Raw genomic sequence first — 72,089 nt, forward strand, 5'->3', positions numbered from 1 at the left:
GAGAACAAACGTATAATTACAGCGCGACCTCTGAAAATACGCTGTTATTCTCGCAATAAAAGGAATATGACCAAGGAATGGAACAAAAAGACGAGAAGCGTAGCGCATTCCTGTTTCCATTCTAATTTATAGACTCGAAGTCAGTTATTGGAATATTAGGGGCCTCGTTGGGCAGCCACTATCCCATCCGCCAGCTCGTTACCGCCCTTTATACGCCTGCTCTTTCTTTAACGCTCTTTGGCTGATGATTAGGCTCCTGTTGACGCCGATCCCTTGTTCCCGGAGTCTTACCTGTATTGTTCCTCGATCCGGACCCCAGCTGCCCGACTACATTTGAAGCCTTTCCTATGTTGTTCCTGGACAGGCGGGACACCAGCCTATGAACAGTTTCTGTACTTTTTGGTCCCAGTCTATGTATTCTTTCCCATCATACCACCTCGGAGGCACCGAATATGACAGGCTTGGGGGATGGGAGAGAGATAAAGGGACTTAAAGTACAGGGGACATTTATTTCAAAGGAGGAGAAATGTAACAATAAGAGAACAGAATTTCAAACTAGAGGGTCAGAGGCTGGGATGGAATCAAAGGGGGTTTTACTTTACTGAGAGGGTGGTAGATAACTGGAACAGTCTCCCAGCAGAGGTGGTAGAGGGTAATACAGTGAGGGTATTACACATGCATGGGATAGACACACGGCTCCTGAATCTAACACGAGATCAAGGACTGATTAACCCCTTAAATCCCCTATAGACGTACCAGGACGTCCAAAAAACGCCCACCAAGAAACCCCTATGGACGTACCGGTACGTCTAGCCCTTCGTGCAACTACTCAGGAGTGCAGGGTATCCCCTGCAGGGTCTGTCTAGACCCTGCTGGGCTACCCGATAGCTCCGATGAGGGAGCTGTAACAGTTACCTTCACGAATGCCGGTAAACTGTTACAGATCTATGCCCGTGTGATCGGGCATTCCCTCCGGTATATTATTAGCCCTGGGGGACTGCCCCACACCCAGGGCAGTCCCCCAGGGCCACACGATCGTGTGACCGTTACTGCAGATGCTCTGCCTCTCTCCTCCATCTGAGAGACAGACCATCGTGCAGAGCTGCAGAAAAAAAAAAAAAAAAATCAGTACATAACCCTAACCCTAAATTAACCCTTTACTCCCCACGATCTTAAAAAAAAAAAACGTAAAAAAAAAAAAAACAATTAAAAAAATTTGGGTTTAGTTGGTGGGTGCCCTGTAATGTCCAGAAAATCACAAAAAACTAGGCATGTGGGGTATTTCCGTAATCAGGAGAGGCGGCTGTACACTTTAGGATAGATTTCTCTGCCGTAACATATACCCTGTACAAAAAATCCTAAGAATACTACAAAATACTAAGACGCGTTGGTGAAAAAAGTGCAGGAACTCATTTCTGTGGCCACCTTTGACAGTTATTGGTGGCCAAATACCCCTGATAGGATAGCCTGGATTGTCTGCTTTACAGAAATATATACCTTTGTGGGTGTTTTTGTTTTATTTGTTTAAAATTAGAGTTGCAGTCCCATCATACCTAATGTAAACATTTAACAGCTTTGTATAAAGTAATGTACACCTTATAGTATGTTGGCTTTATGTGCTGGGAAAATATGGAAAATCTATATAAATTAGATATTTCTGAAATCAGGACACCTGAATTGATAAATCTGGATGGAATTTTCTGTCTCTTTACCTCATTTTGTGAGGATTCAGAGGGAAAATGTAAAAAAAAACGGGTTTTTTTCAAATTTTTGCTAGTTTTTACTAAATTTCTCATTCTACATTTTCAGCTAATCATCCAGCTATGATATCAAACGAAAGCTCTATCTCTCCTTCAAAAAACAATATATAGTTTATATGGGTGCACTAATCACAGGAGAATAATCGCTAAACCGACATACCCCAAAAACGGCAAAATTGCTCCGGGCTTTGAGGTACCAAAAACCCCTGGGATTGAAGGGGTTAAGGTTTGAGTCGTTACAGCAGGAGAAACGGGCGACTAGACGGGGGGCCGGATGGGGCCGCGGTCGTTTGCATTCTACGTCGTGTCGGTTGCAGCCGCGATGTTTCAGAATTCTCCGCGCTGACACGGAAACAAAACCTTATTTTTCTCCCGGCTTTATTACCCGTCCTTTCTGGACACAAATGTAACGAGACGCCGTTTTACAATCACCGGTAATAAACCCGTCTGACGCTTTCCGTAACAGTTCAGTGAAGCGCGCTTTAAATAACGTCATTTAATGCCCTTTAAGGTGCAGTTTTATCACAGAATTAACGGTGTGAAATAAATATTATCTCACAGGAGATTAACATGAAATAAAATCATCACGCTACATACAATAAGCACGGTACTTGTGACGAAACATTAATCGCGCTCTCTAGCACGTGAAGCAAACACAACCTTATAAGAAGCTTGTATATTTTCTACGGCAACAACCAATCAGAGCTCGGTTTTCGCATCACATGACAATTAAGTGATTCCCATAAAAAAATAAAATAAAGAGCAAACATTTTACATGAATAAAGGCTGGGAAGGGTTTGGGGAATTCCGCGGGATTGAGAACGGTGCTTCTGATGCCGCGTTTTGTTACAAAAGTGTCGAAGTAGTAGGTAGAACGCCCCCCCCCCCAAAAAAAAGCTGGTTCGGGAATAAATTCACCGTCAGCAAAGGCCTTCAGCACCCGGCAGACACATGACAATCTACACATCAACACAAAATACACGAGACAGCTGTCACATATAGCACAGATACAGTAACATATAACACTAGTGTATTCACAAAGACACGCACGTTGCTCCATAATTACACTAAAAATAGCAAACATGCGCAGATACAGGGCAGGATAGGGACGCTCCGGCCGTCATATTCACTTTAATGCATATGGTGACTGAGTGGCCCCTTTAGATTGTTGGGGTGTCCCCCCCATTATGTATTTACCCACCCCCCATTAATATATAACCCCCGAAGAACCAAGGGGCATTAATTAGTAAGTAATGGCAGCACCTGGAGAGTGGAAGAAACGGACGGCCCGAGCCTTCGTTACAATGAATTCCAAACCTATTGGGACATTTTTGAGGATTAAAAACCACTTATTTTTAAAATCCTACACGGGGGGGGAGGGGGCTCCTAGATTATGATAATCGTTTCGGTTTTGTAGATTACATCAGGTTACGCAATACAAATAAAAAACACCAAGGTTCCATAAAACCGGTTTGAAAAGCGATGTTATCACCATAGCAACCCAAATGAATGTTTCTGCTGACTGCTCCTTCCCACACTGGTTGCTATGGCGATAGTACCGCTTTCAAAATTCTGCACCAAAATCGAATATTGTTCATAAACCCCCCAAAAAAACATTTCTGAAAATACGCTAAACCTGCACAGGCAACGCACACTAAGTATTCAATTTCAAAAGACCCCCCACCTCCCGTTAGTATGTAGTTGTACATACATGTAGAGTGCACACAATAAGAAAAATATTATATATATATATATATCTCGCTACACACTATGTCAACACATGTAACGACAACACAACCACAAAACATACTTCAAGGGGTCACACACATGTACATCCGCTAATGTCGTGTCACGCAGGATGAATAATGACGACTGCACCCGCTTGGCCCCCATATCACCCAGAGGGGCCGCGCCATCGAGGACCTCCGGATAAAAGTACGGAAGGGAAACTTCAAAAACATTCAAAATAAAGACCATTAACCATTTCAACACCGAGGACGCCGGAATAAACACGGAAACATGAAACATTACCGGAGCTTCGTATGTCGTTTCCGTGATTTTATTCTGATCGGTGCGTTTATTCTCCGCTCGTTGTATATTTTTCTAAAGATATATGTATGATTTTTTTATTTTTTTTTTAAACAATCAATCAACTAATTTACGGCCACCTCAGACGGCTGTGACCTGCAGCTCGTCACTCGCTATCCATCTCATTAACCCCTGCACTGCTGCCCATGTCTCCCGTAGACGTTCTGTGGTTAGTATCGCTCTTGACTTGATAAAGGGAGGTTGATGATCTCGAAAGTTCGTCCCTAAGGGATCTGCCCCACCTCGTAAAAAATCCCCAGATACGTCCTGCGACATTCTGTTTTTGGGAGCGCCCTTTGAACTGGAAGTCAGAGATGTGCAACGGCGATCCCGAGATACATATTTATATTAATATATATATATATATTAATAACATTAATAATATGTGGATGATCATAATGGGACGCTTGATTAACCTTCTTTTTGTTTTGTTTTTCCTGATATCCTATTTTGAGTATTTTACTTATTTTATATATATATATATATATTTATTTCACTTTTGTTACTCTTTTTATATGTGCTTTTTTGATGTAAGGGATTTTGGGGTTTAGCTTAGATGTAGCGCAATTCAATTAAATAGCGCTAAAATAGTTTATATATATATATACTATAGTATATATGTAGTATAAGAACATATATAGTATATATATATACATGTAGTATAGGAATACTCCTCAGACTCATTGTGACCGAGTAGCCCAGGCATTTGACTTCATGCCCAGGCGCCCGAGCTCTGTGTCACTTTAATTGCCTCCGAAGGCACCGCACTCTGCCGTATCCAGGAAGTCCCGCCCCCTTTCGGTGTTTTTTAGGGCAGATGTGGGTGGGCGGGGCCAAAGGGAGGGTACCCAACCACACAATGAAAAGGCTAGCTGAATTAGACAGGAAAGGGTATGCAAAGTGGGTGGAGCCAGGGCTGGTGGCGGGTCACAGCTGAACCCCACTCCAACTGGAAATCAAACGCTCACCCACCATTGGCTTGGTAACTGGACAAACCCACATAGCGTCCCGGGAATGCCCACCTGCCCCATGGATCGCTGGGGGTGCACCTCCAATAATGTTTTGATTTCTAGGGGGGCCAACCACACCGCACACCCCTTGACCCTCGAGATTTGGACAGGGCATCATGGACATGCCCAATGGCCTTCTACCGGTCCCAGGACGGTCAAGACGCTCACGCGGTAACAATGGCTTAATGCTAGGCCGACCTCCATTTTACTGGGGACACTGGGCCCTAAACAGACCCTCCCCAGGAAAAACAATAAGGGGGGAATAATAACAAAGTGATAACACCCCTGGTTTTGGACCCCTACTGTCCTTCCATGCATTTCCTCCGTCGCCCCCATAGGGTGAATACGAACGCTGGATGTTCATTGACTACGAATATTTTCCATGTTGAACATCAATGGTTTCAAGGCCAAGCGTTCCTGAAGGAGCTATTATATCCATACGATTATTCATTTGACAAAAACACCTTGCATTCCACCTACACAGCGCACAAAACACCAAAACAAAAGACTTCCATTGTTCTGCTGACAGCCGATGACGTATTCAAATACTTCAAGAAAGTTCCGCAGCGCTGCGGGAGAACTTGTCACCAAAAACTTTTCACGAATCAACGAAATATTTAAAAAAATATATAAAATATTCTTTTCTTTAACAGAAGATACTTTTAGCGATAGCCCCTTTGTAGTTATTTTTGTGATAGATGAAATCCTAGCACTATGTTGGCCACAAAACATTTGACATCATTAAATTCACATTAAACGTACCTATCGCTGATGCTTTTTTCCCTCCCAATAATCGTATAGTTACAGCATCATCTAGTTCTCCCCCTTCTTCTCCCCCTTTCCTTGCAAAGGCTGCCTGAACCAATCAGCAACAGCAAGCAACTTTATGCGAGGAGGAGAGATAACAATGGGGAGGAATAATGAGTCAGATCCTGAGAACATAAGATGTTCCCATGATATTAAACTAGGTTCTCTTCGCTCTTCACTTCCACCACCCCACGAGGTCAGGAACTGAAACCAGGGTGGCCGGGAGGGTCTACCCGTGGCTCAGCTAGGGGTCCTAACTGCCCTGGAACCGATCCTCCCTCTTACTGGTTACTGGATTACTAGAATAATGTTGCCATGTAAATGTATGGAATGACGCACCGGCCTGGCATCACCCGCCTACAGATCCCACCTGTTATGGAAGGAGGAGAAACTCACCGACAGAACGAAATCGATCTCGTTAAACCCGTACTATCATAAAAAGGCTTTTCTCACCGCTGACTACAAGGCTCTGCACTAAGTGAATCTACCCCTAAAAGTTTGTTATGTTGTGTTAGCTTAGTACTACTTAACAGAGACAGTTCACAGGTTGGTGGTGGTGGGGGGGGTAGAACATTTGGATTCTAGGTAGTATCCCCTTACAAATCATTCCCAAGCCTCCATTGTTTTCAAGCTCTCTCTCTGCTTTGCATTCTGCTTGGACGTAGAGCGCACCAAAAAGGAACAATAACGGGACACGGAGCGCACGTCAGGAACCCGCCAAAGGGCTGTCGGGGCTCTGTGATTTCAGTCCTGAAGAAGTGGCATTCGGGAGATGATGAACCGGTCTACGCTCTGGGGATGGAGGACAGATAACCATGCGCGAGGCTTTATTCTCAGTCCGTTTGTCTTCGGAAGGTTGCCCCGTCGGTCAGTAGACACACAGGTCTGGGAACTTCATCTCGTATACCGGTATCGAGTGATTTGGGGTCTGGCCGTACGCGGCGGTGATTGTACCGGATGGACTTGGAGGCGGCCTGCAACAGGGCAGAGACAGATGTTAATGGAACCGGAAGAAGGTCATTCTGTTAGTTGAGAAACGTTGGCAAAGGCAATCATTGGGTTATTTCATCCCCGGTATCTCCAGAGAATCCGTGCACGCCGGGGTCTGTGATATCACAGCAGGTATCCACTTTCCGATCAAAAATTATATTTTATTAATTATAGTATTATATTATATTGTGAATTATATTTTTTTCTATCTTGGGTTTTATAGAATAGGAATTATTCTTCCCAAAAGTCAGTTTTGATGGAATGAAGCACGTCAACCACAATCAGTAACTGCATAACTTAACGGGGAGGAACAATCACACACATCCTGGTCACAGGAAGATAAGATGGCTGCTCCCATACACATAAAGTTCTAAAGTACTGTATTTTCTTGATTATAAGACCATTTTGGCGCTGTATACAGTAATATAACCCGCCAGCGCTGTATACAGTAATATAACCCCCCAGCACTGTATACAGTAATATAACCCCCCAGCGCTGTATACAGTAATATAACCCCCCAGCGCTGTATACAGTAATATAACCCCCAGCGCTGTATACAGTAATATAACCCCCCAGCACTGTATACAGTAATATAACCCCCCAGCGCTGTATACAGTAATATAACCCCCCAGCGCTGTATACAGTAATATAACCCCCCAGCACTGTATACAGTAATAACCCCCAGCGCTGTATACAGTAATATAACCCGCCAGCGCTGTATACAGTAATATAACCCGCCAGCGCTGTATACAGTAATATAACCCCCCAGCGCTGTATACAGTAATATAACCCCCAGCGCTGTATACAGTAATATAACCCCCCAGCGCTGTATACAGTAATATAACCCCCCAGCGCTGTATACAGTAATAACCCCCAGCGCTGTATACAGTAATATCCCCCAGCGCTGTATACAGTAATATAACCCCCCCAGCGCTGTATACAGTAATATAACCCCCAGCGCTGTATACAGTAATATAACCCCCCAGCACTGTATACAGTAATATAACCCCCCAGCGCTGTATACAGAAATATAGCCCCCCAGCGCTGTATACAGTAATATAACCCCCAGCGCTGTATACAGTAATATAACCCCAGCGCTGTATACAGTAATATAACCCCCAGCGCTGTATACAGAAATATAGCCCCCCAGTGCTGTATATGAAGCGCAGCAATGAAGGTCAGTATTGACAAAAACCTGGTATTATTCCAATAAACTCCCTTTATCTGCAGACCTGGAGGCCACCATTGTCATTGGTCATGTGATATTTTGGGCACTGGCGTAACTACCCCTGTGACCCCTTGTTCGTGTCTCCTCTTACCGATTTAAATAATTTAGAAACCGCCCTCCTGACCTGGACCGCACCGCTCCTGGTCAGAAAGGGCCCTTCCTAAACTATTTTGAACCGGCACAGGGAGACAGAAGTGTATGAAACCACTGGGGAAAGCGAATCTGCCCGCACAGAGAGAAAGCTGCAGGAGCGCTTAGAGGTAAGCAGGGGCAAGTATGTATGTATGTATGTATGTATGTATGTATGTATAATTGTTAGTATGGATGTCTAATTATGTGTGTGTGTTAGCATGGATGTCTAGTTGGGTGTCTGAGCATGAATGTCTAATTGTGTGTGTGTGTGTGTGAGCATGGAGGTGTAACAGTGTTTGTGTGTGAGCATAAATGTGTGTGTGTGTGTGTGAAACAGAGCATGGATGTCTAATTGTGTGTGAATGTATGTGTGTGTGTAATTTGTGTACGCATGTCTGCATATATGTGCCAGAGTGTATGTTGGAATGGGGGCAAAAAAAAAAAGCACAGACAAGTTGTTTAGGGGCCTGTGGTTTCTAGTTATGCCCCTGAGAGTCAGAGTGTCCAGATGGGTAATTAAGACGGAGCCATTCTATTGTTTTACCACAGGCAGTATGATAGGGAGTTTGGGGTCTTTGTCTAGTAGATCGGGGCTCAGATAACAGAGCGAGAAATCATACAAATGGCTGAACTACAACTGGGGCCAGAACAGGATCAATGCGTCGTGTGAAATGTCAATAACATGAAGAGCAGACTGCTGTGACGTACGGCAGAGACTACACATTTCACCAACGCCATCGACCGGTCGTAACGTTCACTTACCGAATGGTCAGCTCAAAAATCTGATTGAGTTTACTTTGTAACAATGTTGCCTTAATAAAAAAACAGAAAAGAAATATATTACACAGGAGCATTCATGGCGGTCGATGTAAAAAGGATACAGCCGGCATACGCAGGATTTGGGGGAACATAACTTTCTTTTTACTGGGGAAGATAATATTTTTCTGATGCTTACATATTCAACTAATGTATTTTAAACCTGAATAAACCTTAACAGACCCCTCATTGTATCCTTCCCTCTGAAGGTTTAATGACATAAAATCACAGACACTTTTAAGATTTTAGTGTCTATGGCAACAACCTATCAGTGACTAGTTTTGTGTCACATGAAAAAAATAAATGTTCCCGGTAAAAAAAAACAAAAAAAACCTTTTTATTAAGGAATTCCTTCTGGGAGTCCTGGAATTATGTTTCTACTGCTGTATTTAGTTATAAAAGTGTTAAATTCAGCAAAGTAGGTTGGATAGGGGACATTAAGAACCCCAAAAAATGATAATAGGCTGTCTCTGCCCCAATAGGCCCCAATTAGATTAATTAAAATGTAGTTTTTTTTAAAAAAATAATTTTACCCTGGCTCCACAATGTGCTGCAATTTCTTCAAAAGGAGCCTTCTGGAATTTTTCCACCACCTGGCGCCTTCTTTCCCTTTCTTGTTCTTCTACGGCAACGCTGTCTGCCGAATCACAAAAATACCGTTATCTCCAGGAGACGGAGCCCAAGAAGAAGAAAAGTGAATTTCTAATTCTCCAATTTGGCATTTGTTTTATATTTTTATTTTAATGCTTTATATATATTATATTAATTTTATCATATACCATTTATATAGTGGTTTTTTTGTTTACAATTTAAACAAATTTTTATTACATTTTTTTAAAATATATATTTTTAGAATACATTTTTTTTTTTTTTTTTAAATACTTCCTGATCTATTTTTTATTTCCCGATTAAATTTAGGTTGTAGCCTACCTATGGCCATCTTCAAAGTCTCAAATGTGATTTCCTCTGCCGGAGCTCTCTAATAAGGAAAAAAAAAAGCAGATATTTAGATAATTAATATAATTATACTAAAAAAAACAAATTAATTCAAAAAATTAAAACTCATAAAATACATAAGATGAAAAATTTGTGTACAGTCATTAGATGTGATGTAAGGAAGGATGACTTTACTGAGAGGGTGGTGGATAAGTGGGATGAGACCGACGACTGATTAAGGTTTGAGTCCTTACAGCAGGAGAAACGGGCGGCTAGACGGGGGCCGGATAGGGCCGACCTGCTTGCAAATTATAGGTTTCACCCAACAAGCATTTCCCATACCTCCTCTTTCTCGGGGCTGTTTCTGGAGTCGACTTCGACCTGCAGCGATATGGTCTCTCCAATGCTTTTCCTCTTGGACAACCTGTCCTCATCTTTGAAACAGAAAGATATTCCGTGACTTAATGCTTGGAAGCCTCTGAAAAAAGAGCCGTTTATACAAAGTTGTCGATAGTTTACGCAGACTGACTGGTCGAATGGAAAGGCTTTGTTTAATTGCAAACCTTGGACTCACAACGGTACCCCATATGCAAGGAGGATTGCAATACATTTTAGAGGACCAACGTTGGCAGAGTAAGATAAGCTGTGGTCCCTTCATAGAGATGAATCAGATAAGCTTTGAGGACCTCAGGAGGTCCCTTCATAATGAAAAATCAGGTAAGCGTGGAAGACCTCAGAGGTCCCTTCATAATGCACAGTGAGGACGGTGAGATGCTCCAATAACCTGCGGCATAGTGAATAAACCAGAAAGACATATATATCCGTCTCCCTCGACCCCACCTCTGTAGGAGGTGAGACCCTGGCAGCCGGCGGTGCCGTGTAAGGCTTACCTGTTAGTTGAGGGACGTACGGGGTGCTCAGTCGGTCTGAGTTGTATCCGCTGCCACCCAGGACCTCACTCACTTTACTCTGCAGGAAGAGCAGGTCGCTTTGAGTGTGCTCCACGCTCTTCGACCACCTGGATGAGAATTCAGATAGCAGATGATGGCTTTACCTCCTTCAAGTTCTTACTTTGACAAGAAATTTAAGTGGGCAGTGCGGTGTCCTACGCAGCCAACAAAGGGCTTTATTCACTAAAAGGAGAGTTTGCAGGAGAGCTGTGGTTTTAACTTTCTCACGCCATTCATTATGAAGGTCCAACACTGGCAGGTTGAGCTGGTCATGTATAATGTATAATTAAATGGGTAAGAAGACTTGTTTAATTAACTATACATTATATAGGGCCAGCCAAGTTATTTCTACAGCAGAAGCTCATTGAGGTAATTTGTAAGTTGAAGTTCAAGGAGCTGAAACACCAAACCCCAAAGAACGCATATTAAAATACATTGTAAGTACTGTAATATTCATTTATTAAACCTACAAACATCAAAGCACTTTAGGAGAAGCTGCAGCTCCCAAGCATTAAAGTGCATTTGATGGACAAGGTGTCCATTTAAAATGACATTTTATCGATTTTGGGCGACTAGGTTTTGGGTTTACTGTTACATCATGAAATTATATTCTGTCCTGGCACAGAACACCGGAACCTTATTAACACCCGGGTCTTACTGGCCCTAAAACCGCACCGTATTTATCCACGGAAAGAAAACTCAATGTAATCCTGTAGACTGTAAGTTTGTATCGGTGTATCCGTCCATTTGAGTTTTATCGTACCCTTTGAATGTATGGACTGGAAAATAAGCTGCGGAAAGTGTTGGTGCCACATAAATAAAACAATAATAATAATAATGGTAATAATAATATTATCATAAATAATAAATATTGCTCGAGGACAATGTGCTACCCCTGGTGGTCAGCGCAGGGATTGCAGGAGGTCTTACCGAGGCTTCTCCGAGAACACATCTTCTGGAAGCAAATAAGGAGCGTCCTTCTTCCTCATCTCTATAACCTGTCAGGGTAAATAGAGAAAGAAATCTCTGTCCTGATCCGGAATGAGATGCTATGACTACACGCAGAGCCACGTTTCTGTGATAAAAGGGCATTTCATGAATGTTCTGCGTTACTGGAGTATTCAGAATACAGACAAAGCTTTCTGCCCCCCTTTCTATCACCCAACTCATTCCACAAGCGCTCCTGAATACGACTACGGACTACGGCCAACGCAATTCACAGCTCCGGCTCTCAAAATGATCCCATATCCCACAAATCAACTCTCTTTCATCTGTTATGATGTCCATCCTCATCCTTAATCAGTCTTTGGTATGGACTAAGATACAGGAGCCACGCGTGTTTAAATTCCCTTAACCTCTACCACTTCTGCTGTGAGGCTGTTCCACTTATCTACCACCCTCTCAGTGGCTCAGACAGTTTTGGGGGGGGAGGCCTGAAGGTTGCTAGTCCCACAACAATGGTGTAGAGGATAATAACATTCTGACCCCAGAACCCATAGAACGAACAGAATTCGGATTTCTGACCTCGTGTATGTGTTGGCAAAACGCTGGCACTGTGGTGAGCTGGCTGATCAAGTTGAGATACGCGGCACAGAGCGCATGCATGGCGCAGCGGCTATACGCGGGTAGGTTGTCTTCGTTATTTATAGCCATATCCTGGAAACAAATTATTCATCCATAAAGATAATGCGTTATCATCTACAACAGGGTGACTTCCCCGGCGCAAACACCACAGCGAGCTGATGCTCTATGGCAAAAATAGCGGGAGACCCCCTCGAATTTTTAATGACGATCTATACAATCCTAGTGCAACAGTATAATATCTTAATATTTAAAGTATCGCCTACATAAATAATAATAATACCGGTAATATATTATTATGATTATTAATATGATTGATGATAAATATTAATGCATTATTATGACTAATAATTAAATTATAATGATTAATAATAATCTGAACAATATCTGCACAGGTACATATCCACACAACTAGTAGCTCCCCCCGTTTATTTTAGTAGGTCCCCTATATTAAAGGCACACATTTACCTGGATGGCCAAAACCAGCCGGATGAGGTCCACCACGACTTCTTCATTGGCCAACTCAATACTTATCATAACCAGAAGCCCGTAGACAGCCTCGTAGTGCACCTGGGTGTTGCTGGGGTCGTTGCAGCTCAGGTAGATGTGCCGATACAGATGTTGGGAATGCTGGAGACGAGACACAGGAGATGGTCTTAGAACCCTCACCCTAGGGTCCTCAGATCACTGAGCCGCGATTGTCGAGAGTCGTGGCGTACGAGCCAGCGCCAGCTCACACTCGATGGACTTTGATCCTCGTGAGCGTCCAGATGGAAGCTCGCGAGGACATTCTGGGTTCTAAAATCGCTTGGGTCGGATCGTCAAGCGTTGAGGGGTATAAGAAACAGCCAGCTTATATTCTGCCTAATACTTAGTATTTTGGTCCTCCCCACGGTCCACATGGAAGCTTTTGAGGACGTCGTGGGCTGAGTCAGCTCAATGAGGCGACCCTGGAGCCCGGCTTCACCGGCTGGCTCGCCTCTCTTTTAAGTTTAGAACGCTATCGGAATCTGGTTATAAATAACTTCTGGTTCTTTTTATAAGATGTTCTTAGAACTTCAAGCAGGTGAAGGTGAGGTTCTCAAGCCATCGGCTCTCCGCGCCGGCCTAGCCAATTCCCGCTGCACGTTCTCACCGGAGAAAAACATCCAAATGCAAGTGGAAAATTAACTTGACCAAGACCAGAAAATTCCCCCCAAAAAAACAAATCGTACAAAAAGTTTAGTGTTCGTTTCCGAAGTCCAAGTGATTGACGTACGAAATCCCCAGAAGATGAGGACCTACAGCTCAGAGAGCCGCTCGCATCTTGACTACAACTCAAGAGTTCTCAACTTCTATGGCGGTCAAAATAATTGTGGAATTTGCCCAAAAGTTGGGCCTTGGTATGGTTCAAAATGCAAAGGTCTCATGCGAAAAAAACCCCATACCCCCAAACGGCCCAGGACGCTTACCTTCTTCATAAAGAGAGTGTCCTGTCTGGAACATTTATCGACTTTGAGCTTCAGAACGGCGATATCTGGCACAGTGCTGCAATATGAACGAAGCAAGGCAGACGTAAAACAGAAGAAAGGAAGCCAGACGAGCCCAACACCCATCAGAGAGATATGTGGCACAATGTGGCACGGCTAGCATTATCCAATTCTTTTCCCGTCCCTCTCCTATCTTTATAAGGGGGGCCGCAGACATATTATAAAGAGTCTCCTACCTGATCGTTGAAAATTTGCGTCTGTTTCCGTGGCGATCAATGAGGCAGACGAGGGTCTCCAGGACCAGGAGACGGATTTCAGTGTCTTCCATCAACACGGCGGACAGTAAGGGGTCGAGGAAAGAGTTGGGCAGGGCAGTTAGCATGTTACTGCACTGGAAGCCCATGGAGACCTGGGGAGAGAATAACATAATGAAGCAGGTGGGGGGGGGCTGGCACATTTTATCTAAAAAAAAAAAAAATTTTATAAAGAATTTTTTTTCAATTTTACAAATATTTTTTAAATTTAGATTAAAAATCTTTTTTTAATTAGCAAATACAACCAAAGCGTAAGGGAAGAGGGATTATCAAGTGTGGGCTATCGGTCTATAAGAATACTCGTATCTTTGCAGGGTGGGCCACCTGGAGCTCACCCTCTCCTGGGGAAGTGGATTCATGAGGGACAGGAGGTGGGGATAGCCATGCATTGGGCAGGGCTAGCTGCAGATGTGGGTGGGGCTAGCCTTAAGTAGGCTGAGTGTGGGCGTGGCCAAACACTGTCGCACTTCCCAGAGAACGAGGAAAGTGACCCCGGGAATCAGCACTTCGCCCGGAGCCTCCCAATCATACCCGGTATGACTAAAAGACACCATAAAATATTATCAGCCGCTCAGTGGGGGCGGGGCAACGTACCCTATTTTGTCGTGTTTTGTAAAATTAAAAAATAATGTTTAAAAAAATCCAAGATAATGATAAAATATACCTGAAGAAGAGACTTCAGCAGCATGATCTGGATCAGACGATTCCTGTTTTCCCTGCGGTTAAAAAGAGAAGTCAGTAAATTCAACCAGGAATCATCACAAAGTAAATAAAAAAATCTTTGAAATAGAAAGATTTATAAACACCTTATAGATATGTTATTAAATTCAGAGACTCTTATTTAACTTTACACTGTTGGCCCCTGACACAGCTGCTGGTGAGCCATTCCCTGGATCCACCACTGCTCCCTCATCTACCCTCAGTATCACAATAAATAACATACCCAAGGAAATGGTTGGATAACGATGGTGAGTATTTAAAAACTTTACCAAAAGGCAGTGAAATGAATTAGAAAATATAAAAGATGGACTTACAGAAGACGGCTCAGATCTGCGGCAGAACTAGCATTAAATAATCAATATCCTGGCCTTAAACTCTCCTCCCTCGCCAGTAAAAAGGCTGCCCGAGCCCATCAGAAGCAATCCGCAACTTAACAATAGGGGAGAGATAACTAAATGGGGAGGAATAATCATAACATGATCAGGGGCACTCACATTGGCACAACCAGACAGAGAGACTAAGGCACCGACACTAACACAACTAAGCAACATCACTAACAGACATGCACACTAAACATATCCAGACACACAGACACTTAAAACACACACACTCACACAGAAACTCATACTAAAACACTCATCCAGAGACTCACACAACCAGGCACTCAACCAGTGTTCCCTCTAAGCTGTGCGCTTGTGCGCGCGCACATAGCTTTGAGAGGGAGCGCTAGAGGTGCAGGCTCGGTTAGAGGGAGATCAAGGATCTCGTCTTAAAAAAAATCAAGGGAGCGGGAGGTCTGTTAATACAGACCTCTGATCCTGCTCCCCTGCGATGCGCGCGGCAACTGATGCTGTGCGTCGGGATTTGATGTCATATCCCGGCGCACAGCACTGAAGCCGCGCCCCCACCGCCCCCACCGCAATGGAAAGAGAGGACACAGAAGAGGAAGAACGAAGAGGAGGAAAAGTGACAGTGACAGAGAAAAGGTAGGAAAACATTCTGTGAGAGTGAATTAGTAAGTGTGTGAGAGTGATGGGTGTTATGCTGTAGTTTAAACTGAATGTTTGTGAATGAGTTTGTGTGTGTGATAGCATGGATGTGTAAGTGTGTGTGGGGGATAGCATGGCATAGGGAGGCTGTAATCATATTCTTATCATGCTCAGGTTCCAGCATGTACTGGCTGCCTGAGCATGATAGGAGTGAGATTGCTGTTAGCAACTATATTTTTTTGTTCAATTTTGGTGTTAACCACACCTTTATTAAAAGTAAGTAACACACCAAAATTGGACAGAAAAATTAGATAACAATATTAATATATATATATGATTGCTAACAGCAATCCCACTCCTATCATGCCCAAGCAACCAGTACCTGCTAGAACCTGGACATGATAGGAGTGTGATTGCTGTTTATTATATATATATATATATATATATATATATATATATATATTTGTTGATTTTTTTGTCTAATTTTGGTGTGTTACTTTTAATAAAAGTGTTTTTTTTTTGTGTGTCAAGTGAATGCTAAATTTTCAGGTCCAGAATTTTCATTTCGGTGCATATATATATATATATAGAGAGATACTAGGGCAGACACTAAAGTGGTAGGCCTACACCACATCAATGTTTGGCTTAGTATATAGTGATAGCAGTTATGCTGTACCACTGTCAATGTTTGCCACACTATATAATGTTAGCAGTTATGCTGCACCACCGTCAATGTTTGCCTTAGTATATAATGATAGCAGTTATGCTGTACCACCGTCAATGTTTGCCTCAGTATTTAATGATAGCAGTTATGCTGTAACACGGTGAATGTCTGCTTCAGTATATAGTGATAGGTGTTATGTTGTACCACCGTCAATGTCTGCCATAGTAAATATTGATAACAGTTATGCTGTACCCCTGTCAATGTTTGCCTAACGATAGAAGCTATGCAGTTTTAAAGGGTGTGGGGGGGTCCCACGTACAGGATCCGCCCCAGGTGCCAAATACTCTAGGTACGCACAGGGCCGGCCTTAGGGGTGTGCTACCTGTGCGACCGCATAGGCGCCCTATGCGGTCGCACAGGTAGCACACCCCTAAGGCCGGCCCTGTGCGTACCTAGAGTATTTGGCACCTGGGGCGGATCCTGTACGTGGGACCCCCCCCACACCCTTTATAGCACCCTGGTAGCAAGGGCGCCTGCCGGGGACTTAACTTAAAACATCGGTTTTTTTTAACTTTATTTAACATCATTCATGTTAAATAAATTTAAAAAAAAACAAAAAAAAAACCCGATGCTTTAATCTAAGTCCCGGGCAGGGCCGCCGAGTGGTTGCTCGTGAAGTTCTCAGCAACCGCTAGGCACCCCTTACTCTCCGTGACTCCGTCGTGGTGCCGGCATCTCATGTTGAGCGCCGGACTATTCCGGCGCTCAACATGAAATGCCGGCACCGCGGCAGAGCGAGAAGACGGATGCCTCCCGCTCTCACCGCAGGACTCCGGCAACAAGGTAAGTGGGGGGGGGTGTAGTTTGAAGGGGCAGAGGGGGGGGTGTAGTTTGAAGGGGCAGAGGGGGGTGTAGTTTGAAGGGGCAGAGGGGGGGGTAGTTTGAAGGGGCGGGGGGGTAGTGAGGGGGGGCACCAGAGTAGTAGTCCGCACAGGGCACCACAACGCCTAAGGCCGGCTCTGGGTACGCCCCTGCGCACAACAGTTTTTCCCAATTTTTTTTTTATCCTTTATGCGGCCTGGAGCCTCCGCTCGTTATTCGCTCATAATTTACTTATGCAGTGAGAATTTCACCTTTAAAATTTTGGCTCTGGGAAAATGTTTGCACAAGAGAAATTTTCTGCGCACACCACCTAAGAAAAATTAGAGGGAACATTGCACTCAACACTAACACACAGACACTCACGCTGACACATACCCACAAAAACACTCACACTAACACAACCAGACACATTAACACGCACACTAAGACACCAACATAGCCAGACACACACTAACATACACAGTCACACACACTAACATACAAAGACACAACCTAACGTACACAGACACACACACTAACATACACAGACACATACTAACATACAAAGCCACACACATAGCTATAGAACTATAGAAAGATAATAACAGCTTTTCGGGGGGGGGGCACTACACACAGTTATGGAATCTAATTTCTCACCCCATTTTGCCCGGGTCCATCTGGTGATGTAAGGATGGAAGCGGTACCTTCCCCATTATAAACAGCATGACTTCGGATCTCTGGTACGTCGGCAGCGTCCTCGCAAAAGACCCTTAAAAAAGAACGTTTGTTTTATTATAAATCCTATCGGCTGGAATATGTTTATCGGTAAACACACATAGTACTACCGGGAACATCGGAAATACGTTGGGTTGTAAAAATTCCTGCTGCTCACAAACGGCTCCTACATCCCGTACGCTTTATTCCACCCCTGGGTCTGCATACATACAGGAGCAGCCAGCATATGGTTTTACGGTACGGTGCTGCCCCCTGCTGGACATTGCTTGGATTGATTTTAAGAACTGCAAACGATGCTTTATAAAAAGTGTTTAAAAATGTTTAGTGTTAGTAATTGCCAGTTGGCGATAATTGCCTTTGAGATCCAAACAAAAGACTATGGAGGAACGGACTTCATTAGCATCGCCATAAAGCATCAGCTCAGTGTGGGGTTTAATCCGGGAAAGTCACCCAAAATATCACATGACTGACAGCAACGGCGGCTCCAGGTCTGCAGATAAAGGGAGTTTATTGGGACAAAATGAGATAAAAAAAGACATTACTGTATACAGCGCCGGGGGGGTTATATTACTGTATACAGTGTTGGGGGTTATATTACTGTATACAGCGCTGGGGGATTATATTACTGTATACAGTGCTGGGGGTTATATTACTGTATACAGCGCCGAGGGGTTATTACTGTATACAGCGCCGGGGGGGTTATATTACTGTATACAGTGCTGGGGGTTATATTACTGTATACAGCGCTGGGGGATTATATTACTGTATACAGCGCTGGGGTTTATATTACTGTATACAGCACTGGGGGGTTATATTACTGTATACAGCGCTGGGGTTATATTACTGTATACAGCGCTGGGGGGTTATATTACTGTATACAGCGCTGGGGGTTATATTACTGTATACAGCGCTGGGGGGTTATATCACTGTATACAGTGCTGGGGGTTATATTACTGTATACAGTGCTGGGGGTTATATTACTGTATACAGCGCTGGGGGGTTATATTACTGTATACAGCGCTGGGGGTTATATTACTGTATACAGTGCTGGGGGGGTTATATTACTGTATACAGCGCCGGGGGTGGTTATATTACTGTATACACCGCTGGGGAGGTTATATTACTGTATACAGCGTTGGGGGTTGTTATATTACTGTAGACAGCGCTGGGGGGTTATATTACTGTATACAGCGCTGGGGGTTATATTACTGTATACAGCGCTGGGGGTTATATTACTGTATACAGCGCTGGGGGGGTTATATTACTGTATACAGCGCTGCGTGTTATATTACTGTATACAGCGCTGGGGGTTATATTACTGTATACAGCGCTGGGGGGTTATATTACTGTATACAGCGCTGGGGGGTTATATTACTGTATACAGCGCTGGGGGTTATATTACTGTATACAGCGCTGGGGGTTATATTACTGTATACAGCGCTGGGGGGTTATATTACTGTATACAGCGCTGGGGGTTATATTACTGTATACAGCACTGGGGGGTTATATTACTGTATACAGCGCTGGGGGTTATATTACTGTATACAGCGCTGGGGGTTATATTACTGTATACATTAACAATGTTACTGGCATCCTCTTACCGATGGTCTTTATGATCCCCTCCTGGAACATCCTCTCTTCGTGCTCCTTGATAATTTTGGTACCAATGTTTATAGTGGAGTCATAGCTGCCAGTTAACTCGTAGTCGATGCTCAGTCTGAGATGTCTCAGCAAAGTGTTAAACAATTCCAACACAGTGGGACCTAAGCAAGAAAAGGGGCATCAAAGTCAAAAGGCAGGGGTGGGGGGGTAGCTAAGAGGGTTGGAGGCTTAGAAGTAACATAAGGACGTTTTACTTTGTCCAGATTGTGATAGATAAGTGGAACAGCCTCCCAGCAGAAGTGGTAGAGGGTAATAGAGTGAGGGTACAAAACACGCATGGGATAGGCATATGACGACTGATTAAGGTTTGAGTCTTTACGTCAGGATAAACGGGTGACTAGACGGAGGGAATAGGTGTTGACCTGTTGGAAAATTCCAGGTCGGTGGTGATGTATACATTCTGGCCAGTATGGAGCCCTATATATATATATATAATATAGTGTTACGTTCCTAACGTTCTAATGCATCTACAGCCATACCTACGGATCCCGTGGCTGCAATGACCGCTGCCTCAGACAGAACTTCCACGATGCCTGCGCGAACCGTGGCCAGGCTCCTGCTGTTGGCATCCAGATGTCCCAACAGCTGCTGAATGACCAGATGGGAATGCTGCGGCTGAACAAAGAACAAACCCCACAAAATTACAGCCGAGCCGGGGCATCCAGCGGGGGCATCCAGCCGGGGGCCTGGCAGTCATTCTTTCTCCAGGTCTCACCTGTATGGAGTACATGATGATCTCAAAGCATCTCACGGCGAAGGTCTTCGGCTCCCACAGGGAATGGTTATCCAGATGCCTAAAAAACATACACATGGTTCTAATCACGGTCCGGTAAAAAGGCATTATGGGTAACGTCGAGGGACATAACCGCTCAACCGGGGAATCGGTCTCAGAAGTGCTGGGATACAATGTGTGTCTGTTCAATGAATGAATGAATGAATAAATCTGATCATCATTCATATAGAATGTTCGGGATTCATATATACGTCGGATCTTTTATCGAACATTCCGGGGATGAGCTCCGCGTTCAGATACCCAACCCAGGAGATGGAGCTACGTCTTCTCTTATTATTGCCGTATCGGCCCCCGAAAAAGGTATTCGCCTTCTAATAGACTGTTGTTCGTGGGGTAAGATATCACATTACCTCAGGGGTAGGGTAAATTTGGGGGTAAATTCAGGGTTGTATTATTTTGCCCCATAAGGTCATTCTTCTATATGCTAGTACATGGGTGACCATTAAGCCTTTATGTTATATTATGGGGGGAAGCTGAGCCAAGCCTGATTTTTTTAGGACTAGGGTGAGGTTACCCCTGGAAACCCGAAGATCAGTTTTTCCCCATCCTCCACATGCAAAAAAGTTATAGACAGTGCAAAGAGTTAATAATTTAGGATGGAGGGAGACCGTCCCTGGGGTTTCCATGCACTACCTTGTGTTTTGAAATTATTCAGTCATTGGGGGATCTAAAGTAACAAGTGCTAGATCCTTTCTGTGTTCCTTCTATGCAGGTCCCCTTTATTATTATTGGGCCACTTAGCCCCTGGGCTGGATGTTTCCAGCCCTAATCAGGATATCTTGTCTTTCCATAAGAGATGCTCAGCGCACAATTACGGCAGTTGAGATTATAGCGCACAACAGGACTCCTATATAGAACTCGGGGTACATTGGAGCTACTCGCCAAACAAATTAGGTTGCGACCGAGCACATCAAGCACCGGAAAATCTATAAACCTCTATGAACTGTACCTACAATCTGGAAACCGGGCATGTTAACCCAAGACAGACGCCTGGCGCGTTTCACTCACATCAGGACGGGCTTGATGGCGTTCTTGATGTTCCCGTAGGCAGCTCTCCCCAGTAGTTCCCTCAGGCAGCGCTCTGCCAGCTCCGCTGGGCATTCCTTCTCTTTTTCCGTACTCTGCAGTGGTGACGGAGAGCGGCTGGACGCACAAATAATAATAATAAAAAAAGTATCGTGCAGTGTCAGAAAACAACCAGCAGGTGGCAGCGCTCGATTAGCTAAATGCAGCCTGCCCTGACTTGGATCTGCCGCATGTTACCGAAATAAAACGCGTCGTCCCGGCAAATGTATGGATCAAAAGAGACGGCGCGACAATAAATGCCCGCTGATACCTCTCCGTCTCCTCCACGTGCTGGAGATTGTACAGCAGGGAGGGCACGATCTTGTCCATGTGCTGCGGGTCCCAGATATTCGCCTGAAGCTCATCGTTCACAGTCTTCCGGACAACTCCTTGTAAACCTTTGATGCCGGCCATCCGGATCCTTCAAACCATGAAACGAGAGGGGAGACAACTGACAATAAACACAATGTAAGCGATCAACTGCGTATGCGACGAGCGGGGCGGAAAAACTTTTACAGACTCTCAGCACGGAGAAAGATGGCAACGTGGGAGTTGCAACAGCGCAGACCTCCAACCGGCTCATGATCACCGCTGCACACAGAGAGGCAGCTCGGCGAGACAGTGCCGGAAAATCGGGGATGTCCCTAGGAAAACAGGACAGTGTGGAAGTATTTCTTTAATACAAACAAATACTTGGAAGAATTATCTCTAGTCTGCCATCCTCCGCAAGACCCTATTCTCTCCGTGGCCTTGTCTTAAGTGCAGGATAGCTTTATGTATCTCGTTAAGCCTTAAAACCCATCGCCGTACTGGCTTCTACCACCTCTGCTGGAAGGCACATGCTATGGAGAAGTTGGACAACCTAGCTTAAAAAAATGCCTTCTGCTTTTGTCCCGTAAGGGTCCACCGAGAATGTCCATCAAGAGGACAGCTTGTGTTATGCCGAGTATAAAGAAGCTTTTAGAAACGTTAAATTTAATAACAGAATGGCTAAAAAATCTCAAATTCCCCCAAAAATAGATTAAATGAAAAGAAGAAGGAACCCAACCAGCGCCTAATGGGGGCCCAAAGTCAGCATTCCCAACAAGGTCTACTCTACAGCATAATGTCTACTGGCCCAAAGGCTACAAAATAACTCTTTCCCAACCCTCCGCGGCACAGGCGAAAAATCTATTATTAATCACAGAATTAAGGCGATGATTTTATTCCCCGCTAAAAACAAGGATTTGATTGGAAGATTAGATTCCCAAAGCAGCCGTCATTAGAGATAATACTTTGCCGATCACGCCAGTAATTAAATTAACGACATCAATATCAGATTTACTATCATCTAGAATCAGTGCGGACCGGAGACCCAGATGTTACCGGGAACGGCTAGAGGTTCACAGGAGGAGAAATGTTTGGACGAGAGGCCATAACCCAAAACTAGAGGGTCGGAGGCTGAGATGGAATGGAAGGAAGTGTTTACTTTACTGAGAGGGTGGTAGGTAAGTGGAACAGCCTCCCAGCAGAAGTGGTAGAGGGGATTAAACATGCATGGGGTAGGCATACGGCTCCTGAATCTAAGACAAGGCCAACGAGTGGTTACGGTTTGGGTCTGGTGGCAAGCTCTCAAGTTGAGGGAGTCACCTAGCGTCACGTCACGCCAGGGCGATCATCTGGTTCCTATTTGAGACAAGGAACGCTGTTGTCTACCTGAGTTCCGTGCCAGACACCTGAATGAGTTAAGCCAGATCTGTGGGCACGCCGGGCATCAGACATCACAGGTGGACGGCAGACCAAGAAGCAGCAGGTGGGGTCAAGAGAGACCACCATCGAGCAATTCAGAAAATTCCATGCGGTCCCTACTGGTTTTATTTGGTGTCTCGGCCCCAGATAATTCCACCTCTCGGGGATTCCAGCCCTCGCTGAATAACCTTCCAACCATGGAGACGATCATGTAGAGCAAGAGAAGATCCAATGATACATCACTCACTTAGTCCTGACTTCCACATCGTCGTGGCTCGAATGGCACATCTCGCTGAAGCGGGACACAAAGAAGTCGTAGCTGCGGTGGTAGGACGGGGTGTCCTCTTCTATGTTGGCAAACTTCACAAACTGAAAGAGTTTTATAAAGGAACATCCGTCACTCAGCGGAGTCACACGCTCAAAACTCTACACAATTACTCTCTCTTTAAACAAAAATTTCCATTTTCTCGCTCTGTTATCTGATCCCCAATCTACTAACAACCCCCCCCCCCGACTCCTTATCATACTGCCTGTGGGGAACAATAGAATGACTCGGTCTTAATCAAAAATCAATGATAGAATACAGAGGAGCAGACTTCATTAGCATTGGCATAAAGCATCAGATCATTATTACTGTATACAGCGCTGGGGGGTTATATTACTGTATACAGCGCTGGGGGGTTATATTACTGTATACAGCGCTGGGGGTTATATTACTGTATACAGTGCTGGGGGTTATATTACTGTATACAGCGCTGGGGGGTTATATTACTGTATACAGCGCTGGGGGGTTATATTACTGTATACAGCGCTGGGGGTTATTACTGTATACAGCGCTGGGGGGTTATATTACTGTATACAGCGCTGGGGGGTTATATATTACTGTATACAGCGCTGGGTGTTATATTACTGTATACAGTGCTGGGGGGTTATTATTACTGTATACAGCGCTGGGGGTTATATTACTGTATACAGCGCTGGGTGGTTATATAACTGTATACAGCGCTGGGGGTTATATTACTGTATACAGCGCTGGGGGTTATATTACTGTATACAGCGCTGGGTGGTTATATTACCGTATACAGCGTCGGGGGTCATATAACTGTATTCAGCGCTGGGGGGTTATATATTACTGTATACAGCGCTGGGGGTTATATTACTGTATACAGCGCTGGGTGGTTATATTACTGTATACAGCGCTGGGGGTTATATTACTGTATACAGCGCTGGGGGTTATATTACTGTATACAGCGCTGGGGGTTATATTACTGTATACAGCGCTGGGGGGGTTATATTACTGTATACAGCGCTGGGGGGTTATATTACTGTATACAGCGCTGGGGGTTATATTACTGTATACAGCGCTGGGGGGTTATATTACTGTATACAGCGCTGGGGGGGTTATATTACTGTATACAGCACTGGGGGGTTATATTACTGTATACAGCGCTGGGGGGGTTATATTACTGTATACAGCGCTGGGGGGGGGTTATATTACTGAATACAGCGCCGGGGGGGTTATGTTACTGTATACAGCGCTGGGGGTTATATTACTGTATACAGTGCTGGGGGTTATATTACTGTATACAGCGCTGGGAAGTTATATTACTGTATACAGCGCTGGGGGTTATATTACTGTATACAGCGCTGGGGGGTTATATTACTGTATACAGTGCTGGGGGTTATATTACTGTATACAGCGCTGGGAAGTTATATTACTGTATACAGCGCTGGGAAGTTATATTACTGTATACAGCGCTGGGGGTTATATTACTGTATACAGCGGGGGGGGGGGGGGACAGGAGGATCCAGGTCCCCTGCAGCGCTGCGGGGGATCTGGATCTTAGTCATCTCATAGTCAGACCTATTTGAGGTCTGATTATAAGACAACCCCGATTATAAGACTCTGAAAAAAAACTCGTATTATAATTGAGCAAATACGGTATATAGGTCTCCGTAGTTAACGGCTGTGAAGAACCTTGTCTGATCTTCACTGTTATTATTAATATTATATTTATATAAGGCATTTCTGGAGGCAGAGTGCTCTGTGAAATGCCTTTTAACCCCCTTAATGCCACTTTGCCTCCAGAAATACCTTTTTAACTCTCTATACGCCACTCTGCCTCCTGAAATGCCTTAAACCTCCCTATATGCCACTCTGCCCCATAATATGCCTTTTAACCCCCTTAATGCCAGAGTGGCATATAGGGGTATAAGGCATTTCTGGAAGCAGAGTGGCACATAGGGGGTCAAAAGGCATATCATGGGGCACAGTGGCATTTAGAGGGTTAAAATGCATATCATGGGGCACAGTGGCATATAGGGGGTATAAGGCATTTCTGGGGCAGATGTGCATAACTGGGGGGCAGGTTGGAAAATAGAAGGAAATAAAACCAAAATATTTTTCTCAATCATAGCTTTTATAAAAAAAAAATAGTTTAGATGAATTAACATTTCCTGGTAAAACTTTTTTCCTATAGGGTTGTCTTATATTCAGGCTTTTTCTTTTTTCCTAAATTAATATTCAGATTTGAATCGAGCAAATACGGTATTAGTGTGTCTGTGAAGTCTGTGTTGAAACATTATGACGTGTTAGTACCAGTGTGTGTTGTGTGTATTTATTAACCACCTCCATAGTTGCCCTATGAAAACACTGTACTTCTTGCTATAAGCTTGTGGATTGTGCAGAACACCCCTATGGCCCTTGCACTGTGGTACAGCCTGCCCTGACTGTGATGTCATAGTGCTGTGATGTCACAATCCTGTGATGTTCTGTAAAAGCACATCCAGACACTGTGGTTGTTTCAGATTGTGAGCAGTAGCAGTACTGAGCATAACCGTTACCTGTCCACGACAGGGAGCCAAATCGCGATTTCAATTGACTTTGAAAACACAAAATAGGCAGAGATTAAAAGGCCTTCATTCGTGTGACGCAACACCCGGCACATAGGCGCGAGTCTCTGCCCCTGAACATCTTTGACTGACACCCGACAGGTACACGTTTCAGCCGTCATGGAGCGCACTTGCTTCGGCACTCCTGGCCCTCGCACAAGCAGCAGAATAACATTCACGCTGGTTGTGTTTGGCTGGGCGCTCTTATGCGGCGGATCTCTACTTTCTGTCTATGGGTTCGCGTCATGCCAGTCCGACAGCTGTATCGCCTACAAGGTGACGGGCCCGGTACTTGCCGGGTTAGGGCTGGCATGTTTAATGATGGCAGAGTTTACTGCCCAACGAGAGAGGAGAAGGAGGGAATTAGAAGGAGACCCGACGGATCCAGATAGCAGCTTCCTCTGCGGGAAAAGCCGGCAGTTTGTGCAGTTCCTGATACTCGGGATGCTGTTACTGGTTTGCGGGGTAATAGTTTGTATCCCAGGACTTGTGGTACCAGCCTGCAAACCGGCATCCAACACAGACAAACCCCCTAAAGTCTGTGCAGCTCGCTTAGTGCAGATAATTGCAGTCGTAATCGGCTTGTGTTACTGGCTGGCTGTCTGTGTGAGCAAAATCCGTCGGGACGGCGACTCTGAGGAGGACCCAGAAGCCTTCAGATATCAGCCGCTTCCTGCAACATTGGGTGATGACGTCACTCCGCCTCCACACTTTGCAGGAGGACCTGATTGGTCAATGAGCAGGGACCCTCCTTCCTACGACAGCATCGATTTTGAAAGGGGCGACCATGATTCCGGCGGACGCGGCGGGGAAAATGAACACAACGTTCCAAGACCATGGGGGCCGATCGTACAAAACAACGACGAGCGTTACCCTTCTGAGCCGCCTCCAAGATACGAGGACATATTCCCTACTCAGCCGGATCCTGAAGAGAGTTCATCATCAGCATCGTATCACTCGGTTTCACAATCATCGGAGTCGAGTGACTATGAGCTCGCACCAGGACCCTAAACGTGGAAAGTCTGAACTATTGGGGGGGTTTTTTTTCTAACATTTCGACTCAGTACAGAGTTTGAGCCGGAAGCGTCACCCAAAACATCGCATCTGACAACATCCAGGTCTGCAGATAAAGGACTGAAATCAGACCGGGTTTTCTGTCAGTGCCGGCACCGTACAGAACGCCTGTCGAAATGTTTTTTTCCCCCCCGTGAGACTTCCACCTTAAATAACGGATAAATAAAATGACATCTTTTCATGGTTGCCCCTCAAACAGTATCTGTGTGCGTTTGTGTGCGTGTTGGATGTACCGCGTGTACGAGGTCACATTACCGTATGGAATCTCCCTCACCCGAATATTTCCAGAAATACGATGCTGCTTTTTTTCTCTCAAATGTCCAGTTTACAGTCATCATTCTGACTTTGAGAAACGGGAGTTGTAAAATACAAACACTTACATGCCCATATTAATATACATACATACAATATTACATGTATGTGCGTTTTTTATGTGGTAACATTGTAATAGTGTGGGGGTGGGGAGGGTAAGTTGGTGGCTCTCCGGAGGCACTGGCAGTCTTACCCTGAACTCGCGTGGGGAGGAGCGGCTCGGCCTGCTGTCAAAATCAGCTGACATTCGCGCTGTTGCAGCTTCCTGCTACCTGCTCTCCCGTCTCTCATCACTCCAATCCGTCCTCCACACTGCTCCTCATCTGCCGCTCCTCTGTGCCATTCGCTCAATTTACTCCCCGTCCCCTCCAGGATCAAATCCAAACTCCTGACCCCGACCTACAGAGCCCTCAATAACCCCGCACCCCCTATATCTCCATCCTCCTATCCAAATACCCCCTAACTGCCCCCTTCATCCTTCTAACGACCTCCATCTATCTTCTACCCTCATTACCTCTTCTCACTCCCATATTCAGGATTTGCCCCGTGCTGTACCACCTTCTCTGGGATTCCCTTCCCCGTCCGTCAGACTTTCTCCCTCATACGCGACTTTCATAAAGTCTCTGAAAACCCACAAGAAGCGTAAACATTTACTCCCAGCACTCTCAGCCATCATCCTAATCAATCCACCTGAACGACCAACAACCTCTACCGATCATCCGGACTCGACCCCCATCCAAGCCGTCCTCTCCTACTGTCTCCCCTCCCCCTCAACCACCCACTAGATTGTAAGCTCCCGGGAGCCGGGCCCTCTGCTCCTTTTGTACCAGTTTGTTATCGCGTGATTATAAATGATTCCACTGATTGTAACAGCGCTACGGAACCTGCCGGCGATATATAAAGAGATGTAATGTAGAATACTGTGCACACGAGAGCGCTACATATATGTTGGACTCCTCAACGTTCACGAGCAGAAGATGACAGCTGAGACTACAGAGAGTCGGCTCTCAGTGTTAGCTCAGGAAGATGAATTATATATGTGTGCGTGTATGTATGTATGTGCATGTGTGTCTGTATGTGCGTGTGTATGTGCGTGTATGTATGTGTGCGTGTATGTATGTGTGCGTGTATGTATGTATGTGCGTGTATGTATGTATGTGCGTGTATGTATGTGTTCGTGTATGTATGTGTGCGTGTATGTATGTGTGTATGTATGTATGTGTGCGCATGTGTTTGCTTTCTCCCCTAAGGAGTAAAGACGCCGTCACAATGCTGCTAATAATAGAGCCGCGCTGTTCCTCCTCATCATATATTATTAAAAGCTACAAAGCGCTCGGCTTTCCCAGGATTACAGAAATATCTGTCCGCTGCGGACCCCGGCGACCTGCTGCCCGATGAGCGCTGACCGACCCCGAGAGTCTGTTCACAACCAACAACCGTGGGAGGAAAATCAGACAGAAAATATCCCAGAGAGACCCAAAACTCTAAGAATTACAGAAATAAAATGTGGATCACAGAAGCCATTAAAAAAAAAAATTATGCCATCCAAAACGGGAGCTTCCGCCATATTTATACCCCTAACCGGATTAAACGCTTTTCAAAAATATTCTGCTTTTTTATTTTTACCCCAGTCCTTATCATACTCCCTGTGGGGAACAATAGAATGGCTCAGTCTTAATCACTCACAGGACTCTCTGGCTAATGAAAGTCTATGGAGGAACGGACTTCATTAGCATTGCCATAAAGCATCAGCTCGGTGTGGTGTTTGAGCCGGGAAAGTCACCCAAAATATCACTGGGGGTTATATAACGGTATACTGCACTGGGGGGGTTATATTACTGTATACAGCGCTGGGGGGTTATATTACTGTATACAGCGCTGGGGGTTATACTACTGTATACAGCGCTGGGGGTTATATTACTGTATACAGCACTGGGGGTTATATTACTGTATACAGCGCTGGGGGTTATATTACTTGTGACGGAAGCCTCCATCACTGGGGCCACTGGAGAAGCCTGACTGTCAGCCTCCTCCCTATTGACTATGGGCCCTGGGTTTGTAAAGGCTTCTGTGGCTCAGCAGTATCATCTCATCACTGGCTGAGGGGATTATCTCCGGCAGACAGCCAGGATCTGCCACCAGGGAGTGACCACCATTCTTTGATGTTTAATGTTATATAAATCAGTCTCCCCCCACCTATTGTATTGTTAATCCCGTTACTGCCCCTGTTGTCTCTGAGAGGCAGATTAAGGGGACGGTTTGTGTCCCAATATCTTGTTTTATGTTAATGTGTGTTTTGCTGGATATATCCAGCTCTGTGTGTCTAAAATAAATCAGTCTTGGTTTGGTTTTACCCGACACTGAGTCTCGGCGAGTGACCGGGGAACCGGGGAAAGTGTGTTGTCCCAGGCTAAGGGAGCACAAGACAGCGGAAGTAGTCGGTCGGACGAGCCAGCTCCGTGACATTGGTGGCAGCGGTGGGATTTTCTTCTTAGTCTGAGGGACACTTACTTTCTACCGGGATTAACCGACAGGACGGCAGACTTCGGTCGCCTTGACAAGGACATGGATGTGGTATCAGAATTCCAGGGGCTGCTGCGGGTCATCCTCTCCTGCTACACCACTGCTTTGCCTACAGAACAATACCAGAACCTGAGGCAAGTGGTTCGACGGTCAGTATGGCAGAGGGCTGTTATACGCCGGGGTCGGTGTCTTCCAAGCTCCGAACAAAAGATTAGAGACCAGCGGGAACTACGGATGTCATTCCTGGGACAGCAACCCCAGGAGCAATGGGTATCCGAATTGGAGAAGCTGGTCCAACAGGAGGTAGAGCTGGAAGATCACTATAGGGCTCTGCAGTGGTATACAGAGCAAGCATATTGGGGAACTGCGAAAGATTGTTCTCCAGAGGGCTATGACTTTGGTGGCCCTGGATTATTATGGGATAGTCTTCAGGAGGATCCGGACTTCGGCAGCACAGCGGAGTGGCGGATTGAGGACATCCGGGATTTCAGGGAGTGGGACCTCCCAGATGCACTAGGACTTAAAAGTGATTTAGACTTTTTAATTACACAGGAGTGGGAACTGGAAAAGGCGTATAAAAAACTGTTTGACCGCGTTCAACAGAATGCCCCAGTGTCCAGGGATTGTGTGGATTTTGTGGATGTTATTGAGTGGTCAGCTGAGGATGTTGACCCAGGCGGGGTGGATGGGACTGCGGTCTCCACCCCTGAGTCACAGGGATACTGGGCAGCTAATCCAGATCCGATACCAGAGCTATGTGACTTTACACCACAACCAGATCCAGAGATTGTGGATCTAACTGATTTTACATCTGAGGATGTTAACCCAAGAGGGGTGGATAACACTGCGGTCTCCACACCGGGGGCCTCAGAATGCTGGGCAGTCTGCCCAGATCTCTTAGTCCCATCTGAAGAGCTGGCAACAGGGCAGAGCGCTGCTGGCTTCTGCCCCACATCTGCAATGACTACAGGGATCCAGGGAGATGTGGCAGCCGGCCCTTCTCCCCAGCGGCAGCTCACATGTCCGGGAGCGGAGGAACTTGTTTTTCCTCCCCAGCGGCAGTGGGAGGAACCGAGAGATGTGACAGCCGGCCCATCTCCCCAGCGGCAGCTCACATGTCCGGGAGCAGAGGAACCGGCCCTCCCTCCCCAGCGGCAGGCCGACCCACAAGATTCCCTAACCCCAGCTGAAGTGCTGGCAACCAGGCAGAGCATCGCTGGCCTCTGCCCAGCACCTACCAAAGCTGCAGGAGTTCAGGGAGATACAGCGGCCGATCCGCCCCCCCAGCAGCAGAACCTAATTCCAGGACCGGATCAACCGGAACTCCCTCCTCAACGGCAACAGGAGCACCAGGGAGGGGATGCAGGAGGCATCCCTCCCCAGCGGTACCCGGGAGATGGCGCAGCCGGCCCATCTCCCCAGCAGCAGCAGGAGCACCAATTTTGGGAGGGCATTAATGGGCCAAATAAACTGACTGACTACGGAGTCAACCCGTTTGGGGTCTCATCCTATGTCAGTCCAATTCGAAGGGGGGAGAATTGTGACAGAAGTCTCCATCACTGGGGCCACTGGAGAAGCCTGACTGCCAGCCTCCTCCCTATTGGCTATGGGCCCTGGGTTTGTAAAGGCTTCTGTGGCTACCCCCAGCAGTATCTTCTCATCACTGGCTGAGGGGATTATCTCCGGCAGACAGCCAGGATCTGCCACAGGGAGTGACCACCATTCTTTGATGTTTAATGTTATATAAATCAGTCTCCCCCTATTGTATTGTTAATCCCGTTACTGCCCCTGTTGTCTCTGAGAGGCAGATTAAGGGGGCGGTTTGTGTCCCAATGTCTTGTTTTATGTTAATGTGTGTTTTGCTGGATATATCCAGCTCTGTGTGTCTAAAATAAATCAGTCTTCGTTTGGTTTTACCCTACACTGAGTCTCGGCGAGTGACCGGGGAACCGGGGAAAGTGTGTTGTCCCAGGCTAAGGGAGCACAAGACAGCGGAGGCAGTCGGACGGACTAGCCAGCTCCGTGACATTACTGTATACAGCGCTGGGGGTTATATTACTGTATACAGCGCTGGGGGTTATATTACTGTATACAGCACTGGGGGTTATATTACTGTATACAGCGCTGGGGAGGTTATATTACTGTATACAGCGCTGGGGGGGTTATATTACTGTATACAGCGCTGGGGGGTTATATTACTGTATACAGCGCTGGGGGGTTATATTACTGTATACAGCGCTGGGGGGTTATTATTACTGTATACAGCGCTGGGGGGTTATATTACTGTATACAGCGCTGGGGGGTTATATTACTGTATACAGCGCCGGGGGGGGGTTATTACTGTATACAGCGCTGGGGGTTATATTACTGTATACAGCACTGGGGGGTTATATTACTGTATACAGCACTGGGGGTTATATTACTGTATACAGCGCTGGGGGGGTTATATTACTGTATACAGCGCTGGGGGGTTATATTACTGTATACAGCGCTGGGGGTTATATTACTGTATACAGCGCTGGGGGGGTTATATTACTGTATACAGCGCTGGGGGGGTTATATTACTGTATACAGCGCTGGGGGTTATATTACTGTATACAGCGCTGGGGGGTTATATTACTGTATACAGCGCTGGGGGGTTATTATTACTGTATACAGCGCTGGGGGGTTATATTACTGTATACAGCGCTGGGGGGTTATATTACTGTATACAGCGCTGGGGGTTATATTACTGTATACAGCGCTGGGGGGGTTATATTACTGTATACAGCGCTGGGGGGTTATATTACTGTATACAGCGCTGGGGGGTTATATTACTGTATACAGCGCTGGGGGGTTATATTACTGTATACAGCGCTGGGGGGGTTATATTACTGTATACAGCGCTGGGGGGTTATATTACTGTATACAGCGCTGGGGGGGTTATATTATTGTATATCACGTGGAAGATGATGTGCATGGAAAATAGTGCGGGGCAGACAAAGGGGGGGGGGCAAACGTAGAATTCTCTCATGCATTTTCGAAGGGGGACACCGCGGAGATTTATAGAGACCTCTCGGGTACCATACGCTCTAAACCGCATTTTGTCAGATATTTTATGATAGAAAACATGTATTCCACATATTCTGTATTTTACATGAAAACAAAATGGAGTCAGAGCCATTTTATTTTACTTAATCATATAGTGATTATTTCTTTTTGTCCTTGTTCTCTCTATAATTGAGAACAAAGAAGTATTCATGTATATAGATGTTTCAGTAAGTATGATACAATTAATGTTATCTTCCATGAGAAAGTTAAGGAGTAGACGCTGCATATCCTTGGGAACGTAAATTCGTATGGGGGATACATGGTAAGTCTACCAAGTCCTGAGTTACTATCTAGGAGGTAACACCTAGCGATAAGGGTGACCAAGGATAAATTCCAAACATATATGTAATGGTTTTAAGTTAATTCTTAGACCAGAGCGTCTCTCACAGGTAAAGTAAGAAATTACAACGGTGTAAATATGAGTAGAAATTCTAATTATAATGGGTAAAACCCACCGTTATGATTGGAGAATTCCAATCAAAAGGTGGAGGCTATGATAATAAGCCCTGTCTTTAAAAGCTTATGTCTTTAATAAAAAAAGGGGGGGGACCTTTAAAAAGAAAAAAAAAGAGATCGCACCCTGGAACGGACAGACCCTGACGGATTTATTCACCAAATTTTCCCCAGAGACTTGGAATCTTAAGATTCTGGCACCATATTTCACTCTTGGAGTTACTTTGAGTTATAACCTATATAACTGGTAGACAGTTATATTTTTTCCACTTAATTTCTTGCCACTGAACCTGGATTAATTTCTACAAGGACCGGTGGGATAACAGCAACAAGTGGTGGTAATTATAATTGTTTTATTATTCTGAATAGAGATGAATTTTGTCTTCTTCGTATAGAATTCCCTGTTTCTGGGAAGTACTATATTGCATTATTGTATATGACGGCTTGTGAGACTGCAGCTTATAACCCGTGATAATAACAATAATGAAAAGGTATTTTTACCTATAGATGAAGTTTGACATTATTTGCATCTATTAGGAACTTCACTAATACTCTTAGACACAATTATATTATTTTTAATTTGTTATATTAGTTGAACTAATATTAGAGAGATAGTGATATCTTTATTACTGCCCTGATTATTATCAATTTTTGGTTGCTGAGTGGGATGGAAATTAATTGTGTGTTACTTATAAAGTAGTAACTTATATTGATAACTATCGATAATATACTGTATTTGAATTGATTCATTTTGACATGTTTTAAGAATTTTGTGTTTTATATCATGCACTGTGTGACCCATATATAGATTTGATAAATTGTATTCACAATAAATAATATTTTTGATTGATTATTTTTGTGATATCTATCTAATTTGAATTATAATTTTCGGCGATCTGAAAGAATTTAGGATCGGAGATAAAATATAGGGTATCTCCTTAAATTAATATTGTGGATGTGGTACTACAATATTTGGTAGCGTCGTTATTTTGCGTATGTGATAAAATATTGGTTTTGCCTATTTTGTCTCATTAATATCCCTAACAATTTACGAGAATAATCTTTGCAGATCCGTCGATTTATTCTATTTTTCCGATTGCTTAATGGCATCAAACCATTTAAAGCGGCTACAGAATTATCTGGGAAGGCTTGAGTTATTGGACCATAAAAAAGAACGATGTCTTTAATGCTGCGTTTAGTTCATTGAGCCCAGCAGAAGAGGCATTTCGAAGCGACTAATAATGTATTCTATGAGAATACGGAATGTCGGTGTTTGCCGATCGCGTCGGTCGTCTCACCGATTTGCTTTTTTGTTCTCCCGTCTTCACTCGCGGACTATTTGAGGAATTCGAAGCAGAAGGATTTAAAGCCCACGCGTCACGCAGCGGCTCGTGCTCACCTCGCAGGGGCCGTCTTATGCCGGTAAACGCGGTTTAGGTGATATATCCCTGAAGGGACACTAAGATATATGACAGGCGTGGAGCCCCTTTACATTGTCATGTGGTCCGTGTTGCACATGCGCGGGGTATTCTGCAGCATACCCCCATTCCGCGCAGGAGATGTGTTCGGCATACTCTGGATCTGCAGCTTCTCCCAAAGGTATTTTATGCAATGCGGTACCTGCCCCCCCCCCCGAAGTGTTCCTTTACCCGATCGTTAAGGCGGGTGGGCTCGGGGGAAGCATGCGCTCTGCCGACGGATGAATTAAAGATTTCACGTTAATTCGGAGCTTAGACGAGTCTTGTGATTCGTCTGACCCGGCTGGCTTAATCCACTCATACTCAGCAACTGCGCCAAGGAGTTATCAGCAAAAGAAAAGGAAAAAACGTCAAAATCCGACCATATTAGGAAAAAAAGTGCAGCCACGTTTATAACCTTCTGCCGAGAGAACATACATTATTATTATTATTATTACAATGATATAGCGCCATCATATTCCACAGCGCTGTACAATACATAAAACGGAACATAAGAAGTAGAGCATCACATGACAGGGGCGTCCTGCTCAAAGGAGCTTACTATCTAGGTACATACCGTTCTCCTCCGCCCAGCCGTACAAAGGCTGACGCAGCCAATCAGCTTCCAGGAAAGGGGAATAATCATGAAGATCCTGAAGACGGAACAGAACGGCGTTACTCACCGAGTTGGTCCCCAGGATCTGCAGGTGAGGCTTCTCCGACTCCAGGAGCTTGGCCACCATCTTCAAGAAGCTCTCCACGAACAGGTTAATGCTCTGGCAGTGACAGGCCATGAGCAGCTGGTCGAGGGCTTCCATAGCGATGCAGACGTAACTGGGGACATGGAACCAAACGTATCGGTTAGACGCCTGCCAAGGGCCACGCTAGAGACCAACACCTTACTACAGCAGACACACAAAGGACCTATACGTTAAACATGCCGTTTAGTCGATAAGCCCCTTTTACGTGAAACCGTTAATAATAATCATCAAAAAAATATATTAAAAAATCATCAACCGATACAATATTTATTTCATCACGGAGCTAGACAGGAGTGGAGGACATGCCAATAGTCCTGAATTTCCCAGGACAGTCCAGTTTTTCTAGGTCCTGTCCCGGGTATAAAAAATACATAACACTGTGTACAGGCAGGACGTACATCTAAGACACACACGGCCTAAACGCTGGTAAACGAGATCCAAGCTACCCAGTATCTGTACCGGGTAGCCGAGAGCTCAACACTGCAGGGTCACGCCCAGTGCGAGGCTCCGCCCCCTTCACCCGGGATCTGGCAAATCCGGACGTTGGAGAGGTGAAGCTTGGGAGATAGAGTTTCACTTCAACCGGCAGCGCTACAGTCCCAGACGCAGGAGAACGAAATCAGGACCGAAGAGCGAGACAGATGTAGTGCTCGGTGGGTCAGCGGGATAGAGTGGCCAAGTCATGACTGTCTTGCACAAAGCGGGACAGTTGGGAGGCATGGAAGCTAAGACCAAAAGCGGTGAGACTAGGCTGGGAGAGTCTCCTTAACCAGCCCCCCTTCAGTATGGAGCTTCTCAGAAGACCCCGTATGCAGATACATTGTACCCGGATAATGAAGCGCATGGGGTGGGTCTAATGAGTTAAACCTCACGGGTTCCTTATTTAAAGACAAAGAGGAGAAGTCCTTCCCGGAGTTATTACATTGGTTGGAAGGTTGTGTTTCCCGGTCGGTTCCTTGGGCACGGTTGCCCCCGGGGTGTGCGGGGCGCGAGTCGGCCTTAGAAATGTTAAGGGAGCTTCAGGGCTCCGGGAGTCCGCTATTTTTATAAACATTCGAAAGTCGATTTGTGGGGGGGGGAAGCTTGGAGTCAGCACTCTGAAGACGAGTGAAGATCCATCAGATGATTTCAACCACAGCCTGGAAATCCTTTCCCACCGCTAAGTGACCACGGAGAGGAGGAGATAAAAGCTGGAAAATCGCACCCCAAGTAGCCGGTATCCGACCGGATTATTTATTAAAAAAATCAATAAACAAAAATATATTAACACCAATTAGCCTCTAAGAGATCACAAAAGAATATCAGAAAATAGGGATTTGGGGAGACACAAGAAGCAGTGTTCTTTGAGCTTTATAATTAACTGAAAGAATAGTAAAAAAAAATAGAACAGCCTCCCAGCAGAGGTGGTAGAGGGTAATACAGTGAGGGTATTAAACATGCATGGGACAGACATACGGCTCCTGAATCTAAGACGAGACCAACGACTGATTAAGGTTTGAGTCTTTACAGCAGGAGAAACGGGGAGACTAGACGGGGGCCGGATGGGGCCGATTCTATGTTTTTATACATTAGGGATAAAATAATGAGTGATACGGCAGGTTAAGGGTAGAGACCACCAGCTACCCCGCTCTAGGAGAAACAGCAGCCTCAAAAAGATGGACCCCCCCAATGCAAGCCCCCCCTACAGTTTGTTTTCAGTATCGCAGCAATCGGGGTCGGCGGAGTTTACAGCTTTTTATTAATTATTCATTAGGAAGCACAATTAATTAGTATTTGGGATCATTAATGCTTTATAGGCAGAGGCATCAGAACATTCAGGATTTAACGCACGGAAGCAAATCCATATAATACGATCGATGAGAGCCGCAGCGCAGGACCCCCGCAGGTCAGGACCCCCGCAGCGCAAGGCTTCGCATCCCCATTACGGTCAGATTTTTTAATTGTTTTTGGAAAAGGATCATAAAACTAGAATCCACAGAATAATTATTTTAAAAAATTTATAAAATCTTTAATAAAATGGATTTTCTGATTTAATTACAAATTTTTTATTTATTTTTTTATTCCCTTCTTATTTGATTTTGCCCAAACTGTCAAATTTAAAGGGTTTTTGATAAAGTTTGGTAAATAAAAGTGCAGATTCTTCGACAAATACCCGCGGTGATTATGGCTCTAATGAGCTAGAAGCAGATCCATCGGCATGGGGTATTCGTACCCCACGGAGGGGCACTGACGCTACCCAGAGGTAATTACATACATCTTTAATGTCATGAACTGATTGTAATTAGATGGAACGGATTGTTAATAAAGCTTTACAAAAGGTTAATAAAGTCCATATTTTCACCCAGGGTACAATCTGACATTTAAGTGACTCAAATCCACCCAAAACAAGTAAATCCCACGCACGTTGTAATTCCCTCACTCTATTAGCCTCTACCACTTCTGCTGGGAGGCGGTTCCACTTATCGGCCAGACATAAGTGCCGTTCCACTTACTCTGCTTTGTCACTAAATGAATCATCCCCAGTGCTGATAAATACAGCTTTAATCACGTCAAATTTGCCCTCATTCTTAATTTTTCAGGGAATTTTTCATTGCCATGTGACGTAAAAGCAGCTACCAATTGGCTGTTGCCCTAGACACTAAAAAAAAAAAAAAGGCTTCTTACACCTTACAGGAAAGAATAAAACCATCCGCCTGATAGGGTTTAGTTGAATAACATGGCCGGGGGCGCAATTAATGTTTGGTCGTACAGGAACAGCAACTATTTAAATGATAATTTTTGAAATGAATAAATAAATAAAAAGTCTGTTTGTTAAAAAAAACCCCAATTATTAAAACAGATATTTTGATATATTTTCTGCTCCCAGCAATATTAGAAGGCTCTAATGTTTATACCTTGGGGGTGGAGGAGATGTTCCTTGGGGGTGGAGCTATCCACGTATTGCGGGGAAAACGCTAGCCCCAAACACATTAAACTCATAAAGCAGGGGCGTCCAACCTGCGGCCCTCCAGCTGCTGCAGGACTACATCTCCCATAATGCTCTTTCAGCTCAGGGGCTAGATGAGGAGGATGGGAGGTGTAGTCCTGCAGCAGCTGAAGGGCCGCAGATTGGACGCCTCTGTCGTAAGGGGTGGGAGGGGGAACGGGGTGGAGAAGGGGGGCCGGAGATTTACCCCCATCCCCCGGAGAACCGGAGCAGTGATATGTCTGTGTAGTAAATGGGACATTCAAGCTGAATAGACAGAGTTTCCGGCTCTTCCGGGGAAAATAATAGAAGATTTTACGAGACCAATTTATTCTCTAGTAAAGTTTTTATATCTACATTTATAAGACATTTTTAGTCGGGCGGAAGGAGAGGAAATTTATTCAGTCAGCCGACGGAGGCAGCAATACGGTCGTAACTCAGGAAAAAGGACAGCAGAAAACGGGGCAAAAGTGGCTGTATTTCAGCAGGACCAGGACCGATTCCATTCCAAGCAGAACAGATTTCATGCTGCTTCTTGATTAACTCTTTAAGGACAGAGTAACGCACACCTCTCGCTCCTGCAGATGTCACCGGGCTACAGTTTGTAAAATGGCGAGGTTAAGGAATTTGGGTAAAAAACAAAAAACCTCTATCCCTTTACATTTACAAAATCTGCTGGCTGCCGCCCCACAAGCCAACGAAGGGTATGAACTATTTCCTAGTTAATGCCCCGGTTTAGGAGGAGATCGGGGAGAAGGCAGACAGAGGTGGTAAGCCCCGGCAATACTGTCAAATTACATAAAATAAATAAAAACTATAGGAAATAATTAAGAGTGGCAACAGCTGGCCTGAGGGCTGTCTGCCGACGACGACGAGAGGCGGCAGGACGGGACACCTTCAACTATAAAAATGTCATACAGGCAAAGGGCAGACGTGAAAAAAAGTCACAGCCACTCCTACAACGCTCAGCCATGCAAACGGCTGTGGACTGCCAAAAAAAAAAAAAAGACTGGCCGGCCACCCTAAGACGAGAGGTCTACAGCAGCCGGTGTACGGAGGCTGTCAGCCCATCGGGTGCCACCGTCATCCCCACTAACCTGCACAAGCAAGTCATCTTCCGGGACGTGCGCGGAGGTCTCCACGGCGGGAATAAAAGGACGATCGGCAGCCGCACCGTCGGCAAAAAGCATCTCAATCCGAGCGGGCGAAGGATGGAGGAGCCAGGGACGAGGATCAGCACTGCTGTTTACGCAACATTTGCAGGGAACAGATGTGTGACCCGTTCCGGGGCGAATCAGCAACTAATCCCAAATCTGAGGGTATTATCGGAGCAAATGGAGGGGGCATCTGGTGGCAAAACTGGCACTTTAGAGCTCTATGGACACAGATGCCGTTTCGCTGAATAATATATGATATTTGCTTTGTGGGGAGCTGTCAGAACGCCCTCGCACCATTTTCACCAATGTATTTAGTGAATATACAGACTGAACATCGCAAGGTTTTAAAGGGAATTACAGCTAAAATAATACCCCCCCCCCCGGTACAAACACATACATATATATATATATATTAACACACAATGGAATGTGTTGTTTTTAAATTACATTTTTTTTATTCGGAGGATGGGGGACCCTATTTCCTGATGCACACTCCACTTCCTCTATAGTATCCCCCAGGGGAGGAAGTGCTCTGAAGATAAAATGGTGAAATGTTCTCACCCAAAATATTTCCCCCTCGGCGCAGACTTTTAGTGCTCATATTTAGGGTACTTACAAAATGATCTCATATAGAGGACGGACAGAAAAAATTTCAGGGGAAATACATATTAATTGCCCAAAATCAGCCCCCCTGTCCTGTAATTCATCATGTTAGGGGCATCCATGTTAAACACCTGACCGCCACATTTTAGTTTGGAAAACGGTTTAAAAGGGGGCAAATTGAGGAGCCAATCAGTAAGAGGGCGTTACATGCAAGGTGACAGATAAACTGAACAGCCTCCCAGCAGAAGTGGTAGAGGGTAATACAGTGCGTGTATTAAACATGCATGGGATAGACATACGGCTCCTGAATCTAAGATGAGACCAACGACTGATAAAGGTTTGAGTCTAGATGCCTCTTCGTAATTGTTGCCCATTGTATGTGATTCAAATGACATAAATGCTAATGTTTAATATAATGGAGGAACAAAAGTTTACAAGATTGTTTTACCGATTAACTTGATTAATAATCTGAAAGTATTTCTAGAAATCGGGGGTATCCTAAGATATACATATATACAGGGCCGGCCCTACAATGGAGCTGACTGGGGCAATTGCCCCAGGCGGCACTTCAGAAGGGGCGGCACTTTGCCGCCCCAAGCGTTTTTTTTGGGGGGGTTTTTTAAGCGAAGGAGAGAGAGAGAGGGGCACCGAGGGGTTTTCGCTTACCCGCCCGGCGCCCCTCTCTCTCTCCTCTGCGGCGAGTTTCCCTGTTCGGTCTCTGTGCCGGCTTGTAATGCAGAGCGCCGGAAGTGACGCGAATTTCCGGCGCTCTGCATTACAAGCCGGCACCGTGGCAGCACAGGGAGACTCGCCGCAGGACTGTTTAAGGGTAAGTACCGGTGGGGGGCGGGTAGATAATGCCGCCCCCCCCCGGCGTCGGCGGGGGGCGGCATTTTAAACTTCGCCCCAGGCGGCGTTAAGTCTTCGGCCGGCCCTGCATATATATATATATATACACACACACCAACGTTCAAATGTTTGGGGTCTTTGTTTTTGAAAGAAAAGGAAATGTCATTCCTGTAAAATAACATGAAATGGATAAGAAATCCAGCGCAGACGGGGTTAATGCTGTAAATGACTATTGTAGCTCGAAATGGCTCATTTTTAATGGAATCTCTTCATAGGCATACAGAGACCCTTTATCACTCCCATCACTCCTGTGTTCCAATGGCTTTTTATCACTCCCATCACTCCTGTGCGCCAATGGCCCTTTATCACTCCCATCACTCCTGTGTTCCAATGGCTTTTTATCACTCCCATCACTACTATGGAAGCTACGCTAAGGGTAAGACAGGCCAGTGATCTTCTTTTTAACCGGCCCATTGAACAGCAGAGCTACCGGGAGCCTCAACAGAGCAACTGGCTCCTTGGGGCGGAAGGGCTGCCGCACACCTGGAAATGCCACCTTGGGTCGAGGCCGGACAGACCTTGGCACATTGACTGGATGAAAGGGTACCTACCGCCTATACCCTATTCACTTAGAAGATACGAGGTTGTGCCCCAAGTGGAAAACACAGGAAGAGGAGGAAGTAGATGGACTATGATGTCATGAGTGCCCACGTAATGTCGATGGAGCATGACGTGACATCACACCACTGTGTTAAATCACGTACACACTGGTGCCCGGTGGGGGGCGCTGGAATGATAAAGTCCTTTATGGTAAGGAGTTGGAAGTCGAGCTCTGCTCTCTCTGTCCGGCACTCAGAGGCCGCAGTACATTAAATCTCCACGGCGCAGGAAGCAGAAGCACAGAAAGGGTTTTATCCGCTGCTGGAGCGAGCGTTATAAACGCCCCCCAAAACAGCGTGGACGTTGCAGAGAGTGTTCACGAATTCACGGGAATTACCATAAATATGTAAACGATATCATTTTAGCGTAAATAATGAGCCCTTTGGGGAAAGGCGGGGCGCGTGATCGTTACCGTTGGAGATTTAATAGCCACGTGCCCGGAGTCTGCATTCATAACACAGAGGCAGCCGGCGCGGCGTTGTCGGAATTAACCTCTGGAAGGAGCAGAAAGCTTTTAGCTGTAATTATTTATCATTAGACGTCTTGGGATCTGTATTTATTCCCCCTCCCTCCCCTGCGTCTCACATTCCGCCATGACACCCAATCCTGCATCTTTTTTGTTTTTTTTAACCTGTTCTTACCCGTAGCGGTGCCGCGCCACATCCCTGCTCAGCCTCTCCGAAAGGTAGGCGCCAATTCGGTCCAATTTCTCGGGAGCCGAAAGAGCATAAAAGGTCAGCTTCTCCATGTTGGATTTGATGAGTCCATCCTAAGAAAAGTTACAAAAGCTGAGCCTCAAAGGGGAATTCCTACATTTTTTTAAATTGCGCTGTTTGTTTGTTTTTTACCCCAGTTGTAGTTTTTGCCCCATAATATAATGTTTTCAGGCAGCTGCATATCAGCCGTTTGTATGATTCTCGCTCTGTTATTATTAGTAGTTATCTACTAAACACCCCGACTCCTTATCATACTGCCTGTGGGGAACAATAGAATGGCTCAGTCTTAATCACCCAGTCTGACTCTCTGACTAATGAAAGTCTATGGAGGAAGGGACTTCATTAGCATTGCCATTGCATTGCAGGCAAAGACATAAATGTTGGGGATTCCGTCACACTATATGGCCATATATTTCCCCAAAGTACCCCAAGCTTGACGAGTCCTGTCTAATTCTTCATGGCTGTATTGCTTGCCAAAGAGCTGATTCTGTGGGACTGCCGAGCCTTTTACAGCTGAATTGACTATACAGAGCACAGGGCAGCTACCGACAGCATCATAAAACAATAATAGGAAACATTTTGGCCAAAGCTGAAATTAGGACCTACCTCGGAGTCTTCGGGGAATATATTATCGACCAGCCGCTTGTAGCGAGGACGTAGCGCTCCACAACAGCCGCACACACCTGAAAACATAATATATGCGAGGAGAAATGTTACAACAAGAGGCCATAATCTAAAACTAGACGGTCAGAAGCTTAGATTTAACGTAAGAAGGTTTTACTCTACTGAGAGGGTGGTAGATAACTGGAACAGCCTCCCAGCAGAAGCAAATACAGTAAATATATACAAATTAATTAATATATATAATTATTAATATAAAATTATAAAATGAAACAAATTATAAAAATATAAGTAATATTTAAATTCTATATTTATTGCTCATTATACCGAATGTACCCGGCTCGCATTTACATGTGTTGGATGGTGACCATGATACACAAGACCATTCACCATTCCATCAAAATGTAACTCCTTTAGTTAACCCTTTAAAGGCTAAAGCAAAAGTATTTTCCAAAACTACTCCAAACTTTCTGCTTGGTATTCGCTCAACATTCTAAGAGGAAGGTGCCGGATCCTGTATCTATATATCTATATGTATAAGTATGTGTTAGCATTAGACTGTATGTGTAAACGTATGTGTTAGCATGAATGTGTATATGTGTGTTAGAAGTAGTGTGTGTGTTAGCTTGAGACGGAGTATTTGTTAGTCTATATATGTGTGTGTGTGATGGCATGAATGTGTATTTGTGTGTTAGCTGGTGTGAGAGGGAGTATTTGTTAGTATGTGTGTGTGTTAGTATGCATCTGTATGTGTGTGTGTGTATTAGCATGATTGTGTATGTGTATTAGCATGAATGTGTATGTGTGTGTTAGATGGTGTGAGAGGGAGTATTTGTTAGTATATGTATGTGTGTGTGTGTTAGTATGCATCTGTATGTGTGTGTGTGTTACTATGAATGTGTATGTGTATTAGCATGAATGTGTATGTGTGTGTTAGAAGTAGTGTGTGTTAGCTTGTGTGTTAGTGTGAGAGGGAGTATCTGTTAGTGTATATATGTGTGTGTAAGTATGAATGTGTATATATGTGTTAGCTTGTGTGTTAGTGTGAGGGGGAGTATTTGTTAGTGAATATGTGTGTTAGTGTGAGGGGGAGTATTTGTTAGTGTATATGTGTGTGTGTGTGTTAGTATGAATGTGTATGTGTTAGTATGTGTCATGTTTCTTACGTACTGCGCAATTAGGACACTTCATTAAGATCCAACAGGTTTATTGAAAGTGACAGTTGGAAAATCTAACAACTGTTCTCCCCAGAGCGATGACATCATCACAGCTTCCTCTAGGCTTCCGTAGCGACATCACTTACATCCTTTCACATACGCTGCAGCCCATCCTCTACACAAACACCCAAAACACCACAGTAGGAATGTGTATGTGTGTGTTAGATTGTGTGTTAGCGTGAGACGGAGTATGTGTTAGTTTATAGGTGTGTGTAGTATGAATGTGTGTTGGATTGTGTGTTAGCGGAAGACGGAGTATGTGTTAGTGTATGGGTCTGTGTTATTATGAATGTGTATGTGTGTGTTAGATTGTGTGTTAGTGTGAGAGAGAGTATGTGTTAGTGTAAGTATGTGTGTTAGGATGGGTGTTTGTGTGTTAGGATGAGAAAGTATGTGTGCCGGTGCATATGTGTGTTACTGTGGAGTAAAATGGGCCGATGGGGCCACGTGGCTTTTCCTTCCCCCCCCCAGTCCAGAAGGTGGCAGCCCTCCCTTCACAAAGGTGACAGCGCTAACCTTCCTGTCAATCACGTGGAAAGTGAATGAAGTCATTTTAGGTTTATGTAGCAAAAAAAAAAAAAGGAGGGAAGCGCCCTTTGCTTGTAACGGTTATACCTGTTAATTAACGCTCGGCGAGTATTATTACAGATTCAATACATTCTGTACAGCGCTCCCCGACAGGCTCGCAATTTCTTAACAGCAGGAGCGCCTCATTCCGAAACTTTCACCAAGGAAATTATAATTTTTAATCCAACATAATCACTTTATGGTGTATAAAGAGTAAATAAATAAAAAATCAGAATCTAACACTGTATACATATTTAATATTACGGTGTGTATATATATATATATATATATATATATATATATATATATATATATATATATAGCATGCAATGGGCGATTAAGGGTTAATATAATCAGAGTTTGTTATGCGCCGTTATCTGTTGGCACACAAAGCAGTTTATACGGCTACCAAAACCAAATTAATGTGTTGGGGGAGGTGCAATTAAACCTCCTCCCATTTAACCCCTGGACAGCAAGCTGCAACCAGACTAATGAGGAGCCAACAACCTCAAATATGTGCAAACAGGGAAAAGAAAAAATGTCGGTGCGCTAAGCTAGTCACAGGCTCAAATAATACAAATGTATAATACGAGGCCTACCAAACAGTGTGAGCGCTGCAAATACATTGTACAGCTCAACACACTGTATTTGCAGCGCTCACACTGTTTGGTAGGCCTCGTATTATACATTTGTATTATTTGCGCCTGAGACTAGCTTAGCGCACCGACATTTTTTCTTTTCGCCGTTATCTGTTGGCCAACGATGAGATTCCTGCTCCGTGTTGTTCGTAACACTCGCACTTTCTGGAGCCGACGCGTTTCGTCTCACAGTTGCAGGTCGCGGGGCGGGGGAGGTCATACGGACAAGAACCGCCATCCGGATAAAGGAGTGTTCCAATAATTTCCCCAAATATGTAAAAACCAAATAGTAAAGGTAAAGGAAATTATTCTATGCATTAAAGGACTTTTGATGGCGTAATAAAAAACGCTTAGTCCTTCTTCACTTGATTTGGACGTCGAGCCCCCCCCCCCCCATTGCTTGCCTGCCGTCCTTTGGTTCAGTACTACAGAAAATATGTAATTGAATTATTTTTGTATGATTCGGAGTTATTGTGTATATATTTGCTGGAATATTTAATACAAAGTATAACTTCATGGGTTTTCCAAGTGAGCGAAAGCCGGAGACATCTGTTCCCGCAGAATAACAAAAGAACATAATTATCAGCCGCAAACTCGGCACGCCGTCCGCGTGTCACGCGAGATAATAATAACCCTGGGAAGAAGTCACAATGCCGGCGGTGCCAGGGGGGGCGGCAGTGCCAGGGGGGCCACCGGCAACGCTCCTACGGAAGAACCCAGTCAGCTCAATGACATTCACTCCGGGTCGCCTAAATCGTTATTTAGTTTAGAAGTACGGAATACGTTTAGTGGAGGTCGGTGGCAGTCTGTGGCAGCATCTGTTTTGGGTTTTTTTGCCATGTTTACAAAGGCTGTCTGAACCAATCAACAGCAATCAGCAACTTAACACTAAGAGGGGGGGTGATAACTTAAAAGGAAAGAATAAGAAGCTAATAAAAAGTTACGATGGGATTCCGATACTTTTAATATATGGGTTTGTTTTGTGTAGATTGTTGTAAAATGTAGGATTTTTTTTTGGGGGGGGGAATCTAACTCAACACTGGCATAACTGGGAACTCCCAGTGTCAGGGGTTTTGCCCCAGTCTCAGGGTAAAAAAAGATTCTGGGGGTCACACAGTCCGGAGCCGACTCCTTCCTATTCTCCCCGCTGGGATCATATATAAGACTCCCAGTTGGTGATTTTGCTGCCAGTATCATATGGCTGATATCCCTGCTTGAATGCAGGTGACTCAATTAAATATATCTTTAAATAATGATAAGTCAAGTTTTCCATGACGACCGGTATTAGCGCCACTTGGGTAACTAGAAAGTTCCCGGTATGATCATTGGAAGCGACCATCGTGTAGATGAACTGATACTGAACGTGTTAATAGCTCATCGCAGGGGTCTTACGTGCCGGGAGCCCCCGTCAACCCAAAGATAATCGCATCCTTCTTGGAGTCGTCTATTCAGTTGGGTATTTCAGGTCCTATCGGCCATTTTTTTTAGGCACATATAAAGTTCTTGTTCTGATGAACAGGACATGATGTGGCGTCATCACAGAAGAGAGCCGATTAATTAATCATGATGTTTTCCATGAGATCCCAACCATACTTAATTAACAGATTCCCTCCTGTGAGCTGCCCACATGCCGTCTCAGGGATTATCTGGCCTTCTTCCCTCCACCGTGTCCCTCTTCCCTCCACCGTGTCCCTCTTTCCTCCCCTGACCCCCCTCTCTCCTCCCTTGCCCCCCCTCTCCTCCCCTGATGCCCCCCTTTTCTAGGAGGTCAGAATATGTGCTCTAGAAACCCATCTTATGTAGAACAGCTTCCACTCCAGGGAAAAATACCCTTTTGAGATTGAATTGGTTAAACAAACCCCCCCTACAAAATAAATGGTTTGGGGGGTGACTAACACCCACCAACTTCCCCTCCGAGTATTAGGAGAACTAGTAATTAACCCTCCCAACATTGTTTTCCTGTAAATAAAGCCCTTTATGTAAAGCCAGTGCGCTTATATAATAATAATAATAATAATAAAATACAGATTTACGTCACAGATCCACTTAAAGTTCATGGACTTCCGAAATGACACACGGGCTAGAAAAAAAAGGTACACTGTCCATCAAGATACCCAGCTGTTGATTTACAAAAAGGGGGAAAATGATATTTTTATCCATTATTCCTTCTCCGTAGCAGATTCCCCAATAAGCAGCAGTATTCCTGGGGGTTTTTTCTTCCCAAATGCATAACTTTACATTTTTTCTGTTGGAATATCTGCCATATTACCCGTCTCCTTTCCTGTTTAAATCTCTTTAGTAACGAGGCCATCACCGACAACTACTCCCAGTAAGTATCTATCTCCAACTCAGGGGAGCGCCGCCAGCTCCCCCTCCTCGCTGCTTTTTAAAGATGCTCGGCACAGGGCAGAAGTCAACTATGGAGGACAGTGCCGACTTGTGTTGGTGGGCTCGTAGAGGAGATGAGTGATCGGCCCGCTAAACAGAGAGCCTGATCTCTCTATGTTTTGTGTCTACAACTCCCAGTAATACTGTCTGAGTCCTGTACTGGACCCGCCTGGGTATAGATCCAAAAAAGGGAGAAATTAAAAGACAGAGAAAATAACATCAAAAGAGCAAAAGGAGAGTCAAAGGAGAGAGAGAAATATTTAACTGGCTAAGTGTTATGAGATTTGGACTCCCCAGAAACTGCCTCAGAAAAATATCCATCACATCTTAAAAAAGCCCACTCACTCCCATCATCACCGGATTCGTGACAAATATCAACAAAACCGAAATAAAAAGCAACGGAGATATATACGGTCCTGCCATTCCTCGTAAGGCCACTCGTCACTCCCATGACTCACTGAAAAACCCACGTAAAACGCGATGACAGGAATCATTTCCAAAAACGTATATTTTTAAAGACCTAATAATTGCAGAGTAGACGCTGGACACCAATATCGGCAGCGGCGGCCAATCAGCATGCTATCTGAACGCTGGTGTTTGGTGGTCTGCTGTTGGTAATCCCATTGGGTAGGATGGGAGCGCTACTGAGCATGTGCAGGAAGTGTACCGACGAATGCTTCCTGTTTTAGTAGATGCAGCTGGGGGCGGAGTTAAGTGTAAATGTAGTAAAAGTCTATGCAGCTGGGGGCGGAGTTAAGTGTAAATGTAGTAAAAGTCTATGCAGCTGGGGGCGGAGTTAAGTGTAAATGTAGTAAAAGTCTATGCAGCATGGATTCCAATTCTAAATAGAATTTGGGGGACGTTTCCTTAAACCGTATCAATACAGACATAATTTGGGTATTTTTGTGGTTCTGTTTTTGGGTGAAAAGTAAATTAGTTTTGGTTCAAAATCTCCCAAAGCAGAGAAATCTCTTCGAATTAAGCTTCTTACTAACGAATCCAGAAGAAGCCGTAATCTCTTCCCCGTTAATGAATGTCCGTCTACAGACACCATCGACCAAAAAATTAAAAATAAATAAATAAGCGAATTGACGGTTGTAGATTTTGGTCCTAGACCCAGGGCTTCCGTAGCCAAAGCTCAGTGGCCATAGGCCACTTGTTTTAGGAAGTGAGCTGTATTTGGACAAGAGGCATACAGTCTAAAGCCAGAGGGTCGGAGGATTTGATGTAAAGTGAGAAAAGTATTTCTTCACTGAGAAGGTAGTGGATAAGTGGAACAACCTTCCAGCAGAAGTGGTAGAGGTGCAGAAATCACTTATGTTTATGAGTCACACAAAGCAAAGCAGGGCTGCATGCAGATTTAAAGGGACCTCTCAGCTGTCACATGCATCATTATTATTATAATTTATTTTATATAGCGCCATCATATTCTGCAGCGCTGTACAACGGGATTAAAGTGAATCTGATGGCTGGAGTCTCCTTTAAATGGCATTTAATATAATTTTCCTCTGGACTCCTTGCGGAGGATTCCGGGACAGACGTCTCAATCAGAGACACATGAGGTCATCCCCACAGCATGATGTCACTGAGCGCGCGACGTGCTGACAAACAATCATTCGGAAGGAATGGTTATGATGTTTATTTATAGAAACCCACCGTGGGTAGAAATCACTTATTCTTATGATTCACTCTGCGAAAACACAAAGCAATCATCTGCGGTACGGCTCAAAGTGCGCTCGGAGAATATAAACAGGACTAAACAGGACTCTGCAGTCTCTTTCTGGACTGACGGACAGCAGATCAATCACACTGTAAAAGACTGAAAGGGACGGTGTTGGGTTTAAACACCAAAGTGATCTGGAAACCTGCAAAAGAATGTAAAAAGTTCACAGAAATAAGTGATTTCTGCACCTCTACCACTTCTGCTGGAAGGTTGTTCCACTCACCCACCACCTTCTCAGCGCAGAAGTACTTTTCTCACGTTACATGGAAACCTCCGACCCTCAGGCTTTTGACCGCAGCCTCTTGTCCTGATACCCAATACAGCTCACTTCTTAAAATAGTTCCTGCTGATGTTTGGCCGATCCTGACTGAGTTTTGGCTCAGCGCTGGGTTTATGCTCCCTTTTTTGTTTGCTTAGAATGATAGGAGGTGTAGTCCAACAACTCCCAAGGTGCCACGTTTCATACCTCTGTCCTCCAAGCTGGCTGGCTTAGCGTGATGGAAGTCGTAGACCGGGAGGCTAACTGCCCATTTTCGGATCGTAGGTAGATGGCAGCGGGCTGCCCACCTAACACATGGTGCCTGGCTGTGAATGAGAGGGGTGGCAGTCCAGCAACAGCTAGAAAACCTATCCCTGACATACTTCTGTCTCAGTGTAATGGGAGTTGCTCCTAGCTGGAAGCTGACTGGCCATGCTTTTGATAATGGCTCGTTGACGATGTTAGGCCATAGAACTGCAGGCTGTGAGGAATCTGGTTGGGAGTAGTTAGAGTTGCACTCCGCTCCTGAGCTGCTGTGTTCATTGATTTCAATGCGTTCCGGGTGCTGGGAGACAGCAGCCATCCATGAACATATTGCCTTCTTCTCTGCGACAACAAGAGAGTGAGGGAGCGTGTGTAGTGTTGGCATGAGTGTGTGTGTGTGTGTGTTCGCATGAGTGACTGTGTGTTAGCATGAGTGTGTGTGCGTGTGTAAATGTGTGTGGTAGAGTATGTGCGTGTATAAATGTGTGTGGTAGAGTGTGTGCGTGTATAAATGTGTGTGGTAGAGTGTGTGCGTGTATAAATGTGTGTGGTAGAGTGTGTGCGTGTATAAATGTGTGTGGTAGAGTGTGTGCGTGTATAAATGTGTGTGGTAGAGTGTGTGCGTGTATAAATGTGTGTGGTAGAGTGTGTGCGTGTATAAATGTGTGTGTTAGAGTGTGTGCGTGTGTAAATATGTGCGTTTATAGTGTGTGGTAATTACTTGGGGGAGGATCGGGGGGCTGACAGGGCCACTTGGCTTTGCCTGCTTGCCCGGGCCAGATGGGTCTGATTTTCCGGCAAATTCTATGGTTCCCAAAAGACTGACGTCTCAGCTAAGATGTAGTGATTGCTGAACATCTCCCTGGGCAAGTGCGGAAGAGTCGATTTCTCCAGAGCCGCGGACTTGTGTCTTCTGTGTTCATCCAAAAGCGTCTTCGCCAAATGGTCCGAGTCCCTCCAGAAGTCACCGATGACAGCCTGCCGACGGCCCTGGCGCTCAGCACCCCCCGGCGCTGCGGACGCTAAAACAATACCTCATACTTCTCAGGATCTCACTGATTTATACCCAAAAACCTTAGAACAAGAGCCGCGATTCCACAACTAGGGGTCAGATTCTTGCTTTACAAAGAGGGTGGTGGATAAGTGGAACGGCCTCCGTTACAACAAGGGAATGTAAACCTGCACCCTAGCATCTTCCGGCAGATCGGCCCCATCCGGCCCCCGTCTAGTCGCCCATTTCTTCTGCTGTAAAGACTCAAACCTTAATCAATCGTCTTAGATTCAGGAGCCGTATGTCTATGACATTCCCCCCAACTGTCTCGATTTGCGCAGGACAGTGGGATTCAGGACAACCCCGCAATCCAGATTTCATTTTTCCTGTGTATAACAGATAATGCATGCGCTGCCAGTGATGCCACCTTCCAGACTCCGCCCCTGGCATCCTGATTGGCCAGGAGAAGTCGGAAGGTAAGTTATGACAGTGCTTTCGTAGGCCGGTTGGAAGATATCGATGATCCTTTCACCTGGACCATCGAGCAGTGGCGCTAAAAGGATCTTCGCGGACTACATATCCCATGATCCTCAGGCTGCCTTAAGGTGCTCATCTCTGAGCCGCTGATTAATAGTACAACATTCTGTACACATGTGCATTAAATTACCACCCCACATCACTACCCCCAGTCCTACCCCCACACTACTCTAAATAAATGCCCCCCCATAGGGTCGTCATATATTTAGATCCAAAGCTTCGGGGGTCTAATAATTGAGCGGATACAGCTGGGGGTTATATTACTGTATACAGCGCTGGGGGGGTTATATTACTGTATACAGTGCTGGGGGTTATATTACTGTATACAGCGCTGGGGGGTTATATTACTGTATAGAGCGCTGGGGGGTTATATTACTGTATAGAGCGCTGGGGGTTATATTACTGTATACAGCGCTGGGGGTTATATTACTGTATAGAGCGCTGGGGGGTTATATTACTGTATACAGCGCTGGGGGGGTTATATTACTGTATACAGCGCTGGGGGGTTATATTACTGTATACAGCGCTGGGGGGTTATATTACTGTATACAGCGCTGGGGGGTTATATTACTGTATACAGCGCTGGGGGGGTTATATTACTGTATACAGCGCTGGGGGGTTATATTACTGTATACAGCGCTGGGGGGGTTATATTACTGTATACAGCGCTGGGGGGTTATATTACTGTATACAGCGCTGGGGGGGTTATATTACTGGATACAGCGCTTGGGGGGTTATATTACTGGATACAGCGCTGGGGGTTATATTACTGTATACAGCGCTGGGGGGTTATATTACTGTATACAGCGCTGGGGGGTTATATTACTGTATACAGCGCTGGGGGGTTATATTACTGTACACAGCACTGGGGGTTATATTACTGTATACAGCGCTGGGGGGTTATATTACTGTATACAGCGCTGGGAGTTATATTACTGTATAGAGCGCTGGGGGTTATATTACTGTATAGAGCGCTGGGGGGTTATATTACTGTATACAGCGCTGGGGGTATATTACTGTATACAGCGCTGGGGGGTTATATTACTGTATACAGCGCTGGGGGTTATATTACTGTATACAGCGCTGGGGGTTATATTACTGTATACAGCGCTGGGGGGTTATATTACTGTATACAGCGCTGGGGGGGTTATATTACTGTATACAGCGCTGGGGGTTATATTACTGTATACAGCGCTGGGGGGGTTATATTACTGTATACAGCACTGGGGGGTTATATTACTGTATACAGCGCTGGGGGGTTATATTACTGTATACAGCGCTGGGGGGTTATATTACTGTATACAGCGCTGGGGGGTTATATTACTGTATACAGCGCTGGGGGGTTATATTACTGTATACAGCGCTGGGGGGGTTATATTACTGTATACAGCGCTGGGGGGTTATATTACTGTATACAGCGCTGGGGGTTATATTACTGTATACAGCGCTGGGGGGTTATATTACTGTATACAGCGCTGGGGGGTTATATTACTGTATACAGCGCTGGGGGGTTATATTACTGTATACAGCGCTGGGGGGTTATATTACTGTATACAGCGCTGGGGGGTTATATTACTGTATACAGCGCTGGGGGTTATGCTCCTAGAGGGAAAACATATTTTTAACGGCACTTCAATATTTTATTAATGGGCAGAAAGCGCCCGTTTAAAGGATTCTCCCGGCCCGCCTGTCACCGTGTATCACAGAAATGATGATTCTCAGGAATCCGAAGCCTGAAAGCTTTGAACGATTCACGGTTCTCTCCCCCCCGTAACCTCCGGCGATCCCCCCCCCGTCGCCCGCTCTGCCGGCGTAATATCATTGTTAGAATTAGTAATGAGATTTGGCTTCCAGAGATATATTTATTTGTCCGTTATGCGGGTAAATACTGTCTGAGGTTTAGCGGGACACGCCAGCCATCACATGCACTTTAACGCATATCACGCGGCCAATCCGCGAGGAGGCAGGGAGCTGCAGCTTCTACCTAAGTTAAGCACATTATTATTTAAAGTATTTTAATATGCATTATTCTTTGGACTTTAAAATGTCCTTTAAATGGAGGGAGGGAGAGAACAATATTTTTAGTGCTCTGTGGATCTCTGTCTAACACCCCCCCCCAGGAAACATATTGTGCCATAAAAAACCCTTGTGCTGTTATCTAGCGGGCTCTTACTGAGAAGATAAATCAGGACACGAAGGGGTTAATAAATATATAGACCCCAAATATGATTATTATTAGTCGTTTTTCAAAAAGGAAACATTTTATATAAAAATGTTTCCCAATAAAAAAAAAAGGGAACCAAAAAATAAACCTCAACCTGGTTCCTTCCTCTTGTATTCAGTTCCTTAAAACTCCGCAAACATTCCGAATGCGCGATTACACGGAACATTGCGGTAAAAGCCCCCAAACATTCCGAATGCGCGATTACACGGAACATTGCGGTAAAAGCCGCCAAACATTCCGAATGCGCGATTACACGGAACATTGCGGTAAAAGCCCCCAAACATTCCGAATGCGCGATTACACGGAACATTGCGGTAAAAGCCGCCAAACATTCCGAATGCGCGATTACACGGAACATTGCGGTAAAAGCCGCCAAACATTCCGAATGCGCGATTACACGGAACATTGCGGTAAAGGCCCCCAAACCGCCAAACAAAGCCATCTACCTGCGATCACAGAATGAAATCAGGAACAAACCCGTCTTATGCTGGATCTGCATGATTATTTCTCCCCTATTGTTAAGTTGCTGATTGTTGCTGATTGGTTCAGGCAGTCTCTGTAAGGGGGGGGGGACTTCAGGAGAGGAAACTGATCAGATAACGCTGGTTTCTGCCACATTTTGACACAGATTTCGCATTCTTTCCCCAAATGTTGGCACACAGCCATTAAATCTGCCGCAAAGCGTTGGCATCCCGTCCGCGCTGGCATCTGCCTCTGGCGTTAAGATGTAGGAGGCACGTTTTGGAGGCCAAAAACAAGCAAGACTAATTTAAAGAGGGGACCTGCCAAAATCACTGCGTATCTCCGGAGACCGAAGAGCCGCTTACAACCTACCTTTACATCTTCTACATCTACACGCAATTATTAACCCCGCGCACACCCTTATCTCATCTCCGCCCACATACAAAAAGAAAGAGATTACATCAAATCACTGAAACCACCAGGTCATGTATTGAAATGCCACTAACTTACTTTACTGAGAGGGTGGTAGATAAGTGGAACAGCCTCCCAGCAGCGGTGGTAGAGGGTAATACAGCGAGGGTATTAAACATGCATGGGATAGACCTACGGCTCCTGAATCTAAGACAAGACCAACGACTGATTAAGGTTGGAGTCTTTACAGCAGGAGAAACGTGCGATCTAGACGGGGGCCGGAGGGGCCGATCTGCCGGCAGGTTCTATGTTTCTATTATCATTATCCTTTATTTATTAGACGCTGACATATACCGCAGCGCTGAAGATCATATAACATTCATACTATAATAATATAGAATATTTAAGAGAATATACATGGAAAAATGTATTTGCTTTGATTCCAGCAGCCGCAGAATCACCGTTTGTCGGTTAAATAAATTTTGTGTTTTGGGCAAAGGATTGTTGCAGCGTAAAGCACTGAGATTACTGTTGGTTCTTTATGAAGGTATTTGATTAATATTAATGGTTTTTTTTTGGTTTAAAAGCGGCAATATATGCTACCCTTTGTACAGCGCTGCGGCGTATGATGCCGTTATATAACATACTGGTTTGGCCGCGCCGTCCCGGCCATTTAACAGGTAACCGATAAAGTCAGATAAGGCGCAGGAATCCGCTGGAATGCCAATCAATACACTTTATTGATCTTTTGGACCCATGTAACAGCCCGAGCCGTTCAGGAGTACAACCAAGCAGGGACGCTGCGGACTTCAACTCCCATCATGCTCAGCGATCATCCACAACGCAAGACTGGATGAGAGTAAGTAAATCCGAACATAAAGCTATATGGGGGGGTCTGACCTCCTAAACACTGCAATACAAATAAACGCCTGGTATGAGGGGAATCTCAAGGTGAAGCCCACCTGCGGATGTTAGGAGTGAGAGTCCGTGGCAGGGGGCATGCTAAATGTCACACTCGCAGAGGGAGCTCTCCTGACACTCGCGCTGAGAATCAATTCCCAGTACATGGAGAGTTAAGCGGCGCGGTTGGTTGAGTGTGATGAGAGTTATACTACCCTGTGCAGCCTCTGCAATGCAAACACATCCCTATTCACATCCTGCCTGGGGTACAAAGGCAAATGCCCCCAGGAGTGCCCCAATGATCAGCTGACTGCTGCTATCTGCCTCCCAGAGCAGATGGTAATCTCCATGCACACACATTCCCATGACAAGTGCAAAGCCCCTTAACCCTTTGGGAGTCAGGGGGAGATAAGCACATGTAGCTTTTGCCATCCAGGCGCTGACAGGGTTAACAGGAGGTCAGGTAACTCCTCCCTAGCTAGAACACGTCATTCCAGTGACGTCCCCTCAGGCAGTGCAGGGGTTAATGCAGCTTCTATTTATTGTTATTTTTTTGATACTGAAACGTTCTAATATACAGTCAGAGGGTCTGCAGTGTGGGGGCCCCTGCATAGATCAGGGGGTCTGCAGTGTAGGGGCCCCTACATAGATCAGGGGGTCTGCAGTGTGTGTGGGGGGGGCCCTGCACAGATTAGGGGGGGTGCAGTGTGGGGGCCCCTGCACAGATTAGGGGGGGTGCAGTGTGGGGGCCCCTGCACAGATTAGGGGGGGTGCAGTGTGGGGGCCCCTGCACAGATTAGGGGGGTGCAGTGTGGGGGCCCCTGCACAGATCAGGGGGGGTGCAGTGTGGGTGCCCCTGCACAGATCGGGGGGGGTGCAGTGTGGGGGCCCCTGCACAGATCGGGGGGTGTACAGTGTGGGGGTCCCTGCACAGATCAGGGGGTGTACAGTGTGGGGGTCCCTGCACAGATTAGGGGGTGTACACTACAGTGTGGGGGTCACTGCACAGATCGGGGGGTGTACAGTGTGTGGGGGTCCCTACTCAGATCGGGGGGTGTGCAGTGTGGGGGGGGGGTCCCTGTTCAGATCGGGGGGTGTGCAGTGTGGGGGGCTCCCTACTCAGATCGGGGGGTGTGCAGTGTGGGGGTCCATGCACAGATCGGGGGGTGTACAGTGTGGGGGGGTCTCTGCTCAGATCGGGGGGTGTACAGTGTGCGGGGGTCCCTGCACAGATCGGGGGTCTGTCTTACCGTACATCGCTGCCTGCGCTGCTCCAGCCTCCTCTGTTTCAGTCTGCGGCGGCTGCCTGGTTCCTGCATCAGGCTGGGAGGGGGTGGGGAATGAATGGGGAGGCTCATTGAGGCTGGTGGAAGCCCAGCTCTGTCCCCGGGGAGCAGGGAGGGCTATATGGAGAACTGCCCCCTCCCACCCCCGGCTCAGGGGCCGCTCTCACAGGAGATCTGCCTCCCATTCATCCAAATGAGCTCCGCCGCTCGCAGGGACACGCACAGCCGCCTCTGCCTCCCATTCATTGAAAAGGGCACAGCATGGAGAGGGTCAATGCCGGGACTGTATCCATAGTTGACAGCTGTCAGGGTTTTAGCCAAGAATCTCAGATCTGTTACCCCAATCTAAATGTGGTGGGGCAGATTCTCAGAGTCACACGGTATGGAAACATTCTAATCTGATTTAAAGGGACACTACAGCCATCGTATACTCTTTATTGCACATGATAGGCGAGTGGTTCCTTTAAATGTTCTTGCTGCCCCCCCTTGCAATGGCAGAATCCCCTCTCACACACAAATTTGCCCCACAACTCCCCCCCCCCAAACACTCAGGGTTCCGCCCCTGGTGACGCCTCTCTCCATATCTGGGTACCTTGGGCATTTCAAGGTATCCCCCCCCAGAAGTCTCCTTCTGCTCCATATGAAAATTAGGGACAGGCCAGTCTACAAATAAGGGGGTGTGGGTGGAACTAGAGACCACTCCTGAACACCTAGAAATTAGAGTGTGCCCAGTAATTAGCTGTGACACCTCCGACCTCATGGGCAAACTTTGGTATGACATCATCTCCCAGCACTGCCCAAACAGAGGAGCCTGAGGACCAGTAAGGTTTATACTGGGGGCGTGGGGTATTAGACTACAACTAGTATTTGCCCAGCATGCTTATGGTGGTGACCCAGGGTAGTTGCCCCCACTCCCGACAAAATGATCAGAGGGCAACTCTTAAATGTAAGTCCTGGGCTGGGTGCCCTGGGTAGGATCCGTTTGCTCTGCTATAGAGGTAACCGTCTCCGGAGAACGTTACTTCCGTTACCAGCTGTGAGTTACCCCGGGCAACAGGAAAACGCTCTGTGTGTCACCTAACAAAAAAGAGGGGCATCAGGGGAAGAAAAAGGGGCATGAAGAAATTTTATAAAAAGGGACTACTGGCCAATTTAAACCGGTACTTTGTTAGAACAGCAATTGCATGAATCCACTAACAGAAATTACCGGTTTTAAACGTTATCAGGATTAGCAAATCTAATTCGATTTAATCTGGAAGATTTATTCATTTTTATTCAATTTTAATCCAGAACAGGAAGTAGAATTTTAAGACAATCTTAAATGGGGGATTTTTTTTTTGGGGGGGGGGATTGGAGCCCTACATTTGCTTGACGATAAAAAGACACATGTGCCGCTTGTTTCATTATCCGTGTCGGTGACGTCACACACTATACGGTGATAATTGCAGGAAGATCTCGCCCTGTGTGGAGCTGCCCTTGTGTAACCCAGTGACTGTCACGTCCCAGGACAAGGTGGCACCGCCTACCCGGGAGCAGCAGCCAATCACATGTATGCTACTAGAAAACTTGTGTTTTGCAAGCTTACATGTGATTGGCGGCTGCTTCTGCGACTTTAAGGGGAGCGCTACTGAGCGTGTGCAAAGTGTACTGAGGAACGGTTCCTGGTTTCGGCAGAGGCAGCCGGGGGCGGAGTTAAATGAGACAAATAGTTTAATGCTCCAACATAACAAAAGAACGCATGGATTTGGAGGATTAGAGTGTAGAATCCTGTGATATCCTCATACCCAGCAAACATTCTGAGCGCCTGAATAAAAGAGGGTCAACGGGGACCGAAATAAAGCCCGGCTAACGGAGAAAAGATATTTATTTGAAAGTTTTAGCTATTTTTGACAGTTTTTTTTTCCAGTAAATGACATTCTGATCCTGTTATCTAAATTAATATTAACGGGGACAGGATAATATTATTTCTAATTAATGATAATTACCGCAGAGAGTTTGAATTAATATTTATTATGGTTATTATGGCTGGAGACGGTAAAAGGTTGTTGGAGGGATCTGGTGGTCGTTTTATGATTATTATTTTGGCCTCCATTTGGCTTCTAATTCTCTGCGTGGATTAATTATGCATAATTGCAAAGTACTTTTTGGTTTTATTCATCTTTAAGCGGTGAAGCCATTCAGTCTTGTTCTCTGTAGGGCTGTGGACACTCCGGGGGATGCGCACTGAGGTCTGATTCCGTTCCACCGAGAGAGAACTCACTGGTTTCCATGGTAATGCTAATATCATAATAATTTATTCAATATAAGCAGGGCTTGGACATGGTCTAGTGGAACCGACAAGGAGACGACCTGATGCGTCAGGTAACGAGTCACCTTCTCACAAAGTTAGGACAGATAAAAGTATAGACAGGGCCCTAGGGCCGGGCGGGCGATGACAGGGCGGCACTGGCACTTAAAGGCCAGCAGCCACCTAATGACTTAAGTGAGGGTGATGGCTGGATGTGCTTAGCCACACACTATCCACCTGGCAGCCACCCCCCACTAGAGCGGCCAATCGGGTGAGTAAGGGGCAGTGTTGGCCAGTGGCCCATTGAGCATTTGCCCGGTGAACCAGTTGGCCAGTCTGTCCCTCAAAGGAGGCTGAGCTCTACAGTTCCCATTTATCATGGTGCCAGGTACTATGGAGGCTCTCCTGGAGGAGGTTGTTACTGGGCCAGACATGAGAGATCTCTGATGCCCCAACTGGCTCGTAGAGCAGTGGTGGGCCATTATGTGGCAGAAGGGCTGCCACCTTCCTTGTACCTGCCACCCTCGACACGTCAGACCAGGACAGATTGCACTACTGGCGTTGAATCATGAAGGTTAATACCGTTTATTCAGAGAACTCCTTTCTGGAATGATACTTCTTCTTCATACCCCCACGAGGAGACCTCCCAACTTCTACCGCCCGGCAAATCAGGGTGTAGACGGTCACTGACAGCGCATGGGCACAACGCACAAATTCTGCGCATGTGTAGCATAGGGTTGCCACCTTTCTTGCAAAAAAAAATACTGGCCATGCTAATTTGCATAATTAATTATATATGTGTGACATCACAGAAACATACATAATGTGCACCTACCCCCCCAATATTTCCTGTCACAGAAACATAATGTGCACCTACCCCCCCCCAAATATTTCCTGTCACAGAAACATAATGTGCACCTCCCCCCCAATATTTTCTGTCACAGAAACATAATGTGCACCTACCTTCCCTCCCCCCAATATTTCCTGTCACAGAAACATAATGTCACCTGCCCCCCCAATATTTCCTGTCACAGAAACATAATGTGCACCTACCTTCCCTCCCCCCCAATATTTCCTGTCACAGAAACATAATGTACACCTACCCCCCCAATATTTCCTGTCACAGAAACATAATGTGCACCTACCTTCCCTCCCCCCCAATATTTCCTGTCACAGAAACATAATGTGCACCTACCCCCCCAATATTTCCTGTCACAGAAACATAATGTGCACCTACCCCCCAATACTTCCTGTCACAGAAGCATAATGTGCACCTACCTTCCCTCCCCCCCAATATTTCCTGTCACAGAAACATAATGGGCACCTACCCCCCCACAATATTTCCTGTCACAGAAACATAATGTGCACCAACCTCCCCCCCAATATTTCCTGTCACAGAAACATAATGTGCACCTACCCCCCCCCAATATTTCCTGTCACAGAAGCATAATGGGCACCTACCCCCCCCAATATTTCCAGTCACAGAAACATAATGTGCACCTACCCCCCCCAAAATATTTCCTGTCACAGAAACATAATGTCACCTACCCCCCCAATATTTCCTGTCACAGAAACATAATGTGCACCTACCTCAGTTCACTTTTATCAGTGCAGGCAGGAGTTGGGTCATAAGGCTTTTTCCATCACAGGCAGCGAGCTTGCACAGGCCGGCCGGTCTGCGGATGCTGCCAGACTTCAGAGCGCTGGGGGAAGTGACGTCATGAAATGAAACATCACTTCCCCCAGCGCTCAGCCTCCGCCAATCACGCCTTTGCGGCACGTAGCGCTGCGCTAAAGACAGAGCGGCAGGCGCTCCCCCTCCTGCCAATCACCTCTAAATACCGGCTGTGCCATTGAAATACCCTAGTGTAGCATGCAGTCTCCGGTGTAGGACATAAATCTGAACCGTAGCATTGTGGTCCTAAATCCCGCCAAGATTTTTCTCTGTCCCTAAAAGCAGGACAGAGGTTGAGCTTGGTGGGGCAGCGGGATAGAGTGGGAAAATCGGGACAGTTGGGAGGTATGCAAATTACATGTTTGAGGCGCATGAAAAGGATTTACTGTTATCCTGTAAGCTGATGCTGGCTTTTTCCCAATTAGAGCAGCTGTTTATTTATTTTAATTAATGGTTTAAATAACATTCTCCTTGGCCATATACCGGTATATACTGTATATATTTATATATATATATATATATTATTTATATATCTCTCTATCGGCTGATAAGTTTTATCGCTGGCGCATGATGACCATTCCGTTTATTCAAATCCATTCTGTCTTCTTCGGGTGAAAGCAGCGTTTATGGTTCCATTTTTTTCTATATTAGATTTATTTTGGATAAAATTGCATGTTTTTATTTGCACAATACAAGTTCTAATTAAATCATCATAGCTCATATAAACCATTAATTTTAGGAGGAAATTTAAAAAAAAAAACAACACTCAATACTAAAATGGGGCATTTAATACATCATTTTAGGACATAAACAAGAAAGATCCATTCTGACATTTTTCTATATCTTTCATGTGTCGCTGACCAGCGCGGGTAAAGTGCTGCCCCCTGGAGTATGTAGGTGGTATAACCTTACAGAAAGGAATACATCACACATACTGCAGGGGGCAGCCCTGTTTTTGCCCCTGTGACGTCCTTATAAATCACCCCCAATGAATGTGCACCTGAAACAGCTCAGGTTAACCCATGCCTGCCCGCCACCTCCACTCAAAACCCGAGCTAACAGGAGCTATTAGTAAAATCCCAAACTACAATGTAACCTATAAGCTTCCAGGCCAGTTGCACCACATAACGATCTTAGTGTATCTGGGACCTACGGGGTTAACCCTGCTAAATGTTTAAATTCATGTTTAAATGTTCATTTGCACCGTGTTTGTCGGTTACCTGTATTTAATAGGTCTTGTCAGAGAGTAATCGCACGTGCCCAGGAGCCGCCGTAATCCAAAAACAATCACAATTTAATTTCCATGTTAAAAACAAACAAAATTGGCTGGTGAATTTAAAAAAAAAATATCCCCAGGCATCTCGGAGGAGACAAAGACAAGAATTTGGAAATCAGTTTAGTGGGGCAGACGGATTACTCTCCCTGCGCCTGATGAATAACGATCATGGATACTACATATCCACTTTTTCAGATTCATTGACCAAAATGTCATTATTTTTATTTAGTACAACCTGAAAAAATATATACGGTAAATGTTTATTAAATTATATTCCAAAAATATTGAATATATTTTTAAAAAATATTACATTATTTAAATGTTTATTAATTTACCGTGTATACAGTAAATTATTTAATATATTTTAAAAATATTAAATTATAGAAATGTTTATTAAATGATATAAAATAATTTCTTTTCAAAATATGAGATTATATAAAAAATGTTCATAGGGTTTACTTAATATGTTTCTATTAAAACATGTTTATATTAAAGTATGTAAAATAAAAATCGGATGTAAAGAAAAATATCCGCTGAACATTTGTAGACAATCCGTTAAGCAGCTAAAGTCAAACTCCAAAATATATTTTGAACTCTTCATGTTGGCTCAGGAGTCTCCAGGTGTTGTTTCCCCGGGTCTCCGAGTCAGTTTCCACTTTCAGGCTAGCAATGTGGCCGCACCCACTACCCGCCTACTTCCTACCTGGTTCCCTCCCACTAACGGTTAGCCCTACCCCTTTATGAAGCCACACCCTCAAAAGAAGAAGAGCTCCAAGGTCTGACTATTTACCTACGATTTTCATCTATTTTTTATTCTGTTTTCTTCTGCGTTTTGCTTCTGGTAAATTTGGAATTTACATTATAATCGGGACTGTCCCATAAAAACTGGAAGACTTGGGAGGTATGTAACATAAGTCCTTACAGTAGGGTCACCATGGGACTCCTTTACCTGGGAACATGTAAAAACGAAATGGATCATGGAGGGCAGCAACGCCTTTAATGCATCCTGCAGTATACGTCCCATGACACGTTATCGGAGCATGTGTGATGATGTCATGCCATGAACCGGACGCACAATATGGCAGGACATTCCGCTAGCAGGACACCCCATCCCCTCACGTTCTCCTTCATGGATGGCGACCAGCTTTAGGAGATAAATGCTCACACTCTCTGGAAGAATTTGCTGTAAATTCTGTAAGAAATGGTTAGAATCTGCGGTAGGAATGGGGAGTTCTGTGTTCTGTGAGTCAGCGTCCTGTCAGGGAAGTCACCCACGCGGTAGGACGACGATGCCCAGGCTGTACTGGAATAATGCACAAAAATACAAATATATTCACGCTCGTTCCAGTTTGGCAGCCGCTTATCACTAACAATCACCACGACTCTCGAGTAACAGATCCTCCTGCATCTAGCGGAACAAATTCAGACTGTGTTATTGTAGCAGGAGTGGGTGCACCGTAGGGTCTCGTAACGTGACCTCATGATATTAGGGAGACAGGAGAGTGCGAAGCGTGGATAAGATGAAGGGGGCTGTGTGAGTTGCATGGATAATGGGAGAGGGAAGAGATTGGGTGTGTATGTGTGCGTGTGTATTGAGTTAGTGAGTGTATGTACAGTGTGTATGTGTGCGTGTGTATTGAGTTAGTGAGTGTATGTACAGTGTGTATGTGTGCGTGTGTATTGAGTTAGTGAGTGTATGTACAGTGTGTATGTGTGCGTGTGTATTGAGTTAGTGAGTGTATGTACAGTGTGTATGTGTGCGTGTGTATTGAGTTAGTGAGTGTATGTACAGTGTGTATGTGTGCGTGTGTATTGAGTTAGTGAGTGTATGTACAGTGTGTATGTGTGCGTGTGTATTGAGTTAGTGAGTGTATGTACAGTGTGTATGTGTGCGTGTGTATTGAGTTAGTGAGTGTATGTACAGTGTGTATGTGTGCGTGTGTATTGAGTTAGTGAGTGTATGTACAGTGTGTATGTGTGCGTGTGTATTGAGTTAGTGAGTGTATGTACAGTGTGTATGTGTGCGTGTGTATTGAGTTAGTGAGTGTATGTACAGTGTGTATGTGTGCGTGTGTATTGAGTTAGTGAGTGTATGTACAGTGTGTATGTGTGCGTGTGTATTGAGTTAGTGAGTGTATGTACAGTGTGTATGTGTGCGTGTGTATTGAGTTAGTGAGTGTATGTACAGTGTGTATGTGTGCGTGTGTATTGAGTTAGTGAGTGTATGTACAGTGTGTATGTGTGCGTGTGTATTGAGTTAGTGAGTGTATGTACAGTGTGTATGTGTGCGTGTGTATTGAGTTAGTGAGTGTATGTACAGTGTGTATGTGTGCGTGTGTATTGAGTTAGTGAGTGTATGTACAGTGTGTATGTGTGCGTGTGTATAGAGTTAGTGAGTGTATGTACAGTGTGTATGTGTGCGTGTGTATTGAGTTAGTGAGTGTATGTACAGTGTGTATGTGTGCGTGTGTATTGAGTTAGTGAGTGTATGTACAGTGTGTATTGAGTTAGTGAGTGTATGTACAGTGTGTATGTGTGCGTGTGTATTGAGTTAGTGAGTGTATGTACAGTGTGTATGTGTGCGTGTGTATTGAGTTAGTGAGTGTATGTACAGTGTGTATGTGTGCGTGTGTATTGAGTTAGTGAGTGTATGTACAGTGTGTATGTGTGCGTGTGTATAGAGTTAGTGAGTGTATGTACAGTGTGTATGTGTGCGTGTGTATTGAGTTAGTGAGTGTATGTACAGTGTGTATGTGTGCGTGTGTATAGAGTTAGTGAGTGTATGTACAGTGTGTATGTGTGCGTGTGTATAGTGTTAGTGAGTGTGTGTATGTATACGTTTAATGATAGGGCGAGTGTGTGTCCCTGCTTGGAGGCATAATGAGTATATGGTGTAAGCGTGTGTGTACGTGTTTCTGTAGTGTGTGTGTCAGTGTATTGTGTTTAAGTGTCAGGGGTGAGCCTTGGGCTAGTGATGAATAGTGAGATAGTGTGTGTAAGTGTGTGATGTTAGAGTGAGTGGGCGTTAGAGTAAATTTGAGTGTTAGTGTGTGCATGTGTTTTAGCTACAGGGGAGAGGCGAGAAGAAACACTGCACCCAGGTGCCACTAACCCTAGCTCAACCCTGCTGTTTAGTTTGGTTAATAACTCCTATTTCCTACATTGAGCTGATGCTTTATGGCGATGCTAATGAAGTCCGTTCTTCCATAGACTTTCATTAGTCAGAGAGTTCAGCTGGGTGATTGAGACTGAGGCATTCTATTGTTCCTAACAGGCAGTATGATAAGGAGTCGGGGGGGTTAGTAGATCGGGGATCAGATAACAGGGCGAGAAATCAAACAAACGGCTGATATGCAGCTGCCAGAATACATTATACTAAAAGCAGAATTTATTTAAAATAGAAATAAAAATGTAAAACTAATTTTGCAGCCAGGGGCCACATTGGATAAATAGGAGAAAGGTCACACGGTTACATGTCATAAATGTATGTCCCACGGGTCCTTTGCACTCTTGTTTTTGCTCACGTGGCACTGTGAATGTGTTTTTTTTTCTTCAGATGGGGTGAGTGCCTGCTAAGCCATCCCAGTAGGGTAGCAGGGAACCTTCAGTCTCCCTCAGATCATCAACTTAGGACTGTTAGAAATGTTAGAAAAAGAGGCCATATTCTAAAACTAGAGGGTCAGAGGCTTAGATGGAATGTTAGGAAGTTTTACTTTACTGAGAGGGTGGTAGATAAGTGGAACAGCCTCCCAGCAGAAGTGGTAGAGGCTAATACAGTGAGAGAATTAGGCACCCGAAACGAGACCAAGGACTGGTAAAGGCATGAGATTTTTTACAGCAGGAGAAACAGGCGACTAGACGGGGGGGAGCGGGGTCGTCGATCTGCCGACTGATTCCATGTTGTTCTCAAGATAAAATTGAAATGTGTGCGTGTGAACGGGGTCTCGGAGCAGAGCCGATAAGCCGTCAGTCACACGTGCCGATAGCTACAGTGCGTGCCGTTTGGGCAGCACTCCCAGCCGCCGGCAGAGACCCGGACGCGCAACGCAGACAGACGGGGAGCTCGCAGGACCGCAGGCAGGCCAGCAGCCGAACTCGGTGTGACGCTAACGTCCCCTGACACTCGCTAACTGGTGCGAGTGCCGCGCATGGTCTGCGAGACGCGCCGCTGTCACCGCTCCCAGCAAGGTCCCCGCAGCCAGCGTCAAGGTTGAAAATCTCCAAAGTGTGACGGATCGGAGCGACGCTGAGCATCGGCCATCGAAATAAAAGAGAAGGCTGTGAAGTTATGATTCGGGGCTTTCTGGCGTCTCTGGATTTGTGGCAGTAGTTGATGCGGGCCGCTTGCCCAGGAACAGGAAAGCCGCGTCTATTCATTTATTTATTAATGTCTGGGACTGTTGGGGGGATTTCGGGCAGGACGCTCAGGGTCACACAGGGTTCTAGAATCACAAAAATATGTTCTGTCATCGAGGAGGCCGGGGCTTCTCCAGGACGGTCCAGAAAACCGAGCTGGGTGTTTAAAGGGACGCTCCAGCCATCCCGCGCTCCTTAACGCTAATGGTCACGGGGGGGACCCTTTAAATCCTTCATGGTGCCCCCTTAGCAAATTTAAGGAAGATTCTGCCGAATCCTGGCAAACATGCGCAGAAAGTGCTCACATTAAGTCTCGGTGGGAACTCTTTCTTGCCACCAATCCGCTGCTCCATTCCTAAGGTTTTTCAATGTTTTTTTACACGCAGTTTGTTTGTTTTTGTAACTATTTTTGGGCTCTGAGCAGCAAGCTCTTTCATACTCCTCATAGGAGGGGTAAGACATTTTTAGGGATTTTTCTTTCATTTTATTAACTTTTCTTTTTTACTTATTTATTTTAATTTTTTAAAAAAAGTTGCATTGCAAGAGCCGCACAACATTACTAGAGACTCTCTTTTGTTCTTTGAAGACTCCTGGGATCTCTACTGTAACCAGCCGGCAACTCTATGGATGTCATGGCGACATCGCCGGGTTTCTATGCCCGTTTATTTTTATTTTATTTTTGTTTTGTTTCTGCACAGCCCCAAGGACCGTGTCGTGGTGAGCGTCTGCGCATGTTTCAGCACCACCTCCTCAACAGACCTTAGAGCTGAGAAAAGCCCACACTCATCACGACGAGCCCGACGCGTTTCCCTGTTCTCCGTATGGCGCATCTCAGTACCTTTAATCAGGGGATAGATGAGAAGCTGCGGGCAGCCCAGCTGCTCTTGAATATGTCCAGCTGGCCTCTAAGAATCGGCTGGCTGAGGGTTGTGGGAGTTGCAGGTCGCAGCAGCTGGATTGCCTCGGGTCTATTCACTGCTGTGTGAAACTCTTCATATTAAATCAGCGCTCTGCGAAAACGGAACAAGTCAGACGGTCAGCCTGTGCCCGGCCGGGTGCTGCGCGGCTCTGAGACGTGACATTCTTACACCCCCCCCTTAATTCATAATACACCTTACTTACAGATATGCCCCTCTGCCCCCAGATATGCCACTCTGCCCCCAGATATGCCACTCTGACACCTGAGATATGCGTTATGCCCAATAGAAATGCCCACCTGTCCCCCCGATATGCTTTATGCCCACTAGAAATTGCTACCTGCCCCCTAGATATGCTTTATGCCCCTAGAAGTGCCACTCTTCCCCCCTGATATCCCACTCTGCTTCCTAGAAGTGCAACCCCCCCCCCCCCCCGACTTACCAATGCACCCCCAGACTCCCTGGTGTCTAGCGGGGCCAGCCGGTGGATGTCTGTGCGATGTGCGCAAACAACCTCTGTGGGGTTTATACTGTTGATGATGGGGGGTATGACAGGAGAGGAAGGCCAGAGGGGGGTGGCAGGGGTATTACCCCGGGTCAGGCCTTCGATGGATCCAGATGGAGCTTTTCATCTTTTCTGCTTTACCCGAAAAGAAATATTAACCCTTTAATAGCCAATCACGAACACAATTGAGTCACCTGCATTCAAGCAGGGAGATCAACCATAACATACTAGGAGCAAAAGAGTCTTATATATGATCCCAGCGGGGAGAATAGGAAGGAGTCAGATCCAGACTGTGTGACCCGGAGAATCGGCCCCGGAGACCCTGAGATAGGGGCAGAAACCCTGAGAGTTGTCAGGTGTGTACATGGTGCTCTACCGCCTATGTCGGAGACCCGATAAAACCGCTGCTCCATCCTGGCCTGTGCTCAACCTAATCGCAGTCCTCATTAAAACAACATCGCCATGAAATGTAATTTGTTCTCACATGAAAATGCTAATGTGCATTGTAACTGTGAAATGAGTCGAACCATCTGGCCGCGATGGGCCATGTGACTCCTCGCTCCTGCGCAGGAACAGCCGCCTCGCCCCGGCTTCTGTATGGACGCAGCGCGCTGATGGATTTTAAAAGTGGAAAATTATCAAAATTGAGATGTTTATGTCGTGTACGGGAATCAGGAAAAGTCGGAATCCACAGAGATCCTGTAATTGCCCGGCGCAGCTTTCTCAATAATAAAATATTAAATACAGTTTGGATCGGATAATAGCCGTGGCCAGGAATGCTTATTCCGGGGATAAATTAGACCAATTGAGACATTGAATGGACCGGTTGGTTTCCTAATATAAAAATCACATCCTCGCTGCCGAGCGTAGAATGCATGGGGGGCGTCAGGGACGGTGCTGAGCTGCCAGAGAGCGCCACCGTGTGGCCAACCCTATGTTTGCAGGCAACAGGCTGCGTCGATATTAAGCTCTTACAATACTTTGCCTTTTGGGACTCCTTATTGCCCCATGCAGCCCCACCAATAAACAATAAAGTGCACTACTTGGTATGTACTTTAGGGACCTGGCTGTTTTTTAAGCCCTTAAAGCCCGGGCTGTTAAATTTCGTACCCTTCGTGACCGAAGCTGTTTTAACATTTCTGCGGTGTTCATGTTTAGCTGTAATTTTCTTCTTTCTCGTTTTTCTGTACCCGCACAAATCATATATTGGTTTTTGTCAGGAAGGGCTTTCTTTAATTTTTATTTTAATCCAACTATCTAGTTTACTATATAAATATTAAAAAAATATGGTGAAACATTTTTTAAAAAATAACTTTTATATTTTATTTGAAAAATATTTTAGTCATCGAAAAAAGCTAATGAAAAAACTGCTAGATAGATTCTAATACTGGTCCTGAGTTTAGAAATACAGAACATTTTTATGTTTTTTTGCACATTATATGGCAGTAAGTAGCATATTGCTCAATCACCCCCCACACGGACATATTTTTACAAAAGTAGACAACCCAGGGTATTCAACTTGGGGTTTTTCGACACTTTTCATGCAGTCATTTTACCACCAATCCTTGCCAGAGGTAAACTTTTTGGTGATTTCTCCACACAGATTGCAATTCAGGCATAAATGTTCTAGGAGTTAAAGGCTTACTAAGAAACAGCACCCCAATATGTATTCAACAACACCCCCTGAGTACAGTGATACCCCCCATGCATGGGTTGATTTTTGGGGGCTAAAAGGCCACATTTGTGACATGCGTGATAGTTTTTCAACTTGGAATTTTGACATCCTGCACCCATGTCCTATTTGGGACATCTTTAAAGTCAGCCCATTGATTTCCCCCCATTCAATTCACCCCCTCAAACCATACATTTTTGAAAACAAGACGACCCAAGGTATTTTAGATGCTGCTATTTTAACTAATTCAACGCCAGCCTTTGTCAAAGTTTGTGGAAATTTAATTACACAAAAAATGACTTCCACAAACCTGCGGGTTGCTCTTTTGGAAGAGTTGTGGACCAGCTACTAAGCGAGGATTGGCCCAAATTAGTAACCTGTAAGTGTATCCAATCTTCACTGTGTCATTTAATTTGCGTGTGACGACAAAAAAAAGAGCAACCCACGGGCTTGAGCGAGGCGGAACTCGAAGATATTATTATTATTTATTTATTTTATATCAACATACACTAAGTCTAAAAGGCTATTTTTTATTAATTCATTTAAAAAATCCAAAAGAAAATAATAGTGGTAATTTAATAGTTAACTGCGCCTTCCGAAGAAGAAGATTTTGTGGAGTTCACGGGAGGGAAAAATAAAATGGTGCCAGACTGATTAGGGAGATTAACGGGGCGACAGAAACGAGGAAGCTGAGCTGGAAATGTGCCCAGAAAAGCATAAATAATGCAATAATTATACAAAATAAATTAAATTATTCAGTGCGGCTCGATCTGTGTGCACGGCGAACACGCTAAATGTACAGCTCCTTATGGAGCATACTGGGGACTCTCAGGGTTTTTGCCCCAGTCTCAGGATGAAGGGGCAGATTCTCCGGGTCACACAGTCTAGATCTGACTCCTTCCTATTCTCCCCCCGATGTTATCAGTCTCGTCTTAAGATTCAGGAGCCGTATGTCTATCCCATGCACGTTTACATTACTTCACTGTATTAACCTCTACCACTTCTGCTGGGAGGCAGATCCACTTATCTACCCCCCTCCCTGTAAAAGATAATCTTGAGGCATTGGGTCATAAGGAAGTGAGTTTGTTATTTGGAGCAGGAGTGCCGATCTTCAGTTCCCGAGACTGAAACCTCAGGGTATTGTCCCAAAATGGTTGGAATCGACTGAATAATTTGGCCAGTCCTGGTGCTGTTCGTGGTGCGAGACATCCCCGACCTAGAAGGACTGACAAAATCGGAGCGTCAGCAGTTGGTTCAAATAGAGCGTTAAGGAGAGACGGTAACATGCATTCTTCAAAAGGCAGCCCTGCTGCAGCAGCTGCCCTCCTCCTCCATCATCCGTCATTCCTTTCTGCTGATTGGCTGCTTGAAAATGGAGCATTTCGTGGCTGGGGCGTCCCTTTAAGGACGCTGGGTTTAGGTGTGAAAAGTGATTTTTGCAGTGTGAAAAAATGGTGTCACCATGAAATCTTCCTGCTGATTGGTCCACTGTATTGGTTGCTACGGTGACAAGACCTCTTTTCAAACTTTGCGCCAGAATGGCTTTACAGTAAACCCCTTTCGGGTTGGATCAGCCGTATAAAAGTCCTTTACTGGACCGGCGCAGAGCGGCAACCATTTATGGCATGTGCAGTATGTCCTAAACACCAGAGCCTAAAATCAGGACCGCCATTCCAGCCGAGATCTACCTCTGTGCCAAAAAGTGAGACAGGGCCTAGAGATTGTTCCTAGTCCTGCTGAATGGCTGGACCCTTTCCAGAGTTAATTCTTTACTCATGTAAAATGTAGTCATGATTTTTGCCAGGAAGAATTAATTGTCATGTGACGCAAAAACCAGCCTCTGATTCGTTGCTGTCATAGAAAATGGGGGAAGAATAAGCCTCCAGTGGAAATAATAAAACGATCCGTTTAGAATAAATACCACAACCCATTAGCGGCCATTGCCGGGCTCTGACTGCTTGGTTGCTAGGAGACCATCTCCTTGCACCGCACAACGCGCCTCCCAGGGCATGCCGGGTGATGTAGTCCAACTCGTGATTGGTGGTAACTGAACAGTTAGTGGTCGTGGGGGCGTGGTCAGCAGAATGACGTTACTCTATTCCT

The 72,089-nt window shown here is 45.3% G+C and overlaps 1 protein-coding gene across 2 annotated transcripts; it reads right to left on the minus strand.

Moving 5' to 3' along the window:
* Positions 1-6,533: 6,533 nt before the first annotated feature.
* LOC149283149 (protein EFR3 homolog B-like) lies at positions 6,534-43,503 on the minus strand. Of its 2 annotated transcripts, none has more exons than XM_089497923.1 (22): positions 43,417-43,503; positions 42,736-42,863; positions 35,783-35,933; positions 23,546-23,667; positions 21,842-21,991; positions 21,514-21,648; positions 20,428-20,506; positions 20,192-20,327; positions 19,652-19,813; positions 17,973-18,084; positions 14,746-14,797; positions 14,004-14,176; positions 13,750-13,825; positions 12,767-12,928; positions 12,242-12,373; positions 11,648-11,715; positions 10,658-10,785; positions 10,110-10,201; positions 9,762-9,810; positions 9,365-9,468; positions 8,778-8,827; positions 6,534-6,639 (listed from the first exon to the last, which is right to left on the minus strand). In XM_089497923.1, the coding sequence occupies exons 1-22, from the start codon at positions 43,501-43,503 to the stop codon at positions 6,534-6,536; spliced, it is 2,454 nt and encodes an 817-aa protein (XP_089354049.1). The 2 variants fall into 2 exon arrangements, with proteins under 2 accessions (XP_089354049.1, XP_089354048.1); XM_089497922.1 differs by having other exon boundaries at positions 10,110-10,234.
* Between the last annotated feature and the right edge of the window lie 28,586 nt (positions 43,504-72,089).

Source organism: Sceloporus occidentalis, unplaced genomic scaffold, assembly GCF_023333645.1.
Source record: "Sceloporus occidentalis isolate IW3139 unplaced genomic scaffold, rSceOcc1.0.p SCAF_111, whole genome shotgun sequence".
Taxonomy (NCBI): Eukaryota; Metazoa; Chordata; class Lepidosauria; order Squamata; family Phrynosomatidae; genus Sceloporus; species Sceloporus occidentalis.

Excerpts from the sequence above, each read along its gene's own strand:
- LOC149283149 (XM_089497922.1), bottom strand. The coding sequence starts at position 43,503 with ATGTTTTCAGGTGTGTGCGGCTGTTGTGGAGCGCTACGTCCTCGCTAC. Across the intron at positions 42,864-43,416 it reads TATTCCCCGAAGACTCCGAG|GATGGACTCATCAAATCCAA; the intron begins GTAGGTCCTAAT and ends AACTTTTCTTAG. Across the intron at positions 8,828-9,364 it reads CAGCACATTGTGGAGCCAGG|GCAACATTGTTACAAAGTAA; the intron begins GTAAAATTATTT and ends TTTTTTATTAAG.